Here is a 72,089-nt window from a genome sequence, read left to right as displayed (position 1 = left end):
GCTCAGGGAATATAATATGCACCTGTTTATATGGGATATGTGTTCATTCTCCTATTCTCTACATATATTTCATGTTCATTCCCCACCTATCAGTGTTAGGGAATATAATATACACCTGTTTATATGGGATATGTGTTCATTCTCCTATTCTCTACATATATTTCATGTTCATTCCCCACCTATCAGGCTCAGGGAATATAATATACACCTGTTTATATGGGATATGTGTTCATTCTCCTATTATCTACATATATTTCATCTTCATTCCCACCTATCAGGCACAGGGAATATAATATACACCTGTTTATATGGGATATGTGTTCATTCCCCTATTATCTACATATATTTAATCTTCATTCCCCACCTATCAGGCTCAGGGAATATAATATAAACCTGTTTATATAGGATATGTGTTCATTTCCTTATTCTCTACATATATTTCATGTTCATTCCCCACCTATCACGCTCATGGAATATAATATACACCTGTTTATATGGGATATGTGTTCATTCCCTTATTCTCTACATATATTTCATGGTCATTCCCCACCTATCAGGCACAGGGAAAATAATATACACCTGTTTATATGGGATATGTGTTCATTCCTCTATTATCTACATATATTTCATGTTCATTCCCCACCTATCACGCTCATGGAATATAATATACACCTGTTTATATGGGATATGTGTTCATTCCTCTATTATCTACATATATTTCATGTTCATTCCCCACCTATCAGGCTCAGGGAATATAATATGCACCTGTTTATATGGGATATGTGTTCATTCTCCTATTATCTACATATATTTCATGTTCATTCCCCACCTATCAGGCTCAGGGAATATAATATGCACCTGTTTATATGGGATATGTGTTCATTCCCCTATTATCTACATATATTTCATGTTCATTCCCCACCTATCAGGCTCAGGGAATATAATATACACCTGTTTATATGGGATATGTGTTCATTCCCTTATTCTCTACATATATTTCATGGTCATTCCCCACCTATCACGCTCAGGGAATATAATATGCACCTGTTTATATGGGATATGTGTTCATTCTCCTATTATCTACATATATTCCATGTTCATTCCCCACCTATCAGGCTCAGGGAATATAATATACACCTGTTTATATGGGATATGTTGATTTCCTAATATTCTACATATATTTCGTGTTCATTTCATATCCAAGATGCATAAGAAATCTATAACACCTCTCCATCTCTTTGGACCTAAAAGTTATTATGTTCATTCTTTTTATTTATTCCTTTTCTTCATTCTTTTTAGTATGTCCCATGGGCTCCTTCCTGGTATATATTATTGTAGATATAGACTGTACAACCTCCTTTCAGGTATATATAAGCGATGATATCAGAATGTATGGGCTCCTATCAGGTATATATATCATTGACGGTATCAGAATGTGTGGGCTCCTGTCAGGTATATATTAGTGTTGGTATCAGAATGTATGGGCCCCTGTCAGGTATATATTAGTGATGATATCAGAATGTATGGGCCCCTGTCAGGTATATATTACTGATGATATCAGAATGTATGGGCCCCTGTCAGGTATATATTACTGATGATATCAGAATGTATGGGCCCCTGTCAGGTATATATTACTGATGATATCAGAATGTATGGGCCCCTGTCAGCTATACACTCACCGGCCACTTTATTAGGTACACCATGCTAGTAACGGGTTGGACCCCTTTTGCCTTCAGAACTGCCTCAATTCTTCGTGGCATAGATTCAACAAGGTGCTGGAAGCATTCCTCAGAGATTTTGGTCCATATTGACATGATGGCATCACACAGTTGCCGCAGATTTGTCGGCTGCACATCCCAAAGATGCTCCATACAAGGCAGGATGGATCCATGCTTTCATGTTGTTTACGACAAATTCTGACCCTACCATCCGAATGTCGCAGCAGAAATCGAGACTCATCAGACCAAGCAACGTTTTTCCAATCTTCTACTGTCCAATTTCGATGAGCTTGTACAAATTGTAGCCTCAGTTTCCTGTTCTTAGCTGAAAGGAGTGGTACCCGGTGTGGTCTTCTGCTGCTGTAGCCCATCTGCCTCAAAGTTCGACGCACTGTGCGTTCAGAGATGCTCTTAGGCCTACCTTGGTTGTAACGGGTGGCGATTTGAGTCACTGTTGCCTTTCTATCAGCTCGAACCAGTCTGCCCATTCTCCTCTGACCTCTGGCATCAACAAGGCATTTCCGCCCACAGAACTGCCGCTCACTGGATTTTTTTTCTTTTTCGGACCATTCTCTGTAAACCCTAGAGATGGTTGTGCATGAAAATCCCAGTAGATCAGCAGTTTCTGAAATACTCAGACCAGCCCTTCTGGCACCAACAACCATGCCACGTTCAAAGGCACTCAAATCACCTTTCTTCCCCATACTGATGCTCGGTTTGAACTGCAGGAGATTGTCTTGACCATGTCTACATGCCTAAATGCACTGAGTTGCCGCCATGTGATTGGCTGATTAGAAATTAAGTGTTAACAAGAAGTTGGACAGGTGTACCTAATAAAGTGGCCAGTGAGTGTATATTAGTGATGATATCAGAATGTATGGGCCCCTGTCAGGTATATATTATTGTAGATATAGACTGTATGGGCCCCTGTCAGGTATATATGCTGCAATTGTTCTCGTATGCTGATTTGGCATGAAAAAATAATCACAGATGTGATCTGCCCCATAGATTAACACTGGTCCGAGTGCCATGCGATGCTTTCTCACATAGCGCTCATCCGTATTCTACGCTAGTGTGACCCCGGCCTTAAACTTATGAAGCGACACAGACCACCTGCAGTTCAGCCACTATCAATATTTAAATTACAAGTTTTTCACCATCCAAAAAAATGCTAATTTTAACCTAGTTCCATAGGTTTCTTAAAGGGAACCTGTCACCAGGTTTTCCCCATATATAGTACCACCAGCACCTATATGCCCTTATACACACCCTTCTAGAGTGCTGTACCGTATGTACTCGCATAAAAGCCAAACTTTTTTTGGGCAGAAAGAGACCCTCTCGGCTTATACTCGAGTCATTGTCGGCGGGGAAGCGGCGGCTGTCACATACTCACCTGCTCCTGGCACGGTCCCTGCATGTCCGATGGTCTCCGGGCAGCTCTTCCTGTGTTCAGCGGTCACGTGGTTCTGCTCATTAATGAATATGAATTTAATACACCGCACACTCTAAGTGTATCATTTGTGAAAAACTTGAAATTTATTGAAGTGCTATAGACATATCATTCAACAATGCAGAATTCGACCAGAAGTCAAACTGACAACGTTTCGACTCCTCCCGAGTCTTTATCAAATGGTCGCTTAGCAAGGTGAATAGTAGTATAGCATAAATAGTATCATCGTAGCATAAAGAGTATCTTATAAAATGGTATTAATAATAGGCAGGTAGCCTTACGTTATGGTACCGCAAGTATAGTCTTTCAGAGTTGGTGGGAGTACTAAAAGTATTTTTGTAGCTCAAAGAATGCGATGTTCCTGTTGTGCCGTAAAGCGAATCCTGGCAGGCTCTGTGGGTAGTAAGAGGATTAGCCTCGTGTGGTATATGGACAGCAGATGGGTCTAACGTGACGTAGGTACTGCCTAGGACTACTGGTAGTGTGGGGCTATTTGTGAAGTTCCTCTGGCAATATTAGTAGATAGGTAGCAGCAGCTACCATGAAGCTGAAGACAGGGTACTTCTTTATAAGCAAGGCTCCACACAGGCTGTATGCGGCGGTAGCAAAGAGTGGGTTGCATAAATGGCAAAAGGGGCCATGGGTTGGAGACCTCTTAGGGTGCTGGGGTGTAGGCGGCGCTCCTGCGCCTTGCTGTAACGGCAGGAGCGCCGCCTACACCCCAGCACCCTAAGAGGTCTCCAACCCATGGCCCCTTTTGCCATTTATGCAACCCACTCTTTGCTACCGCCGCATACAGCCTGTGTGGAGCCTTGCTTATAAAGAAGTACCCTGTCTTCAGCTTCATGGTAGCTGCTGCTACCTATCTACTAATATTGCCAGAGGAACTTCACAAATAGCCCCACACTACCAGTAGTCCTAGGCAGTACCTACGTCACGTTAGACCCATCTGCTGTCCATATACCACACGAGGCTAATCCTCTTACTACCCACAGAGCCTGCCAGGATTCGCTTTACGGCACAACAGGAACATCGCATTCTTTGAGCTACAAAAATACTTTTAGTACTCCCACCAACTCTGAAAGACTATACTTGCGGTACCATAACGTAAGGCTACCTGCCTATTATTAATACCATTTTATAAGATACTCTTTATGCTACGAGGATACTATTTATGCTATACTACTATTCACCTTGCTAAGCGACCATTTGATAAAGACTCGGGAGGAGTCGAAACGTTGTCAGTTTGACTTCTGGTCACATTCTGCATTGTTGAATGATATGTCTATAGCACTTCAATAAACTTCAAGTTTTTCACAAATGATACACTTAGAGTGTGCGGTGTATTAAATTTAATCTTAGTGTGTTAGGACATCCCAGTCCTCTACACCTGCACCTCGCCTTATTTCAACCTTAGTGCACACCAATTTCTTCTCCATTAATGAATATGGACGCATAATGGTTAAGGCTATGTGCGCACGTTGCAGATTTGCTTGAGGAAATGTCTGCATGGTTAGTGCGTCTCTTAGCAGAAAACGCAGTGGAAATTCTGTACTTTTTTATGCGGATTTGATGCGTTTCTGTAAATCGTGAGCGCTAAATAAAGATATATTAAAAAATAAATAAAGGAATTTGATGCATTTCCTTATTCAATCTCTTCACGAGATACCCTCATTAATATTAACTAAAGACACATACACACCCATGTAGGAGCATTAACATAATTAACCTACATATGCTGTAAATAAAACAACGAAGAAACCTGCGTGAAATGCAATGTTTATTTTTCAAAAAATAAAACCTGCATGGGCTCCCGCATAATTTTCATAACCAGCAGTGGGAAAGCTGACAGCTGATGTTACTATTCTGGAAAGGAGCCAATAACCATAAAGGTTCCCAGGCTATTAATATCAGCTCACAGCTGTTTGCTTAGCCTTTACTGGCTATTTTACAGGGGGACACAAAATATTGACATAAAATCCAACCAGCAAATGCTAGGCAGACAGCTGTAGGCTGATATTTATAGCCTGTGAAGAAGCCATGGATATTGGCAGCCCCACAGGCTAAAAACCATCAGCTGTCAGCCGTCCCAGAAATGGTGCATCTTATAGATGTGCCAATTCCGGCACTTAGCCTCGCTCTTCCCACTTGCCCTGTAGCAGAGGGGTTCATAATTGTGCGGTTGATGTCACCTTTTTATTGTCAAGTAACATCAAGCGCACAGGTTAGTAATGGAGAGGCATCTATCAGACATCTCTCCATTACTAAGCTGGCCTAATGTCACCTTACAATACAAAGGTGACATTAACCCCTTATTACCCCATATGCCACCGCTACAGGGCAGTGAGAAGACAGAGGCTGAGTGCCAGAATTGGCGCATCTTACAGATGCACCTTTTCTGGGGTGGCAATAACCATGGTCCCTCTCTAGGCTATAATATCTGTCCTCAGTCACTGGCTTTCCCTCTGTGGCACAGAAAATTGTGCGGGAGCCCACGCCAGTTTTTTCAGTGAAAACATTATTAAATACATACAGGCCCCAAATTTTACACACACACACACACACTACTAACCGTATTAGTCACTGACCTATATAAGTCTAACTGTTCTGCAATGGTTTACTGTATGTAAACCATGTCTCCTATCCTGTCAGCCTCTGCAATGATTTAACAGAAGCCGACAAATTAACTATCAGCTATTCCGCTGTCCGTGTAATATATTATATATATATATATATACACACACAAATACATATACACACACACACATACATACACACAGACAGTACAGACCAAATGTTTAGACACCTCATTTAAAGATTTTTCTGTATTTTTATGACTATGAAAACTGTACATTCACACTGAAGGCATCAAAACTATGTGGAATTATATACTTAATAAAAGTGTAAGGCAACTGAAAATATGTCTTATATTCTAGGTTTTTCAAAGTGGCCACCTTTTGCTTTGATGACTGCTTTGCACACTCTTGGCAGTCTCTTGATGAGCTTCAAGAGGTAGTCACTGGGAATGGTCTTCCAACAATCTTAAAGGAGTTCCCAGAGATGCTTAGCACTTGTTGGCCCTTTTTGCCTTCACTCTGCGGTCCAGCTCACCCCAAACCATCTCGATTGGGTTCAGGTCTGGTGACTGTGGAGGCCAGGTCATCTGGCATAGCACCCCATCACTCTCCTTCTTGGTCAAATAGCCCTTACACAGCCTGGAGGTGTGTTTGGGGTCATTGTCCTGTTGAAAAACAAACGATGGTCCAACTAAAAGCAAACCGGATGGTATAGCATGTCGCTGCAAGATGCTGTGGTAGCCATGCTGGTTCAGTATGCCTTCAATTTTGAATAAATCCCCAACAGTGTCACCAGCAAAGCCCCCCACACCATCACACCTCCTCCTCCATGCTTCACGGTGGAAACCAGGCATTTAGAGTCCATCTGTTCACCTTTTATGTGTGCGACGTGTGGCAATCCGTCCCGATGTGTTGCTAATGAAAGTCTATGGAGAAAAAATGCATCATGCAGGCAACTTTGCAGGATGCGTTTTTTCTCCAAAACGACGCATTGAGACGTACAGCAAGCGACGTTAGTGTGAAAGTAGCCTTAACGGAGGAAGAAGGCTGCCGTCCGCAGCCCTGCCGAACGCTGGTGTGAAACCAGCCTACGGCTGTTATTATAGCACCTTCCATGTGTTAAGGTACCTTCACACTAAACGATATCGCTAGCGATCCGTGACGTTGCAGCGTCCTGGCTAGCGATATTTGACACGCAGCAGCGATCAGGATCCTGCTGTGATATCGCTGGTCGTTGAACAAAGTTCAGAACTTTATTTGGTCGTCAGACTGGCGTGTATCGTCGTGTTTGACACCAAAAGCAACGATACCAGCGATGTTTTACACAGGGCCGCGCTTAGTAACCTGATGTTTATCCTGGTTACCAGTGTAAAATGCAAAAAAACAAACAGTACATACTCACCTTCGCATCCCCCGGCGTCCGCTTCCCACACTGACTGAGCGCCGTAAAGTGAAAGTGAAAGTACAGCACAGCTCTGCTGTTAGGGCCGGCGCTCAGTCAGTACTGGAAGCGGACGCCGGGGGACGCGAATGTAAGTATGTACTGTTTGTTTTTTTTACATTTTACGCTGGTAGCCAGGGTAAACATCGGGTTACTAAGCGCGGCCCTGCGCTTAGCAACCCGATGTTTACCCTGGTTACCCGGGGACCTCGGCATCGTTGGTCGCTGGAGAGCGGTCTGTGTGACAGCTCTCCAGCGATCAAACAGCGACGCTGCAGCGATCGGCATCGTTGTCGCTATCGCTGCAGCGTCGCTTAATGTGAAGGTACCTTAACACAGATACATCATGGGCTTGTCCTGCCCTGCGCATGAAATGAAAGGCAAAAATACAATGTGGAGACTTCATCAGAGCAATGTTTTATTTACATTCAGAACTGGTTTAAGAGGAACAAATTACCATTTCCCACAGAAATCTCAGACTTTTACTTATAGAAATACTGGATAAATATCATTTTACCATTAGATATAGAAACATTTCCAATTTTATAAAACTGCATTTTTTGCATTGAATAACTTTATGCCTTTGCTTGTTTCATTTTATGCATTTCTAAAGTATTGTAAAACTGTAGTATGCTGTTGGTGCATGCGGGCTGGACTGTCGGTTTGGTATGTGGCTCTGTTCCCCCCAGGCCTGCCTCCGATGTCTGAGGTTTCGGTGTCCCAGACCAGAGATCATAATACCGGCCTTGAATTGTGAAGGACATGGCAGCCGACCCTGAGAAACATCCAAGGTGGGAACGCCCCATCATGTCGAAGAGAGTCTGCTAGATCCAGGCCTAGCAGACCAGTGCTGGTGGGTTCATGGATGCCAGGAGGGGGTTGGCCTAAAGGCCCCGTCTCACATAGCGATTTACCAAAGATCACGACCAGCGATACGACCTGGCCGTGATCGTTGGTAAGTCGTTGTGTGGTTGCTGGGGAGCTGTCACACAGACCGCTCTCTCCAGCGACCAACGATCAGGGGAACGACTTCGGCATTGTTGAAACTGTCTTCAATGATGCCGAAGTCCCCCTGCAGCACCCGGGTAACCAGGGTAAACATCGGGTTACTTAAGCGCAGGGCCGCGCTTAGTAACCCGATGTTTACCCTGGTTACAAAAAAAAACAAACACTACATACTCACCATCTGATGTCCGTCAGCTCCCTTGCCGTCTGCTTCCTGCTCTGACAGTGCCGCCGTACAGTGAGAGCAGAGCGCAGCGGTGACGTCACTGCTCTGCTCTCACTGTACGGCCGGCGCTCACAGTCAGAGCAGGAAGCAGACGGCAAGAGACCTGACGGACATCAGATGGTGAGTATGTACTGTTTGTTTTTTTACATTTACGCTGGTAACCAGGGTAAACATCGGGTTACTAAGCGCGGCCCTACCATCGCTGGTACGTGTCACACATAGCAAGATCGCTACTGAGGTCGCTGTTGCGTCACAAAACTTGTGACTCAGCAGCGATCTCGCTATGTGAGACGGGGGCTTAAAGGAAGGTCTCGTCTTTTCCTGGCGGGTCGGAGAATTGTCCCGTCGGTTTTTTGGACAGAACATTTCCAAGACAACCAAAATTGAACAGCAGATCTCTTGGGAGGCAGACTTTAGTACTCTGTTGCAGAAGCGAAGTACTCTTAAACTGATAGGTGCAGAATAGGACGCACTAGAAAGTTGGCGTGCATGATTGTTCAGGGCACTGGCGGTGTGGACCGGCCACCAGAGAAGTCCTAGACCGAAGCCTGGATATTTTAAGAGCAGGGTCACAGGAGCCTCTGGAAAACATGGAGGCTGCATGAATAGGAAGGTTTCCCCAGGAGACGTCCATATTGCTCAGGGGCAAACTAGGACATACTTGTCCTGTCCATTTTTTTTTTTTTTTAAAGTAGCCCCCTCACTGCCTGGTAGGATATATGTGTCCTGAAGATCACACATCATTCTTCACAGACCGATGATGAAGATGGGCATGGAATAACCTGGACGCAGACCTTTCGGCGGCTGGCACATAACGGATTAGTCTTCCCTCCCTACTCTATCTGGCTCTGGGGGGGCCGGAGGGTAGGGGGATTCGTGGCATGGACCGTCCTCTGAGGAACCACAAACACTCTTGATGTGTTAGGGCCTTGCCTCGTAGACCACAGATGATACGGTAGTGACAATTCTAGGTGGGAGATTAGAGTGACAATTCCACTGTCGCCCTCAAAAGCCGTATCTGAAAAAAAAAAAAGAAAAGAAAAAGGAAAATCGTTAATAAAAAAAAACCCCAAAACCTAAGTCAGAACTGGGCTGGGTGGTCCAGACCCATGTCTGCCTCCTACTGACATTAAGCTAAAAAGGATTAGCTTCGTGCCAGTTGGTGGTGTGGCCTACTCTACAGGGAAATACCTCAAAAAATTTTTTGCATAGCATAAGCAGCATACACTCATATTTTTTTTGTGTACCCCAATGAAGCATTAGCCCCCCCCACATCAACCAGATGGCCACACAGCATAAACTCGCTCCCCCAGTCAGAAACCTCCACCTCACATTAACCAGCGGGCCACACAGCATAACCTCGCTCCCCCAGTCAGAAACATTTACCTCACATTAACCAGCGGACCCCACAGAATAAATCCAAAGCCCACCAGACATTCCCTCCCCTCAAGCGTAAATCCAAATATGACGCCCCCTGCCCCAACCATAAATCCCATCAGACACCCCCTCCAATCGAACGCCACCCTAGCTTAAACTCTCATCGGACGTCCAACCCCCACAAACCCCCATCGGACGTACAACCCCCACCGGACGCGGAACCCCCCACCCAGCAGAAACCCCCAGATGCAGACCCCCCACCCCGCACAAACCCCCATCACACGTGGACCCCCCCCACCCAGCACAAACCCCCATCGGACGTGGCCCCCCCCACCCAGCACACACCCCCTTCGGACGTCCAACCCCCACAAACCCCCATCGGACGTCCAACACCCATCGGACGTGGACCCCCCCCACCCAGCACACACCCCCTTCGATGTCCACCCCCCACCCAGCTTAAACCCTCTTCAGCCCCCCCCCAAACCCAACCCATAAGTAGGTCGCCCCCCAATAAAAGGGATCCCCCAGTAAGCAGCAGGTCACCCCCCAATAAAAGGGTTCCATCTGTAAGCAGCAGGTCATCCCCAAATCCCACCACGGGATCCCCCCAATAGCCAGCAGCAGGTCGCCTCCCCACATTCAACGACAAGCAGGTCGCCTCCCCACATTCAACGACAAGCAGGTCGCCTCCCCACATTCAACGACAAGCAGGTCGCCTCCCCACAAGCAGGTCGCCCTCAAATCTGACCACAGGGGTCCCCCAAATAGCCTGCAGCAGGTCACCCCTCACATGCAGGTCGCCTCCCCACATCCCATCACAAGCAGGTCACCCCCACATCCCACCACAGGGGTCCCCCAATAGCTTGCAGCAGGTCTCCCCCCACATCCACCACAAGGGTCCCCCCCAATAGACAGCAGGTCACGCCCTCCCAAAACCCGACCACAAGCATGTCGCCCTCAAACCCCACCACCAGGGTCTCCCCAATAGCCAGCAGCAGGTCGCCCCCACTAAAAGGGGTCCACCCCGTAAGCAGCACATCACCTCCAAACCCCACCACAGGGGTCCCCCTCAATAGCCAGCAGGTCACCCCCAAACTCCACCACAGGGGCCCATCAATAGCCATCAGCAGGTCACCCCTCCACAAGCAGGTCGCCCCCACTAAAAGGGGTCCCGCAACAAGCAGGTCGCCTCCCCAAACCCAACCATAAGCAGGCCACCCTCACTAAAAGGGGTCCCCCGCACACAGGTCGCCCCCAAATCACACCACAGGGGTCCCACCATAGGGGTCACCCCAATAGCCAGCAGCAGGTCTCCCACCCCAAACAAGTCACCCCATAAGCAGGTCACCCCTAAATCCCACCACAGGGGTCCCCCCAATTGCCAGCAGCAGGTCCCCCCCCACAAGCAGGTCACCCCCCACTAAAATGGGTCACCCCCAATAGCATGCAGCAGGTCGCCCCCCCACAAGCAGGTCAGGGGTCCCCCAATAGCCTGCAGCCCCCCTCACACAAGCAGGTCGCCTACCACAGAAGTCCACCACAACAGCCAGCAGCAGTCCCCCCCCCACAAAATCCCACAATAGCCAGCAGCAGGTCCCCCCAAAAGCCCACCACAGGGGTCCCCCACAATAGCCAGCAGCAGCGGAGCCTCCCAAAATCCCACCGCAGGGGTCCCCCACAATAGCCAGCAGCAGCAGAGCCTCCCAAAATCCCACCGCAGGGGTTCCCCACAATAGCCAGCAGCAGCAGAGCCCACCAAAATCCCACCGCAGGGGTCCCCCACAATAGCCAGCAGCAGCGGAGCCCCCCAAAACCGCAGCGGTCCCCCACAATAGCCAGCAGCAGCGGAGCCCCCCAAAATCCCACCGCAGGGATCCCCCACAATAGCCAGCAGCAGCAGAGCCCCCCAAAATCCTACCACAGCGGTCCCCCACAATAGCCAGCAGCAGCGGAGCCCACCAAAACCACACCACAGGGGTCCCCCACAATAGCGAGCAGCAGCGGAGCCCACCAAAACCCCACCGCAGGGATCCCCCACAATAGCCAACAGCAGCAGAGCCCCCCAAAATCCTACCACAGGGGTCCCCCACAATAGCCAGCAGCAGCGGAGCCCCCCAAAATCCCACCGCAGGGATCCCCCACAATAGCCGGCAGCAGCGGAGCCCCCCAAAACCCCACCACAGGGATCCCCCACAATAGCCAGCAGCAGCGGAGCCCCCCAAAACTACACCGCAGCGGTCCCCCACAATAGCCAGCAGCAGCGGAGCCCCCCAAAACCCCACCACAGGGGTCCCCCACAATAGCGAGCAGCAGCGGAGCCCACCAAAACCCCACCGCAGGGATCCCCCACAATAGCCAACAGCAGCAGAGCCCCCCAAAATCCCACACACAGGGGTCCCCCACAATAGCCAGCAGCAGCGGAGCCCCCCCAAATCCCACCGCTGGGATCCCCCACAATAGCCAGCAGCAGCGGAGCCCCCCAAAATCCTACCACAGGGGTCCCCCACAATAGTCAGCAGCAGCGGAGCCCCCCACAATAGCCAGCAGCAGCGGAGCCCCCCAAAACTACACCACAGGGGTCCCCCACAATAGCCAGCAGTAGCGGAGCCCCCCAAAACTACACCGCAGCGGTCCCCCACAATAGCGAGCAGCAGCGGAGCCCCTCAAAATCCCACTGCAGGGATCCCCCACAATAGCCAGCAACACCCCCCAAAATCCCACCACGGGTCACTCCCCACACAGACAAGTAGGTCGACCACCACAGGGCCTCCCCCCAATAGCGAATAGCGATCGGCAAGTAGCATTTTTCACCCTGAAACCACTGACCTCCATGGCGTCCACAAGCTGTCATGCTGCTTTCCTTTGCCGCCTTGGAGAACACGCCCCCTCCCGATAGGACACGCCCCCGGAAATGACGTCACACCTGGAAGGAGCCCATACACTCTAGCATCTACCATGTGGTGTGCGGCTCTGCAGGTGGAGGTAGGTGCTGGAGGTTCCCCATTACTGGGCGGGGGCAGTAACCCCTTCAGTGCTGAGACTGTTTTGGTGTTTTCTGTTGTCACTTTATAAAAAATCAATAATGTTTTGTTCCTTTTCGTCTGATAGATACATAAGACCAAACTATGAAAGATAACACCATGGAAACCCATATTACTCTCACAGTACAGAGCTGCTTTCCTGCTCCCCACACAGTATAATGTCCCCCCTTATAAGAATCATAACGTTTTAATCCTCTTCCTCTGATAGATGCATACCACCCAACTGCGGTAAGGAAGCATGTATTCCTCACACAGTACACTGCTGTTCTCTTCGGCTACTTTCACACATCAGGTTTACAGTGTCAGGCTAAATCCGGCGAATGTTGGAAAAACTGGATCCGCCGCAGATTGTGAAAAACTGATGCGACGGATCAGTTTTTTTGACGGATCCGGGTAGCATATCTAGATTATTGGATAAAAAAAATTTAGAGCATGCTCAGTTTAAAAAACCAGATCAGGCCACCGGATCCTCCTTTTTCCGGATCCGGCACCTTCCGGCTCCCATAGGCCTCCATTCTAGCAAACAGCCGGAAGCGCCGAATCCAGCGCTTTAGGATTTTTCGCCGGAGACAAAAAATGTTTTTTCAAAAAACAGGAAGTGGCAGATTTGCCGGATCCGGCAAAAACCGGACGAAATGCAATGTCATCCGGTGCAATCCGACACTATACAAGTCTATGGGAAAAAAACCTGATCCGGCGGCAACTTTCGCCTGATCCGTTTATTTGAAAATTAGCCGGATTTAGCCTGACACTGAAAACCTGATGTGTGAAAGCAGCCTTACCCACGACACAGTATAATATTCCCACAGTACCGCCATCCCCCCCACAGTATAATATTCCCACAGTATCGCCATCCCCCCCACAGTATAATTTTCCCCCAGTACTGCCATCCCACCACACACAGTATAATGTCCCGACAGTACCGCCATCCCCCCACACACAGTATAATGTCCCGACAGTACCGCCATCCCCCCACACACAGTATAATGTCCCGACAGTACCGCCATCCCCCCACACACAGTATAATGTTCCTCCAGTACCGCCATCCCCCCACACAGTATAATTTTCTACCCAATGCCGCCATCCCTCCCACACACCGTATAATGTTCCCATGGTACTGCCATCCCCCCACACACAGTATAACGTTCCCCCAGTTCCACCATGCCCTCACATACAGTATAATGTTCCCCCAGTACCGCCGTCCCCCCACACACAGTATAATGTTTCGTCAGTACCGCCATCACCCCACACACAGTATATTGTTCCCACAGTACCACCATCCCCCCACACACAGTATAATGTTCCTCCAGTACCACCATCCCCCCACACAGTATAATTTTCTACCCAATGCCGCCATTTCCCCCACACACCGTATAATGTTCCCATGGTACCGCCATCCCCCCACACACAGTATAACATTCCCCCAGTTACACCACCCCTTCACATACAGTATAATGTTTCCCCAGTACCGCCATCCCCTCACATACAGTATAATGGTCCCCCTGGTACCACCATCCCCCCACACAGTATAATTTTCTACCCAATGCCGCCATTCCCCCACACGCCGTATAATGTTCCCACAGCACCACCATCCCCCCCACACAGTATAATGTTCCTCCAGTACCGCCATCCCCCCACACAGTATAATTCTCTACCCAATGCCGCCATCCCCCCACACACCGTATAATGTTCCCACAGTACTGCCATCCCCTCACTTACAGTTTAATGTTTCCCCAGTACCGCCATCCCCTCACATACAGTATAATGGTACCGCCATCCCCCCACACAGTATAATATTCTACCCAATGCCGCCATCCCCCCACACACCGTAAAATGTTCCCACAGTACCGCCATCCCCCCACACACAGTATAATGTTCCCACAGTACCGCCATGCCCCCACACACACTATAATGTTCCCCCAGTACTGCCACAACCCCACACACAGCATAATGTCCACACAATACCGCCATCCCCCCCACACAGTATACACTATGTTCCAAATTATTATGCAAATTACATTTTTATCAGATTTTCCTAAATGGTCGGTGCAAATGACAGTCAGTCTAATAAAAGTCATCACCCGTTAGATTATACATCAAATTTTATTGAAGAAACCTCCCAATGATAACAGTATAATCTCCAAAATGAATAAAAACTCAAAATGCACTGTTCCAAATTATTATGCACAGTAGAATTTCTAAATATTTGATATGTTTTAAAGAACTGAAAATGCTCATTTGTGGAATTTGCAGCATTAGGAGGTCACATTCACTGAACAAAAAAGCTATTTAACGCCAAAACATCCCAACAGGCCAAGTTACATGTTAACATAGGACGCCTTCTTTGATGTCACCTTCACAATTCTTGCATCCATTGAACTTGTGAGTTTTTGGAGAGTTTCTGCTTGTATTTCTTTGCATGAAGTTGGAATAGCCTTCCAGAGCTGCTGTTTTGATGTGAACTGCCTCCCACCCTCATAGATCTTTTGCTTGATGATCCTCTAAAGGTTCTCTATAGGGTTGAGGTCAGGGGAAGATGGTGGCCACACCATGAGTTTATCTCCTTTTATGCCCATAGCAGCCAATGACTCAGAGGTATTCTTTGCAGCATGAGATGGGGCATTGTCAGCATGAAGATGATTTTGCTCCTGAAGGCACGTTTCTGCTTTTTAGACCATAGAAGAAAGTTGTCAGTCAGAAACTCTATATACTTTGCAGAGGTCATTTTCACACCTTCAAGAACCTTAAAGGGCCTTACCAGCTGTTTCCCATGATTCTGGCCCAAAACATGACTCCTCCACCTCCTCGCTGACGTTGCAGCCTTGTTGGGACATGGTGGCCATCCACCAACCATCCACTACTCCATCCATCTGGACCATCCAGGGTTGCTCAACACTTATCAGTAAACAAGACTGTTTGGAAATTAGTCTTCATGTATGTGTGGGCCCAATACAACCATTTCTGCTTGTGAACACTGTTTAAGGGTGGCCGAATAGTAGGTTTATGCACCACAGCAAGCGTTTGAAGGAGCCTACACCTTGAGGTTCGAGGGACTCCAGAGGCACCAGCAGCTTCAAATATCTGTTTGCTGCTTTGTAATGGCTTTTTAGCAGCTGCTCTCTTAATCCGATGAACTTGCCTGGCAGAAATCTTCCTCATTATGCCTTTATCAGCACAAACACATTTGTGCTCAGATACAGCCACAAATCTCTTAACAGATCACGCTTATGTTTTTGGAAAATTTCGAATGTTTTCATCCCTTCACCAAGGCATTGCACTATTTGATGCTTTTCAGCAGCAGAGAGATCCTTTTTCTTTCCCATGTTACTTGAAAACTGTGACCTGCTTAATAATGTGGAACATCATTTTTAAGTAGTTTTCCTTTAATTAGAATCACCTGGAAAACTAATTATCACATGTGTTTAAGATTGATTTCAGTGATCCATTGAGCCCTGAGACACAATACCATCCACGAGTTTATTTGAAAAACAAAACAATTAAATCTTTATGACACTTAAATCCAATTTGCATAATAATTTGAAACACAGTGTAATGTTCCTCCAGCACCTCCATCCTCCCCACACACAGTATAATGTTTCCACAGTACCGCCCTCCCCCCCCTCACACAGTATAATGTTCCCCCAGTATCCCCCCCCCACACACATAATGATAGTACAAGTTGCTCCCCACAATATGGCACCACCCACCTCCTAATAAATAACTCCTCCTTCCCCCACTCCTGGTACAGATACAGATGACCCCAGGACACAGCACCGACCTCCTGGATCAGTTTCCCAGGGCTGGAGATGTGGCCCCCGGGGCCGGTGCTGTAGATGTATGAGGGGCTGTTATCTGCGGGGGGAGCTGTACATGTAATGGAGACATTCTGGGGACAGATTATCCCAGCAGTAGAACTTTTTCTCTTCAGTGAATGTAGCTGGATTTTACCTTGTTGTTTTCTCTTTATAATTTAATGACCTCGTTCTAGGATCCCATTGTTAGGCCCCGGCTGTCATGACGATATATTGGGATGTGTCTATGGGGAACACAGGACTCCCCCTCTCTGTGCCCCAGATATAATGGAGGAGGCTCTCTGCCTCTGTCTTTCTGCCTCAGATACAATAATGGATGTTGTCTCTCCGTTACCTCAGATATATAGATGTCTTCTCTCTGTCCTCATCAAGAATGGAGAATGTTATTTCTCTCTTGTTAAAACTGTGATATTTATTTTTCTCCTAAACATTTTTCAGCTTTTCTCCACACCCCTCATTAGTGCGATCATACAGCATAGAAGCCTCTCATTGCTCCGGTGATGCCCTGTACTACTGTAGTGCGGGGTATTATCCCTGCCTGTCAGTGTGATACTAATGCCCCATACACATGAGATCACTGTTGGCCGGACAATCATTCTGCTGATGTCTATTTCTCCCGACTCCCACACACAACTGTTCTACTCGGCCGAGCTTTCCTGCTGTGTATATATGACAGTGTCATTGGCAGAGGATTATTTCCCGGGAGAGCAAACCAATCAGCTACTGAATGGGAGATACTTCTCTCCCTGACATCATATGGCTGGAGGCCAGTTCTCCTGATATCAGCAGCTTCTGCCACCTTAAAGGCCCCGTCACATTTAGCGACGCTGCAGCGATCTAGACAACGATGCCGATCGCTGCAGCGTCGCTGTGTGGTCGCTGGAGAGCTGTCACACAGACAGCTCTCCAGCGACCAACGATGCTGAAGTCCCCGGGTAACCAGGGTAAACATCGGGTTACTAAGCGCAGGGCCGCGCTTGGTAACCCGATGTTTACCCTGGTTACCAGTGTAAATGTAAAAAAAAACCAAACACTACATACTTACATTCCGGTGTCTGTCGGGTCCCCCGGCGTTCTACTTCCCTGCACTGTAAGCGCCGGCCGTTAAAGCAGAGCGGTGACGTCACCGCTGTGCCCTGCTTTACGGCCAGCCGGCGCTGACACAGTGCAGGGAAGCAGAACGCCGGGGGACGCGTGCAGACACCGGAATGTAAGTATGTAGTGTTTTTTTTTTTTACATTTACACTGGTAACCAGGGTAAATACCGGGTTACTAAGCGCGGCCCTGCGCTTAGTAACCCGATGTTTACCCTGGTTACCAGTGAAGACATCGCTGAATCGGAGTCACACACGCCGACTCAGCGATGTCAGCGGGAGATCCAGCGACGAAATAAGGTGCTGGCCTTCTAGCTCCGACCAACGCTGTCACAGCAGGATCCTGATCACTGCTGCGTGTCAAACACAACGATATCGCTATCCAGGACGCTGCAACGTCACGGATCGCTATCGTTATCGTTGTTAAGTTGTTCAGTGTGAAGGTACCTTTAGTCTAATGTGTATGGGAGTCTAAAGAAGGAACTTATTGGCCGCTGCCTTTAGATCGGCCTGATAGACTTTTGTACATTGCAGACCCAATATTAGGCATTTAGGTAGCATGGAAACCCAGCAGCCCCCCACAATTGTGCGGATGAGGAGGGGAACTGAGCAGTACAAAGGAGTCCTGTAACTGTGTCAACCTTATTAGATGCCATAGGTAGTTTTGACAAATGAAGTGGCAGGATTAGCATTATAGCCGTGCCCATAACATATCTGCAACATACATGTATGATGTGGAAAAAATAGATATTTTTTAAACATCTGGCATAAAAGGTGCACTTTGTGTCTCATGATCTTTGCATGGTGTTTACATGCATTGTTGTGCATGTGGCCATATATACAATACCTGTTGTGTTGCAGTTCGCAAAAGCTCTGACAAAAACTGTTTGAAGACGCCCCAGTGAAGCTCCTACACTGTCTAGTCCAGTTACAGAAACCACAGTCACCACGTATAAATGTGCCACAGGTTCTACAGTCCAGCTAAGTACTGTCCTGTGTCTTTTTTTTTATAAGAACTGTGGAATTGTCGGTCCCTGATAGATCTCCCTTTTTTGTAGGTGATACTTGGATTAGTTGGAATGAGATCCCTTACATCTGGATCCGCTCGATGCATGCCTTTATGTTTTTTAATTATACAGTTGATTGATTGTCAAACGTGCCTGTAATCCTTACTATTCTTCCGTTATCCCCTTTCCCTGGGGTGTAGGAGTGATTTTCTATCCTGATCAAGAGCATTATAAAAAGCTGAAACCAAAGTTGTTTTGGGCTGCGCTCCCGGGATGAATCTACTCTTTAAGTCCATTCTCTGCATCCTAAAGTCATCAATTTATGAACAATTTTTTCTAATATGGAGATATTGTCACTTAGGCAATTCTCACACGTCCAGATATTTCCGCTACCGGAAGAAACGGTTCCAGAGCTATCCGTGTCCGTGTGTGCACGTAGGCCATCCGTGTGTCATCGGCGTGCTATCTGTGTGTCCGTTTGCTGTCCTTGTATTGAAACAATTTGTTTCAATTTTAACCCTATGACTTTAAAAAAAAGTACACGGAGAGTACACAGACAGCACACGGATGGCATCCGTGTGCGGTACTTGTTTACATTTACCCATTGACTTTAATGGGTCCGTGTGATCCATGCGCTCCCACGAACACTGGCATGTCTCGTGTTTTGCACACGAACACACTGTCCGTGAAAACACACTGACATCTGCAGAGACACATTTATTTTAATGTGTCTACGTGTTTCAGTGTCTCCGGTACGTAAGGAAACTGTCACCACATGTACCTGAGCCACTGACGTGTGAAACCGGCCTTTGATAAAGCTTTTTAGCGAGGTACAAGGTGATGACTTTCCCTTTTGAGTAAATTGTTTATAGTATCTGCGAGTTATCAGATTTTCTTTTCTATCCTTTCTAATGATCAGGTCAAGAAATGGTAATTGTGCTGCTCATTTCTGGTGTGAGTTTTAGGCCAATGTTGTTGATATTCAGGAACTCAACAAATCAATTGAATGAAATCTTTAGCAAATCTGGACCATAGAACAAACACATTGTTTACATATATGGCCCAGAACATTATCTTGGAGTTACATCAAACCTCCTCCTGGAAGATTACCATTTCCTCCCACCAGCCCAGAAGGAGATTTACATATGACAGAGAACAGGAACCCCCATCGCGGTCCCTCTGATCTGGTAGAATATCTTCCCATTAAATAGGAATTAGTTATGAGTAAGGATAAATCGAAGTAATTTGGAAAGAAATTGGTTATGTCACTACATTGTATGGTTCTGGATTTAAGGACATAATTAGCCGCCATGATCCCTTCTTCATGGGGAATACTGCTATATTGTGCCTATACATCTATGGAAGCCAAATAGTGTTGTCCTCTATGAACATACTATCCAATTTCACCAAGAGAACGGCTGTATCCCTGACACATGAAGGAATTGAAATTACAAAGGGGTGGAGTATCTTGTCTATTTAGATCCCTACGTACTGACTAATTGCATTTACTCCTGACACTATTGGTCGTCCTCTAAGTGGAGCAAAACTGAAAGAAATTACGGTAACTAGAGTACAAGTTGGTATACATGCAACGTGCAGGAACGTGTTCACACTGGCCATTAAACAGACAAAACCTAAGATAGAAACTAAATGAACATATTCCCTACTATAAGTAAAAAGCAAAAGTGCATATAAATAACATAGGGTACTTAGTAGGCACTGTTTTTAATTATAAAAAAAAAAGCTTAAAAGCCATCTCCTCAGCGCCAAGGTGTACCCGGTCGAAACAGTCCTAACCTTTAGTAATAAAACCTTTCCAAAGTTTTTTCCCAAAACGGACCTCATTGTGAATAAGTGCCAAGCAGGGTCTGGGACCCAACTAAAGACACCCAGCAATGGAAAGCTATATAAATGTAATGCCCATCTCAAAGAAAGGGAGGCCTCACCCTTGGGTGCACTGAGTGCCAGAACCTAAAGCATAGATGGATTTTACCTTTTTTTTTTGTCAAAAACAGTATTTTCTAAGTACCCTAAGTTATTTATATGCACTTTTGCTTTTTACTTATAGTAGGGTGTATGTTCATTTTTTTCTATCTTAAGTTTTCTTGTCCTCTTAAGTGGGTCTAACCCTTTGTGAACTTTATAAAGAGCATGAAAAGTGGGAATGATGGGACAATTAGGTGCCATAAATTCAAATTTATTCTTTAACCCCTTGTTAGATGCCAGGATTCTCCCATGGCACAGGATAGTTCCCAAGCCTTGTTTGGTACAGTGGTCTCCCATTCAGGCTCGGCCGCTGGGATGACTGTTCAGCACAGACTCCTGTCCCAGCGCCTTATCCAGGCTCGTGCTGTATGTGTAGTAATTTCTGGCTCTCCAGTTAAGCCTATGGTGACAGCGTTGTGCGCTGGAGCTTAAGTCCAGATTTCACCCCACTGAGCATGTCCATGATGGGGCACCTTCTCTTTGGTGATCGGAGCGTCAATTGCTCTGCTGGTGTGGCAGCTTTAGATTGGTCCACAGGCAAGGTCCTGTCTGGACTTGAGCTTAAGGTATAAAAGGCTCTCCATGGTGTACGCCTGTGTGCTAGTATCAACTTATGTTCATGTGTGTATGAACTTTGCAACTGTGTGGTCTGTGTCTGCATGTGCTTTGGGTCAGCTGTAAGCTGTTTGAAATCCGGCTTCTCCGGAGAGGAGTTTATTTGTATGAATTCAGGGCTGGCGTATAGCCACTAGAATTCCGGCACCTCCGGAGAGGAGTTGTTTTGTGTGCAGTTGCTGACTGTGTGACCACTGTATGCTACCTGCTCCGTTAGTGAGCTTCAATCCTCTGTGAGGGATCGTATCTAGCGTCATTATTTCCCGTACTCCTGTGAAGTTTAACAGGGTATAGCACTCAGTGCTCTGCTTTATGTTGCCGCTCTGTGGAGTAACAGAGCTTGCTACTTAGTTTTCTGTTCACACAGTGTGACAGATAACACTGTGCGTTTAAGTTGCTATTTCGCTACCTTTAGTTCGCCATTGTTCACATTAGTTTTATATCTCTACACCGTGGACCCCGGGTGGCGAACACACTTTATTATTATATTTTATTTATTGCGTTTCGCCAACCCTAACACCCCTTAACTCCCGGAGCTTTTTTCGGTTTTGCGTTTTCGTTTTTCGCTCCCCTCATTCCCACAGCCATAACTTTTTTTATTTTTTCTTCAATATGGCCATGTGATGGCTTATTTTTGCGGGATGATTTGCACTTTTGAACGACACCATTGGTTTTACCATGTCGTGTGCTAGAAAATGGGAAAAAAATTCCCAAGTTCTGTGAAATTGCAAAAAATATGCAATCCCACGCTTGTTTTTTGATTGGCTTTTTTGCTAGGTTCACTAAATGCTAAAACTAACCTGCCTTTATGATTCTCCAGGTCATTATGAGTTCATAGACACCAAATATGTCTGTGTTATTTTTTATCTAAGTGGGGAAAAAAAATCCAAACTTTGCTAGCAAAAAAAAAAAAAATTGTGCAATTATCCAAGACCCGTAGAGTATTAATTTTTCGTGATCTGGGGTCAGGTGAGGGCTCATATTTTGTGTGCCGAGCTGACGTTTTTAATTATACCATTTTGGTGCAGATACGTTCTTTTGATCACCCGTTATTGTATTTTAATGAACAAAAAAATGTAATTCTGGCCTTTTATATTTTTTCTCACTATGCCGTTTAGGTTAATTCTTTTTTTTCTTTTTTTTGATAGATCGGGCGATTTTGAATGCGGCGATACAAAATATGTGTAGGTTTTTTTTTTGTTTTTTTTTTAATTGTTTTATTTTAAATGGGGCGAAAGGGGGGTGATTTAAACTTTTATATTTTTTTATTTTTTCATATTTTTTAAAACTTTTTTTTTTTTTTTCACTTTTGCCATGTTTCAATAGAAACTGGCATAGCCTGATTGGCTCTGCTACATAGGAGCGATGCTCAGATCGCCCCTATGTAGCTGAATTACAGTATTGCTATGAGCGCCGACCACAGGGTGGCGCTCACAGCAATCTGGCATCAACAACCATAGAGGACTTCAGGAGACCTCTGGTTGTAATGCCGACGCACCGCTGACCCCGATCACGTAACGGGGGTCAGCGGTGCGTGCGTTTCCGGCAGGATGGCCGGAAACGCCTGTTAAATGCCGCTGTCAAGAGTTTGACAGTGGCATTTAACTAGTTAATAGGCACGGGTGGATTCCGCCCACACCTATTGCGGACACGTCAGCTGTTCAAAACAGCTGACATGTCCCGGCTTTGATGCAGGCTCACCGCCGGAGCCCACATCAAAGCAGGGAATCTGCCATCGGACGTACTATTCTGTCCAATGGCAGAAAGGGGTTAAGATTAGTTTTTACCTAGAGCTTTGACCAATACGTTAGTAAGAATGTCACTATATTTAAACTTTTGGGAAAAAACTAAAAGGGAATTTAGAAAACGCGTCAGTGAACACCTTGGAGACATCAGACATAAAAGGGATGCTCCATGCTGGAAAAATTAGAGAGTATCATCAGGATGACAACAAAGCTATCGCCTTTTGTATTTTAGAGGTTGTCAGGCAAAATGTCACAAAAGGAGATTGGAATAAACTAATCCTCTAAAAAGAATGCCAATGGGTCTTCCATTTGGACTCTCTCGCCCCCACGGGGCTGAATGGACAGATGACCTTGGTTGTGTTATTTAGGATCTGTATATGGGGATATCTCCTGTAAGCCTGTTACACTACTTCTGGCTCCATACAGTAGAGCCACGTTTTGCATTGTTGGACACCTCTTACCATGGTGTATACCACAGGTTATATCTATTGTTCTGTGAGCCCCAGTATTTGTTCCACACACTCATACTTCCATTATTGCATTGTGTGCTGTTCAGCTAATCATCTACAAAGGCTTTTCAGCCATTACAGGAACATTTGCCTTATGTTATATGGTTTACTTAATTCATTATAATGTATAGATATTTTGGTTACAGTGTTTATTGTACATCAACAAGCCATCTACTGACCATTTTTATTATATAGTTTCATATTCTGAAGCTGTAATTCCCACAATATCTCTCTTTGTAACTTCTCCTATATTCTTCCTAACATTCTTTTCTATGGTCAGTGCCATCTTGGTAGCCTGTGTATCAGGACTGAAGAGAGGATTCTCTTGTTAACTGTATTCTACACCCCACATTTTCATTCCTTCATCTTCCCTGACATCTTAATTCATCTCGTCAAGCTACTGTGAATCAACCTGTTAAAATTCATCTCTGCATAGTCCTTCCCGTATTTACTACATGCAGTTGGTCAAGCATAAGAGGGGAGGTTAGCGAGTAATATTATCTTCCATTGCTTGTCCAGAGATCCATGCTCACATCCCCCAGACACATCTCACATATGTGCATCGGTGGCAGAATACATTGACTGATATATGTAACAGCATCATACTAATCTGCCTATTTTGGGGTTTGGCAGAGAGATTGTAACTATATATATATATATATATATATATATATATATATATATTGATTCTGATTATCTCTATTTTAGCTCTTAGCAAGATATTAAATACCTGCAGTAACTTATATGAATCTCTTGCATTATATGTTTTCCCTCATTTATTGGCTCCCACTGTGGCATTTTTTTGTAAACTGCTGCAATATCTTATCGTTTCCTACACTGCGCAGGCGCTTTCTCCAGGCAACTGACTATTTAACAGTGCGGGGCGTTCTCTCGGCATATATGTACTCGCACTGCGCTTGCACAGCACAGGGCACTGTTTTAGACATCCTGACATTTTCTGAGTCCCAGGAGGACATACGCTCGAATTAGGATCTTGACCTTTTGTGCCTGGAATTCCTGTGCATGCGCTTTGGAAAATCCTGCTGTCGGCGTACATGCGCTCTACACCTATTTTGGGCACTTTTTTTTTCCACTGCATTAGCCCACTAGCATTCTGGGAGTGTGTGATAACATCAACATGCTCACTTTACAGAGTGACTGTCTACTGTCTACAGATATTAGTCGACATAACACACCATAGTGTGTTTTTCTATATCTTGTATACACCGTGTTCCAAATTATTATGCAAATGATATTTTTCTCGGATTTTCCTAAATGGTCAGTGCAAATAACAGTCAGTCTAATAAAATTTATCACCCGTTAGAGTATACATCAAATTTTATTGAAGAAACCTCCCAATGACAACAGAATAATCTCCAAAATGAATAAAAACTCAAAATGCACTGTTCCAAATTATTAGGCACAATATAATTTCTAAACATTTGATATGTTTTAAAGAACTGAAAATGCCCATTTGTGGAATTTGCAGCATTAGGAGGTCACATTCACTGAACAAAAAAGCTATTTAACTGCAAAACATCCTAACAGGCCAAGTTACATGTTAACATAGGAACCCTTCTTTGATATCACCTTCATAATTCTTGCACCCATTGAGTTTGGGAGTTTTTGGACAGTTTCTGCTTGTATTTCTTTGAATGAAGTCAGAATAGCCTCCCAGAGATGCTGTTTTGATGTGAACTGCCTCCCACCCTTATAGATCTTTTGCTTGATGATACTCTAAAGGTTCTCTATAGGGTTGAGGTCAGGGGAAGATGGTGGCCACACCATGAGTTTCTCCTTTTATGCCCATAGCAACCAATGACTCAGAGGTATTCTTTGCAGCATGAGATGGTGCATTGTCATGCATGAAGATGATTTTGCTCCTGAAGGCATGTTTCTGCTTTTTATGCCATGGAGGAAAGTTGTCAGTCAGAAACTCTATACACTTTGCAGAGGTCATTATCACACCTTCAGGAACCTTAAAGGACCCTACCAGCTGTTTCCCCATGATTCCGGCCCAAAACATGACTTCTCCACCTCCTTGCTGACATTGCAGCCTTGTTGGAACATGCGGCCATCCCCCAACCATCCACTACTCCAGTGTTTCCCAAACTCCAGTCCTCACGGACCCCACAGGTCATGTTTTCAGGATTTCCATAGTGTTGCACAGGTGAGAGAATTCCTGAGGGCTTGATGAATCTTCCACCACCTGTGCAATACTAAGGAAATCCTGAGAACATGACCTGTGGGGTTCGTGAGGACTGGAGTTTGGGAAACACTGCACTACTCCATCCAACTGGACCATCCAGGGTTGCTCGACACTCATCAGTAAACAAGACTGTTTGGAAATTAACCCCTTAACGACCGCCGATACGCCTTTTAACGGCGGCCGCTAAGGGTACTTAAACCACAGCGCCGTTAATTAACGGCGCTGTGGAAAAAGTGAATAGCGCCCCCCAGAGTCGGATTTTCTCTGGGGTCTCGGTTACCGGAGGTAGCCGAGACCCCAGAGAACATGATTCGGGGGGTTTTTACCGACCCCCGAGTTGCGATCGCCGGTAATTAACCGTTTACCGGCGGTCGCAAAAAAACCCCAAAACACGATTTCCCATTTAATTTCTCTGTCCTCCAATGTGATCGCACATCAGAGGACAGAGAAATGGGGTCCCCGATCGCCCCCGATACTCATCTGTCTCCCCCGGTGCTCCTCGTGGCTCCCGATGGGCGCCGCCATCGTCTTCCGGCAAAAAAATGGCGGGCGCATGCGCAGTGCGCCTGCCGGCCGGCACCCGGGAGATCTTTGGGGTCTCGGCTGCTGGGGGTAGCCGAGACCCCAAAGAACATGATCGGGGTCGGTTTTTACCGACCCCTGTTTTGCGATCGCCGGTAATTAACTGTTTACCGGCGACCGCAAAAAAAAAAGCGATATGTAATTCTCTGTCTTCTGATGTGATTGCACATCAGAGGACAGAGAAATAGGGGGATTCGGGGACCCTATCATACTTACCGGTGTCCCTGGGTCCTCCTGCGTCCCCTCCTGCCCGCCGGCTTCTTCCTATGGAAAGAAAATGGCGGGCGCATGCGCAGTGCGCCCGCTCTCTGCTGCCATCTGCCGGCCGGCAGGAGAGAGGAGTTGGGGCTAAAATTAGGGTTAGGGCTAGGGTTAGGGCTAGGGTTAGGGTTGGGGCTAAATTTAGGGTTAGGGTTGGGGCTAAATTTAGGGTTAGGGTTGGGGCTAAATTTAGGGTTAGGGCTGGGGCTAAATTTAGGGCTAGGGTTAAGGTTGGGGCTAAAGTTAGGACTAGGGTTGCGGCTAAAGTTAGGGTTAGAGTTGGGATTAGGGTTTGGATTAGGGTTGGCATTAGGGTTACGTTTGGGATTAGGGTTACGTTTCGGATTAGGGTTAAGGTTAGGGTTGGGATTAGGGGTGTATTGGGATTAGGGTTAGGTTTGAGGTTAGGGTTGAGATTAGGATTAGGGGTGTGTTGGATTTAGGGTTCTGATTAGGGTTATGGTTGTTTTGGGGTTAGGGTTGCGATTATCCTTAAGGTTGTGATTAGGATTATGGATCGGGTTGGCATTAGGGTTAGGCCTCTTTCACACTTCAGTCTTTTAGCGTCAGTCTGAAACCGCCATTTTCGTCAAATAGCGGATCCGCCATTTTTTTGGCGGATCCGCAATTTTCCCATAGACATGCATTAGCGACGGATTGTGGCGGATGGTCGTCCGTTCCATCCGCCATGCGACGGATCCGTCGAGATTTGGCGGACGTCATCTAGACATTGACGGCCATTGTAACGTTTTTTGTCTGCGCCGAAATGGCGGTTCGCGACTAATCCGTCGCGTTCGTCATTCCATAGAATGGCCGCCTATGGGCGACGGATCCGTCGTTACCGTCATTTCGGCAGATCCGTCGCCCCAATCCGCTTTTTCAATTGCGCATGCTCCAAAAAGTAGATACTTTTCCCAGACAACCCTCAAGTAATGGATCCGTCAATAAAACGGATCCGTTAGAACCGTTTTCTCAACAATTGTGACGGATCCGTCGATCCGTCACTATGTCGGAGCTGACTGACGCCAAACAACTGAAGTGTGAAAGAAGCCTTAGGGGTGTGTTGGGGTTAGGGTTGGAGTTAGATTTGGGGGGTTTCCACTGTTTAGGTACATCAGGGGGTCTCTAAACACCACAGCCAATTTTGCGCTCAAAAAGTCAAATGGTGCTCCCTCCCTTCCGAGCTCTGCCGTCCACCCAAACAGTGGTTTACCCCCACATATAGGGCATCAGCGTACTCGGGATAAATTGGACAACAACTTTTGGGGTCCAATTTCTCCTATTACCCTTGTGAAAATAAAAACTTGGGGGCTAAAAAATCTTTTTTGTGGAAAAAAAAAATATTTTTTATTTTCACAACTCTGCATTATAAACGTCTGTGAAGCACTTGGGCATTCAAAGTTCTCACTACACATCTAGATAAGTTCCTTGGGGGCTCTAGTTTCCAAAATGGGGTCACTTGTGGGGGGTTTCTACTGTTTAGGTACATCGGGGGCTCTGCAAACGCAACATAACGTCCGCAGACCATTCTATCAAAGTCTGCATTCCAAAACGGCGCTCCTTCCCTTCCGAGCTCTGCCGTGCACCCAAACAGTGGTCCCCCCCCCACATGGGGTATCAGTGTACTCAGGACAAATTGGACAACAACTATTGGGGTCCAATTTCTCTTGTACCCTTGTGAAAATAAAAACTTGGGGGCTAAAAAATCTTTTTTGTGGAAAAAAAAATTTTTTTTATTTTCACGACTCTGCATTATAAACTTCTGTGAAGCAGTTGGGTATTCAAAGTTCTCACCACACATCTAGATAAGTTCCTTGAGGGGTCTAGTTTCCAAAATGGGGTCACTTGTGGGGGGTTTCTACTGTTTAGGTACATCAGGGGCTCTGCAAACGCAACATAACGCCCGCAGACCATTCTATCAAAGTCTGCATTCCAAAACGGCGCTCCTTCCCTTCCGAGCTCTGCCATGTGACCAAACAGTGGTTTACCCCCACATATAGGGCATCAGCGTACTCGGGATAAATTGGACAACAACTTTTGGGGTCCAATTTCTCCTATTACCCTTGCGAAAATAAAAACTTGGGGGCTAAAAAATCTTTTTTGAGGAAGAAAAAAAAAGGATTTTTTATTTTCAAGGCTCTACTTTATAAATTTCTGTGAAGCACTTGGAGGTTTAAAGTGCTCACCACACATCTAGATAAGTTCCACTTTCCACTTGACTAGGTACTGAAGTTTCCGTCTCGAAATACGAGAATCCAAAATCTTCTCCACCACATACTCCAACTCCCCCTCAACCAACACCGGGGCAGGAGGATCAACGGAGGGAACCATAGGAGCCACATATCTCCGCAATAACGACCTATGGAACACATTATGGATGGCGAAAGAAGCTGGAAGGTCCAAACGAAATGACACAGGATTAAGAATTTCAGAAATCTTATAAGGACCAATGAAACGAGGCTTAAACTTAGGAGACGAAACCTTCATAGGAACAAAACGAGACGACAACCAAACCAAATCCCCAACACGAAGTCGGGGACCAACACAGCGACGGCGGTTAGCGAAACGTTGAGCCTTCTCCTGGGACAAAGTCAAATTGTCCACTACATGAGTCCAAATTTGCTGCAACCTGTCCACCACAGAATCCACACCAGGACAGTCCGAAGGCTCAACCTGCCCTGAAGAAAAACGAGGGTGGAAACCAGAATTACAGAAAAAAGGCGAAACCAAAGTGGCCGAGCTGGCCCGATTATTAAGGGCGAACTCAGCCAAAGGCAAGAAGGACACCCAATCATCCTGATCAGCAGAAACAAAGCATCTCAGATATATTTCCAAAGTCTGATTGGTTCGTTCAGTTTGGCCATTTGTCTGAGGATGGAAAGCTGAAGAAAAAGACAAATCAATGCCCATCTTAGCACAAAAAGACCGCCAAAATCTTGAAACAAACTGGGAACCTCTGTCCGACACGATGTTCTCCGGAATGCCATGTAAACGAACCACATGCTGGAAAAACAATGGAACCAAATCAGAGGAGGAAGGCAATTTAGGCAAAGGTACCAAATGGACCATCTTAGAGAAGCGATCACAAACCACCCAGATAACTGACATCCTCTGAGAGACAGGGAGATCTGAAATAAAATCCATGGAAATATGCGTCCAGGGCCTTTTCGGGACCGGCAAGGGCAAAAGCAACCCACTGGCACGAGAACAACAGGGCTTAGCCCGAGCACAAGTCCCACAGGACTGCACAAAAGAACGCACATCTCGTGACAAGGAAGGCCACCAAAAGGATCTAGCCACCAAATCTCTGGTACCAAAGATCCCAGGATGACCAGCCAACACCGAACAATGAACCTCAGAGATAAATCTACTAGTCCATCTATCAGGGACAAACAGCTTCTCCGCTGGACAACGGTCAGGTCTATCAGCCTAAAACTCCTGCAGCACCCGCCGCAAATCAGGGGAGATGGCAGACAAAATTACCCCTTCTTTGAGAATACCAGCCGGCTCAGGAACTCCCGGAGAATCAGGCACAAAACTCCTAGAAAGGGCATCAGCCTTCACATTCTTAGAACCCGGAAGGTACGAAACCACAAAATTGAAGCGGGAGAAAAACAGCGACCATCGAGCCTGTCTAGGATTCAACCGCTTGGCAGACTCGAGATAAGTCAGATTCTTGTGATCCGTCAAGACCACCACGCGATGTTTGGCTCCTTCAAGCCAATGTCGCCACTCCTCAAACACCTACTTCATAGCCAACAGCTCTCTATTGCCCACATCATAATTGCACTCAGCAGGCGAAAACTTTCTAGAAAAGAAAGCACATGGTTTCATCACAGAGCCATCAGAACCTCTTTGAGACAAAACAGCCCCTGCTCCAATCTCAGAAGCATCCACCTCGACCTGAAACGGGAGCGAAACATCTGGCGGACACAACACAGGGGCAGAAGAAAAACGACGCTTCAGCTCCTGAAAAGCCTCAACGGCCGCAGAGGACCAGTTGACCACATCAGCACCTTTCTTGGTTAAATCAGTCAATGGTTTAACAACACTAGAAAAATTAGCGATGAAGCGACGGTAAAAATTAGCAAAGCCCAGAAATTTCTGAAGGCTCTTCACAGAAGTAGGCTGAGTCCAATCATAAATGGCCTGAACTTTAACAGGGTCCATCTCGATAGTAGAAGGGGAAAAAATGAAGCCCAAAAATGAAACCTTCTGGACTCCAAAGAGACATTTAGACCCCTTCACAAACAAGGAATTAGCACGAAGGACCTGGAACACCATTCTGACCTGCTTCACATGAGACTCCCAATCGTCTGAAAAGACCAAAATATCATCCAAATATACAATCATGAATCTATCCAGGTACTTTCGGAAGATGTCATGCATAAAGGACTGAAACACAGATGGAGCATTAGAAAGCCCGAATGGCATCACCAAGTACCCAAAATGGCCCTCGGGCGTATTAAATGCTGTTTTCCATTCGTCGCCCCGTTTAATACGCACAAGATTATACGCCCCTCGAAGATCTATCTTGGTGAACCAGCTAGCCCCCTTAATCCGAGCAAACAAATCAGACAGTAGCGGCAAAGGGTACTGAAATTTGACGGTGATTTTATTGAGAAGGCGGTAATCTATACAAGGTCTCAGAGAACCATCCTTCTTGGCCACAAAAAAGAACCCTGCTCCCAACGGTGACGACGACGGGCGAATATGCCCTTTCTCCAAGGACTCCTTTATATAACTCCGCATTGCGGCGTGTTCTGGCACAGATAAATTGAACAGTCGGCCCTTCGGAAACTTACTACCAGGAATCAAATTAATAGCACAATCACAATCCCTATGAGGAGGTAGGGCACTGGATTTGGGCTCATCAAATACATCCCGGTAATCTGACAAGAACTCAGGGACTTCAGAAGGATGGGAAGACGAAATAGACAACAATGGGACATCCCCATGTACCCCTTGACAACCCCAACTGGATACAGACATTGATTTCCAATCCAATACTGGATTATGGACCTGTAGCCATGGCAAACCCAAAACGACCACATCATGCAGATTATGCAACACCAAAAAGCGAATATCCTCCTGATGTGCAGGAGCCATGCACATGGTCAATTGAGTCCAGTACTGAGGCTTATTCTTGGCCAAAGGTGTAGCATCAATTCCTCTCAATGGAATAGGATACTGTAAGGGCTCCAAGAAAAAACCACAGCGCCTGGCAAACTCCAAGTCCATCAAATTCAGGGCAGCGCCTGAATCCACAAATGCCATAACAGAATAGGACGACAAAGAGCAAATCAGATTAACGGACAAAATAAATTTTGGCTGTACCGTACCAATGGTGGCAGACCTAGCGAACCGTTTAGTGCGCGTAGGACAATCAGAGATAGCATGAGTGGAGTCACCAGCCCATTCTGATGTCTGTATTCTTGCCGTTCAGCTCTGGTCAAGGTCCTATCACATTGCATAGGCTCAGGCTTCTGCTCAGAAAATACCGCCAAATGGTGCACATTTTTACGCTCACGTAAGCGTCGATCGATCTGAATGGCCAAGGACATAGACTCATTCAGACCAGCAGGCATGGGGAATCCCACCACAACATCCTTAAGGGCTTCAGACAGACCCTTTCTGAAAATTGCCGCCAGGGCACACTCATTCCACTGAGTAAGCACAGACCACTTTCTAAACTTCTGACAATATACCTCCGCTTCATCCTGACCCTGACACAAAGCCAGCAAAATTTTCTCTGCCTGATCCACTGAATCTGGTTCATCATAAAGCAATCCAAGCGCCAGAAAAAACGCATCTACATTACGCAATGCAGGATCTCCTGGCGCAAGGGAAAATGCCCAGTCTTGAGGGTCGCCACGTAGCAAAGAAATAACGATTTTTACTTGCTGAATGGGGTCACCAGAGGAGCGGGGTTTCGAAGCAAAAAAGTCTACAATTATTTTTGAAATTCAGGAACTTAGATCTATCCCCAGAAAACAAATCAGGAATTGGAATTCTGGGTTCTAACATCGGGTTCTGAACTACATAATCTTGAATGCTTTGTACCCTTGCAGTGAGTTGATCCACACAAGAGGACAGACCTTGAATGTCCATATCTACACCTGTGTCCTGAACCACCCAGAGATTTAGGGGAAAAGAGAAACAAAACACACTGCAGAGGGAAAAAAAATGGTCTCAGAACTTCTCTTATCCCTCTATTGAGATGCATTAACACTTTATGGGCCAGCTGTACTGTTATGATTGAACTGGTGGTTAGGAGCACTAGAAATGACCAGATGAGCAAACTAGCAATACAGGACGAGCTCTGGGAAGTGGGAGCTCTGCTGACCGCAACCCCTAATCCTATCACAACAACTAGAAATAGCCGTGGAGCGTTCCTAACTCTGCCTAGACGCCTCTTCACAGCCTAAGAGCTAACTACCCCTAAAGATAGAAAATACAGCCTACCTTGCCTCAGAGAAATTCCCCAAAGAAATAGGCAGCCCCCACATATATTGACTGTGAGTTAAGATGGAAGTCACAAACACAGGAATGAAACAGGTTTCAGCATAGGAGGCCAGACTTAACTAAACAGACTGAGGATAGAAAAGGTATCTTTGCGGTCAGCATAAAAAACTAACAAAAAACCACGCAGAGTGTGCAAAAGATACCACCGCACCGACTCAAGGCGCGGTGGTGCCACTCTGCATCCCAGAGCTTCCAGCTAACAAGATAAACTCAATAGTAAGCTGGACAAAAACACAGTGGTAACAAATAAGCTAGCAGGGACTTAGCTTTTGCTGAAGTAGACAGGTCATCAGAAAGATCCAAGAGAGCTGAACCAGTACTAGGACATTGACAGCTGGCATCAAGTAACGATCTGAGTGGAGTTAAATAGAGCAGCCAGCCAAGGCCTAAACGAGATCAGCTGGAGAAGGAACCTCAGAACCAGCAGCTCCACTCACAGCCACCAGAGGGAGTCCATGAACAGAACTCGCCGAAGTACCATTCATAACCACAGGAGGGAGCTCGAGAACAGAATTCACAACAGTCTAGTTTCCAAAATGGGGTCACTTGTGGGGGGTTTCTACTGTTTAGGCACATCAGGGGCTCTCCAAACGCAACATGGTGTCCGATTTCAATTACAGCCAATTCTACATCGAAAAAGTAAAACGGCACTCCTCTTCCAAGCTCTGCAGTGCGCCCAAACAGTGGTTTACCCCCACATATGGGGTATCGATGTACTCAGGAGAAATTGCACAACAACTTTTGTGGTCTAATTTCTCCTGTTACCCTTGTGAAAATAAGAATTTGTGGGCGAAAAGATCATTTTTGGGTAAACAAATGCGATTTTTTATTTTCACGGCTGTACTTTATAAACTTCTGTGAAGCACTTGGGTGCTCAAAGTGCTCACCACACATCTAGATAAGTTCCTTAAGGGGTCTAGTTTCCAAAATGGTGTCACTTGTGGTTTTTTTTTACTGTTTAGGCACATCAGGGGCTCTCTAAACGTGACATGGCATCCGATCTCAATTCCAGCCAATTCTGCATTGAAAAAGTCAAACGGCGCTCCTTCTCTTCCAAGCTCTGCGGTGCGCCCAAACAGTGGTTTACCCCCACATATGGGGTATCGGCGTATTCAGGAGAAATTGCACAACAACATTTATGGTTAAATTTCTGTTTTTAGACTTGTGAAAATAAAAAAAAATGGTTCTGAAGTAAAATGTTTGCAAAAAAAAGTTAAATGTTCATTTTTGCCTTCCACATTGTTTCAGTTCCTGTGAAGCACGTAAAGGGTTAATAAACTTCTTGAATGTGGTTTTGAGCACTTTGAGGGGTGGAGTTTTTAGAATGGTGTCACACTTGGGTATTTTCTATCATATAGACCCCTCAAAATGACTTCAAAGGTGATGTGGTCCCTAAAAAAAAATGGTGTTGTAAAAATGAGAAATTGCTGGTCAACTTTTAACCCTTATAACTCCCTAACAAAAAAAAATTTTGTTTCCAAAATTATGCTGATGTAAAGTAGACATGTGGGAAATGTTATTTATTAACTATTTTTTGTGACATATCTCTCTGATTTAAGGGCATAAAAATACAAAGTTTGAAAATTGCAAAATTTAAATTTTTTTTGCCATATTTCCATTTTTTTCATAAATAATCGCAAGTAATATCGAACAAATGTTACCACTAACATGAAGTACAATATGTCACGAAAAAACAATCAGCAGGATCCGTTGAAGCGTTCCAGAATAACCTCATAAAGTGACAGTGGTCAGAATTGTAAAAATTGGCCTGGTCATTAAGTACCAAATTTGCTCTGTCACTAAAGGGTTAATCTTCATGTATGTCTGGGCCCACTGCAACCGTTTCTGCTTGTGAGCACTGTTTAGGGGTGGCCGAATAGTAGGTTTATGCACCACAGCAAGCCTTTGAAGGATCCTACACCTTGGGATTCGATGGACTCCAGAGGCAACAGCAGCTTCAAATAACTGTTTGCTGCTTTGTAATGGTATTTTGGCAGCTGCTCAATGATTTGTCTGGCAGAACCCTTCCTCATTAAAGCTTTATCTGCATGAACTCTGTCTGTGCTCTGTTTCAGTCACAAATCTCTTCACAGTGGGGGGGCGTGGCTTGCAAGGGATTGGGAGCAGACCTGTGGCACAGGAGCTCCTGAAAAATCCCTTAATATTAGCGGCAATAAGCTTACTTTATGGGAAGAAATTGCTTAAAATTCCATCTAAAGCACTCAAGACCAGGCACAGAATGGAAAAAAACTATTTTCAGAAGGCACAAGTGGCTCCAGGACATGTGAAACCCAGCGATGGCCACGCTGCAGGACTGCACAGTCGGGAGGACAAAAGGTCATATTCAACAGTGCTATCAAGTCCAAGACCAACTTTATTTAAGAGAGGACTCCTGAACAGATCCATCTCCACAGCGACTCCCGCATTGAAAACTAAAAGACCCTCCAGTATCCCCATTAGTAATGGAGCAGATTGCTGGGGTAGGCTCAAAGCCGCGGCCCCGTCTAAGATGGCGAGGCCGGGAGGAAGAAGAGAGGAGGAGACCATGTCTGCAGTCCCACTTACAGCTCCGCCCGTGACATGCAGCGGTGCCGCCCCTGGAGGACGGAGCCGCATCCAACCAGCAGTGAAGACATCGGGCAGGTTAGGAAGCAGGAGAGGTGAGAAGACCACGCCCATAGAGCCATCCACGCCCACGATGCGCAGCGGTGCCGCTCACAGAGGACAGAGCCGCAACCATCCAGCGGTGAAGACAGGTGAGCTGATGCCTCACTTACCCAGTGCTGCAGGTCTCCCGGGACCCTCAGCTTGTAGCTCACAGACCGGCACAATATCGGGAGCAGGAACTGAAGCGGCGGTGATTCACACAGGGAAGAAACCGGGGAGAGGAGACAGGGAGGAGGCTCCGCCCATGGCTCCACCCACAGCTAGCGGCGGTACCGCTCCTGGAGTAAAGAGAATGGCTGCAGCTGGAAACGTAAATTCAGGTGAGCGCTTGAAGCGAGCGTCACCTATCCTGAAGCCCCCTAATCATTCTGCCCTGGCCCCTCATACCGGCACATCTCCTAAAATCACAGCGGCAGTTGCAGTTGTGCCGGAGGGGAGGGGGAGCAAGGGAAGGGACGAAACTCCGCCCACTTCGCACGCAGCTTACAACATGACTGCTGCATTTAGGGATGAAGGGGAAGAATCAGTAAAGAGAGTGTTAAAATATGATGCCCCAGAATTTGTGCCCCACCCCATTACTCAGAAGATGGAGGGGCTAAAAGTTGCCAGCCCGAAATCAATCTCAGCCAAACCAGACGGTGCACTGTATACAGGCTTTAAAATAGACAATGTACAATTGCAGAGCCCTGATGTTTGTTTCGATAGGGGGGGGGGGAAGTTCCCATATTGGAATTACCTAACGTTGAAGAAACAAAAGTTCTCACTATAGCGACTATAGACAAATTGATGAGCGAGTTCTGCGACAAATTGAATGAGAAACTAAAGGAAGAACTCATAATATTCGATAAAGTGTGGTTCAATCCACCAAATTATGGATCCACCTATTCAGACACTGCATCGGAATCATATATAAAGGAGGCGCTGTCATCTATTGCAGAAAGCTTGGGTACCCCCTCACCTTTATCTTCTTCAAGACTTTCTCTCTGTGAACATTATTCTTCATCTACACAGGCCTCATATGAACCCTCTGTAGCTTCTTCAGATAGTAGTATGGAGGACTCTTCCCCTGAGGGAAGTGACCTTCCCCACTCAAATATCTCTTCAACTCTCACCATGCCCTCAATCTTACTAGATAGTATGCAGAAAGACATAGATTCACTTAAAACTAATTTGGCGACTCTTGAGGATCATAGACGAAGAAATAACGTGAAGATTAGGGGCGTCCCGGAATCAGTGAAACCCCCTCATTTGAAAAATTACGTTCACAAAATGATCTGTAAATTCTTTCCCGACCTCTATGACTCCAACATTATAGAAAGAGTCTATAGAATTAAAAGACCTGTGAACCTCTCTTCGGATGTGCCAAGAGACATTATCGTCTCCTTTTATCCAGCCTGGGTCAGGGATAAATTGTTTGACCTCTCCACCGATCAAAGCTTTCTGATCTCCTCATACGGCCACCCAGCATTCTTTAGAGACTTGTCTAAAGTCACCTTGAAAAAGCGACGGGATTTCTCAACCATCACAAGGGAGCTCCGGAGGTCCCATTTTACGTATTCATGGTCGCCTTCCTCCACTATTTTGGTGAAGTTCCTGTCTGGTACTGAATATATTGCAACACCGGAGGAGGGAATGACCTTTCTGAAGCGACATGGTCTGAATCCTCCTGGAACCTCCACAGGTCCTATCTGACTTGTAGTCCTATCCCATATTTAAAATCATTTTTTATAACTGTGCTTATTACTCACATTTATTTTTCTTCCTATCATTTAGCCTTGATACCGAGCCAGACTTTTTACCCACACTGTTACGGGATCATCAGGAGGTGATCCCGCATACCATAAGCTACAATTTTTCGCATATTAAACTTTGAGTCCATGACGGGCATTCATATTTTACTGGACAGCTTTAGAATCACCCATATCAATGTGTATATTGTTACATTATCTATGTCAACGTATGTTTTATTCAACCTTTTTGTTCTTCTAGGTTTTGTTCTTTAAGCTACAATTTATGACTAAAATCCATAGCCTACTGTAACTCTAAAGTTAATTTATTTCTAGTACGCTACGTATACCTTGTAACTTTTTATTGCACGTGAATTGCCTGTATTCCCCCATCTTTATGGGGGTTCCTTCCCTATACTCGTATCCCTCCCTTTGCCCCTCCTCCCCCTCCTGGTCTTCCCTTCCCAGTTAAAATTTAAAATCCAATAAATTGTTTGAAAACAAATCTCTTCACAGTATGATGATCAATAGTAAGTTTTCGTGAAATATCTCATGTTTTCATACCTTGTCCAAGGCATTGCACTATTTAATGCTTTTCAGCAGCAGAGAGATCCTTTTCCCATATTGCTTGAAACCTGTGGCCTGCTTAATAATGTGGGACATGATTTTTAAGTAGTTTTCCTTTAATTAGAATCACCTGGAAAACTAATTATCACATGTGTTTAAGATTGATTTAAGTGATCCATTGAGCCCTGAGACACAATACCATCCATGAGTTTATTTGAAAAACAAAACAATTCTTTATGACACTTAAATCCAATTTGCACAATAATTTGGAACACGGTGTAGTTTGGGGTTGTTTTTAAATGGATTAATAGATATTGATGTTTTAGGACATTTCTTCCTTAGATGTTAATACAAAAATAGCAATAACAATGTTGGGAAGTGGAGACATACATTGACCTATAAGTGCCCTCTCTTCCTGGAATGGCGCTAGCCTTTTCTTCCTCTAGGGGTGCGCTATGAATGACGCCTTTTAAACTGCTGTATTCATCTTTTGGACCTAGACTTTCTACATAGCTGTAGACTCATGACCATTTTTTTTTGTTTGATGTGTGGTCTAAAGTATATGTTTTATTAGTAGATGTCAGGAATAAAAATAAAATGTATTAAAATAGTAAAGCTAGTAACATTAATGATTCTACACTACTCCTGTGCCACCACTGCTTGAGTCCTCCATCAGGTTCTGTATTTCCTGGTCAGTCTCAACAAACGTGTGATGCACATGGCCAATTAGTTGCTGAAACAATGGCCATCAAAGCCACTGATTAGAAGCATGGAGGAGATGACTTGGTCAGCAATTCAACTTATGTTCCCATGTGGAGACACGGGGGTCATCGGGTGTCCTGGTCCACTAGCTGAAACCACATGGACCAGAAAACTTAGGGTGAAGGTAAAACAGTGTGGTAATATTTTATTGAACCACAAACAGGCAAATAACACATAGAACAGTCTGAGCAAAATACCCAAGATGGTGCACAATTACAGAGTCTCACCATTCCGCAGAATCGACAGGATAAGAGCAGCTATTACTTCAGAGCTCACAGGGTCGACTACCCATCTTTCACATGCACACAAAGAGGAGGTAACGACAAGCTTAGGAAGATGACGGTCCCTTGAGTTACAAGTCCAGTTGACTGGAGGGTGACAACCTGGCTTGATCTTTCAGGCGAACTACTCCACCTGGCTTCTCCAAACATCTCCATGGAGCCAGGTGACTGGCGGGTCCCAATCCTGGCTTTCTCCAAATGTATCCATGGATTTGCCATGGTCAATGGAGCAGATCTGTATTCTTCCAGCTGGGGTGGAGGTCCCCTATGCTGGCATCCTGTAGAATAACAAATCTTTGTCCCTCGTGATGGATGCATGATGTCTTGGTTACTGTCCTGTAGAGAGTCTCTGGTCTCTCTGGCTTTTTGGATGTTTGAATGTATTCATGTCTTTGTTATGCAACAGATACAGACTTTTTTGGGCGCAGGAGGAGTTTACACTTTTCTGACATTAGATGGTGATGTTGTTACTGTTATATGCTTACTTAAATGTAATGCATATACTTGTTGTACTTTGGTTTCACTTGCTCTCTGGTAAAAGGTCCTTTAGATTTCCTGTTATGCTGTGTTAAGAAGCTGATGCATGTACCTCATGTTCTGTGTAGGTAAAAGTTGAATTACCCCATATAATCTACTCTCACAAGTTTCTTCTACGACCAAACTATGCAACAGGTTATGGGCCCAGCATAGAAGACAAAAAGGACTTGGTGAATGCAAAAGAATACTTCAGAGCAATTCTCTGCAAACGACAAGTTAAAGATGAGCAGCAGTTCAGAGATGAGACTCACAGTAGCTAATATGAACAGTGAGAACTATCAATTATTAGTTATTGTCTAAAAATGATTTATGGGAGGTAATCACTACAGACAGACCCAATGATAATAATCAGACATGGGATAAGAAAAACAGACAAGCAAGAGCTACTATCAGCTTATTAGTGGAGGATGATCAGTTAATCCACATAAGGAAAGAGAATACAGCAGAGGGAATGTGTGAAGCATTGAGAAAGCTACATGAAAGATCCAGCTTAAATTACAAACTATTCCTGCTAAGAAAACTTTACAAGATGAGATTACGTGAAAGGAAAGAAATGCAGGAGCATATAATCTCCATGATGGAGGTGGTAACACAGCTGAGATCAGTTGAAGACATTAAGGAAAGCCATAAAACGGCAATATTATTGTGTCGTTTACCTGATTCATACACTGCTCTGATAAATGCACTAGAGACAAGACCTGAAGCAGACATTACACTACAGTTTGTAAAGACCAGACTTCTAGATGAATATCATAGAAGGAAAGAGCAAACGATTCCACTGAAAGGAATCGTGAAAATGTTCTTAAAGTGACAGACAAGAAGCCCCATAATACAGAAATAAGAGAATGTTTCAGATGTAAGAAAAAGGGACATGTAAAGAAAGACTGTACTATATGGAAAGCAGAACAACAGAAATTACACCAAAAGGAGAATAAACAAAGTAAAAAGCACAGCTTCTAACCCACATGCAGATCATTGGAATGGTACATTTAAAGTAACTGATAAAGTCATCATCAGGCTGGTTTATTAACTCAGGAGCAACAACTCACATGACTAGTGATAAAAGCTTCTTTACTGAACTTGATGAAAATAAGGAAGCAATTTATCTTGCAGATGGGAGTAAAATAACCGCAGAAGGTATTGGACAAGGAATGCTAATCTGTCCTGATAGATTTGGGCTTAATTCAAAATTACTAGTAAAGGATGTGTTGTATGTTCCAAGACTAGAAGGATGATTGTTATCCGTAAAGCGTCTTACAACCAAAGGACTTACTGTAAAATTCAAAGATGATAATTGTACAATCCTAGCGGGAGATAAGGTAATAATTAATGTCAAGGCAGGTGAACAATTATATCATCTAGACACATTAAAGGAACAGATGAAGTTATGTACACATGATCACAAGAATTGTATTCACTTGTGGCATGGACGTATTGGACAAAGGCATCCTGAGTAGTGATGAACAAGTGTACTCGTTGGTCGGGTTTTCCCGAGCACGCTTGGGTGACCTCCGAGTATTTGTTAGTGTTAGGAGATTTAGTTTTTGTCACCTCAGCTGAATGGTTTACAGCTAATAGCCAGGCTGAGTACATGTGGAGGTTGCCTGGTTGCTAGGGAATCCCCACATGTATTTAAGCTGGCTAATAGCTGTAAATCATTCAGCTGAGGTGACGAAAACTAAATCTCTGAACACTAATACTCGGAGGTCACCCGAGCGTGCTTGGGAAAATCCGAGCTAAGAGTATATTCACTCATCACTAATCCTGAGAGTATAATGGCGTTACAAAAGAAGAATTTGACAAAAGATCTATTGATATCTGATTGCTCAATTACCGTAAAATGTGAATGTTTTATAAAATCTACAGCTACAAGAGTATCTATACCTAAAGAGAGTGAGACAAAAAGCACAAGACCACTTGACTGGGTACACACTGATGTATGTGGACCCATGAAAATGACCACATCAGGAGGTAATAGATATATGGTGACCTTCATAGATGACTACTCAAGATACACAGTCACGTACTTGATAAAGAACAAAAGTGATGTTTTTGAAAAATTAGAAGACTGTGACAAAGTCAAATAACAAGTTTCAGAGGAAGCCAATCATCATCAGAAGTGATAATGGAGGTGAATATACATTAGACCAAATAGAAAACTACTAAGACTGCATGGAATAGGACATCTAAAGACTGTTCTATACACACCTGAACAAAATGGGGTAGCAGAAAGGAAAACCAGAACTCTGTCTGAAATGAAAAGATGTATGCTAATAGACTCCAAACTACCAGAGAAATACTGGGGTGAAGCAGCAATGACAGCTACTTATCTGTAAAAGAGACTTTTTTCAATAAAACAAAAAAAAACATGAACTGTGGCAAGGTAACAAACCAAGTGTGAATCATTTAAGCGGTTTTGGTTGCAAAGTTTTTCTGTTTATTCCAGAAGAATAGCACTCCAAACTTCAAAACAGAGCCATTGAAGGAATATTTGTTGGATATAGTGACAATTGCAAAGGATACAGAATTCTAGATCCCAAGACAGAATCACAGTGAGTAACAGTGTAACATTCTTTGAAGATCTAAATGATGACATAATGACATAACTGGAAATGAAAAATGAGAGAAACGACAGTGATATAACTGCAAGAACATCTGATGAGAAAAACGTGGAAATCGATGAAAATAAAAAAACAAAAAGTCAAGAGATACAGCTCCATACAGACACAGAACCAAGACATTCAATAAGGGAAAACAAGGGAAGACCACCTCAATGTCTTTCATACAAGGCAAGTACAAATAAAATTTATGAACCTACATCTTGGGAGGACATATCTCAACTTTTAGAAGAAGAGGCCAACGACTGCATAAAGGCTGCAGAAACAGAAATAAAATCCAATCATGATTTAAAGACATCGACACAACTGCCAAAAGAAAAAAAGGCTATAGGATGTAAATGGGTTTTTAAAGTAAAATACCAAGCAGACGGCACAGCTGATCGATACTGAGCAAGACTCGTAGCTAAAGGCTATTCTCAGAAATATGGAGAATACTGTTGAGACATTTGCTCCCATTGTCAAACACACTACAATCAGAACTTTGCAGTTGCAGCAACGAAACAAATGCAGTTGAAACATCTGGATGTAAAGGCAGCATTTCTGAATGGAGACTTAACAGAAGACATTTACATGGAACTACCGCCAGGATTCAAGGATAAAAGGAAACCAAACATGGTTTGTAAGCTGTGGAAAAGTATATATGGTTTAAAACAAGCCGATAAAGCATGGAATGATAAAATCACTGAAGTACTCATAAATAAACATTTTCATAGAAGCAAAGCGGATCCTTGTCTATATACAAAGAGACTGACAGGCAGATGGTCTGTGTGCTGATATATGTGGACGATATTTTAGTTTGTTTTGAAAAAGAAAGGGATGAAGCGGAGATAGTGAAAACTTTGGATCAACACTTTGAGATCAAAGATCTGGGAAATGTGAAACAGTACCTAGGAATACAAGAAGACAGGAGTTTCCTTCTTAATCAAAATCACATGATTCAAGACATAATCAAAACATTTGGATTGAAAGATGCAAAACCAGTAAAGTCTCCAATGGAAACCAACTATTTGAAGAAAATAAAGTGAACAGAATCTGTTACCGAATAAAGAAGTCAATGGGAAAATTATTATATCTTGCGACTGTTACAAGGCCAGACATTGCAGCAGCAGTAGGAATTTTGAGCAGGAAGGTGTCAAAGCCAAACAAAATGGATTGGAATGCAGTGAAGAGAGTAATCCGTTATTTGAAAGTGACTAGCAGTGTTAAACTGAAACTACCTGCAAGTGAGAAATGCATTTTAACCAGATACGTTAATGCAGACTGGAGATCCACTTGACAGGAAATCTACCAGTGGCTATCTTCTCTTGCTCTCAGGCAAACCAATTTGTTGGACTAGTAAGAATCTATAGTAACACTGTCATCAACAGAAGCAGAATATGTCACCTCAGCTCATGCCAGTCAAGAAGTTCTATGGTTAAGACAACAACAATTGGGACCAACAAAGATGTATGCGGATAATCAAGGATGTCTAGTTATTGCTCAGGTGGAAAGAGTTAATGCAACCCTAAGTCCTTAGTGTTGAGAAAGGGTGTTGGTAGATATGCAACAGATACAGACTTATTTGTGTGCAGGAGGAGTTTACACTTTTCTGACAGTAGATGGTGATGTTGTTACTGTTATATGCTTAGCTGAATGTAATGCATATACTTGTACTTTGGTTTCACTTTCTCTCTGGTAAAAAAGGTCCTTTAGACTTCCTGTTATGCTGTATTAAGAAGCTGATGCATGTACCTCATGTTTTGTATAGATAAAAGTTGAATTACCTCATATAATCTACTCACAAGTTTCTTCTGCAACCAAACTATGCAACAGTCTTAGCTAAATCTCTATGGAGGTATCTATCCTTTTTACAGTTAACAAATGACCTTCAAACCAGAATTCATAATTAAAGAGGAAGAATGGTGATGAGACCAACTCGTATTCTTTGATTATGTAATCTATTTGCATAGTTTCCCCCTTTTGTTTTTCAAGTCAACAAACTGGCTGACCTAGACAATGTGTAATCAACATATCAGCAAACATCATTGTTCAATGACCATGTATCACTGTCTTGCAAAGATAGTAGACAGTAAGTTGTAGGAGCTGATATAAGATGCAAAACATTAGCTGTTCATACATTTATAAATATCATTTTTACCTGCAAGAAGAGTCAACATTTCAAACTCTTGACTAACAAGAAAGAAGTGCATAAATTCAAAAGTCAACATATAGCTAACAGTTTGTTCTTCCTGGTTGCTGAAAATAGACGTGTGGTTAATTAAGATAAAATACTGTCGTCACATTCCTCACTGTACGAGATCAGAGACTGCAACATCTATATGTTACAGGTGCTTCTCAAAAAATTAGAATATCATAAAAAAGTTAATTTACTTCAATACAAAAAGTGAAACTCATATAGAGTAATTACAAACAAAGTGATCTATTTCATGTTTATTTATGTTAATGTTGATGATTATGGTTTACAGCCAATGAAAACCCAAAAGTCATTATCTCAGTAAATTAGAATAATTAACAAAAAACACCTGCAAATGCTTCCTAAGCATTTAAAAATGATTGCTGACTTGACAGATGTCCAGAAGGCAGTCATTGACACACTCCACAAGGAGGGTAAGCCACAAATGGTCATTTCTAAAGACGCTGGCTGTTCAGCGTGCTGCATCCAAGCATATTAATGGAAAGTTGAGTGGAAGGAAAAAGTGTGGTAGAAAAAGGTGCACAAGCAACTGGGATAACCGCAGCCTTGAAAGCATTGCTAAGAAAAGGCAATTCAAAAATTTGGGGGAGATTCACAAGGAGTGGACTTCTGCTGGAGTGATTGCTTCTAAAGCCATCACACACAGACATATCCATGACATGGGCTGCAAGTGTCGCATTCCTTGTGTCAAGCCACTCATGACCAATAAACAATGCCAGAAGCTTCTTACCTGGGCCAAGGAGAAAAATAACTGGATTGTTCCTCAGTAGTCCAAGGTGTTGTTTCCAGATTAAAGTAAATTTTGCATTTCATTTGGAAATTAAGGTTCCAAGAGTCTGGAGGAAGAGTGGAGAAGCACACAATCCAAGCTGCTTGAAATCTAGTGTGAAGTTTCCACAATCAGTGATGGTTTGGGGAGCCATATCATCTGCTGGTGTAGGTCCACTTTGTTTTATCAAGACCAAAGTCATAGTAGCCATCTACCAGGAAACGTTAGAGCACTTCATGCTTCCTTCTGCCAACAAGCTTTTTGGATATGTGGATACCTGGTTTAAAAACAGCAGTATCACTGTGCTTGAATGGCCAGCAAACTCGCATGACCTTAACCCCCATAGAGAATCTATGGGGTATTGTCAAGGGAAAGATGAGAGACACCAGACCCAACAATGCAAATGAGCTGAAGGCTGCAATCAAAGCAACTTGGGCTTCCATAACACCTCAGCAGTGCCACAGGCTGATTGCCTCCATTCCACGCCGCATTGATGCCAAAGGAAACCCGACCAAGTATTGAGTGCATTTACTGAAGTTACATTTCAGTAGGCCAACATTTTGGATTTTAAAATCATTTTTCAAGCTGGTGTTATAAAGTATTCTAATTTTCTAATAAACACTTGAAATAGATCACTCTGTAATGACTCTCCATAATATGAGTTTCACTTTTTATATTGAAGAACTGAAATAAATTAACTTTTTGATGATATTCTAATTTTGTGAGAAGCAACTGTATATCTCCTATGTTTCCCCTTATTATATTCAGTAATTGTATTATTACATGGAATTGTTTATGATGTTTCATCGGTCTTTTCTTCCTCATATCAAGGTCCCTGCAATATCGGATCTTCTTTGTGGAGCTCTTCTAGTTAGAGAATTTTTCTAATTTACCTATCAAGGATGGATATGGATAAGGACAAAATGGCGGAGAGGCTATTACAACTCACCCTAGAAATCCTCTTCTGGCTTACTGGAGAGGTGAGAGATTCTGATGATGTCACATTGGGAATAACAGACTGACATAACTGGAGCGGTGAGGACTTTGGGAATGTCTATAATGAGATTTGTTAATGTGTCTCTCCATAACCAGGATTGCACAGTAGTGAAGAAGACTTCTAGTGAGCGCCGTCAGTCCCCTGTTTCTGATGGGTGGGAAGGACCCCTGAGCCCAGTCACAGGGCCTCCACCTCACCCCCTGGTATATGAGGACATCAATGACCAGAAGATCCTAGAACTCGCCTACAAGATGATTCAGCTGCTGACTCGAGAGGTGACACTGCTGGGACATTATACAGTAACGCTATGAAGGGATCGAAGGGGATGATGGTATCATTGTATGTGTCAGGTTCCTATAAGGTATCAGGATGTTGCCGTCTATTTCTTCATGGAGGAGTAGGAATATTTAGAAGGACACAAAGATCTGTACATACAAAATAAAGTGGGTGGTTCTCCAGCAAGGACAAATCCAATTAAAAGGGAAAAAATCTTCTTTATTAATGTAGTAAAAAATGAAAAAATGCATTGGTCACCATGAAAGTCCACAATACATCAGCAAAGGTTTCTGGTGACATCATTCAAAGTAACCCACAGCTGGGCCTACTGTTAATGATGGCAGACTCTTTCAGAGTTCAGAGGCATCAAGGTAGGACTCCTAAAATATTGCATAACAGCCACTCATATTATCATTCCTAGGAAGTGGTGTTCTAAGACAGCCCCAATTTTCGGGGATTGAATAGTTGAAATGGATTTCCTATGTAGGATGAAGAGGCTATTCACCGTTACGACACAGCGTGAGGATACGTTTTACAAAACATGTCAGAAATGGATTATGTTTCGCGAATTGCTGGAATTCCTAACACTCTTGGAGACAAATTAGCGGAGTAGGGTAGAACAGAGCGGCAGTTAACACAAACGGGAGAAATTCAACTCTCCTCATACTTCACCCCTTAGTTTTCTTCTCTTCCCCACCCCCCATTTTCTTCCATCCTCTTAATCAGACTCCCCCAATTTCCTACTTTCTCTTTTTTCCGTACTTTCTATTACCTACTCTACACTCTTCTTTTCATTCTATTTTGTTTATTTGTTTATCGGATGTTTATGATAAGGAATATGATACTCAAGGCAGCATTATGGCAACGCTCTGGACAATCAATTAATGGTTATTGAGTGATTTCGACTCATGTAAGGTGGTTATGCTTTACCTGGTTGTCTTGCTATTTTACTTAACTGTATTGCTATTTTTTGCTTTTCCCTGTCCTTGTATGGATACTTTTTAGTTTTTGTATGTTATATATGAAAATATTCAATAAAAACTGTTTAAGACAAACAGGTGCGTTTCAGATAGAAAACTTAATCATGGTATGAAGGGATCGGAGAGATGACAGTATCATTGTATGTGTCAGGTTCCTATAAGGTGTCAGGATATCGCCGTCTATCTCTCCATGGAGGAATTGGAGTATCTAGAAGGACACAAAGATCTGTACAAGGACGTCATGATGGAGGATCCGCAGCCCCTCACATCACCAGGTAATATAGACAGGACTAAATACACATGGCCTATAATTATCTGTATGTAAAGAATGAATTCAGTCCCTATATGTGTTTCCTCCAGATCTATCCAGTAAGAGAACAACACCAGAGAGATATCCCCGTCCTCTTCTTACACAGGACTGTAAACATGAAGATCCCAATGTTCCTCTGGATCATCAGGTACATAGAAGGTGTCACGATATCTCCCCTATGATGTGTAGACGCCTGTGAAGATCTTGTGCTCAGTCTTGTTTTATCCACCATTATTATATGTTCTATATTTGTATGAGAACAGTGGAGATGGCAGGATTAGAGCTGATCATAGATGTGACGTCTCCATCGGTCTGTGACCTATACAATATTTGTTTCAGGGTGAAGATCTGACCCATTTTAATACTACTGAGACATCTGTGAGGAGTGGTGAGTGGTGTAAAGAGGAGATTACTAAATATAAAAGCCAACGTGAGTAGTAACCTCTAAATGCAGAGCTGTCATAAATTCTTCTCAGCTATCAGCTTTCTCTGAAAGTGCTATTGTACACAGTTTTGTGCACTTCTGAAAAGAAGTACACCACTGAACAGAGGCCCAACAGACTCTAGTTTAACTCTTCACTATAGTGAATGGATCCCTCAGGAGTTCCATTTGAATCACGTCAGTCAGAGATTTAGATGGAAACCCCCATGTAAGTGCTCAGCGTAGAGCGCCGGATAAATGTGATCCAAAATGTTCTGTAAAATGTTCCCAACAAATCTTCAACTCAATACGCAAAAAACAAGTCCCCACTCAGGTCCATTATCTGTCATTGAACCTATAGTGGGCTTCCATGTTACTGGTAGCACAAAGTTTCTGAAATGGCACTATAGCCCCTTGCCCCCAATATAAATCCAGGGAATTCTGCGCTCCCAAATCCAAATATTCCCCTCCCTTCCTGCCTTAATCACATTTATCGTCCACATGTTTGACATATCTGTACTGATAAAAGCCCCATTAATTTACGGGGTGCATGTCTCCTGACGCATGAGCTGTGCATAATGTATGGGTACTATAATGTATGGGTACTAAAACCTAAAGAAATGAACTGGAATATGTCGGTATGCATGCAGTTTGTACAGTGGGGAAAAAGATAATTTGATACACTGCCAATTTTCCAATTTTTCCCACCTACAAAGAATGGAGAGGTCTGTAATTTTTATCAGTTACACTTCAACTGTGAGAGACAGAATATATAAAAAAAAAAAAAATCACATTGTATGATTTTTTAAATAATTAAATTGCATTTTATTGTATGAAATAGGTATTTGATCACATACCAACCTGCAAGAATTCTGACTCTCACAGACCTTTTAGTTTTTCTTTAAGAAGCCCTACTGCTCTGCACTTATTACCTGTATTAATTGCACCAGTTTGAACTTGTTACCTGCATTAAAGACACCTGTCCACGCGCTCAAATAATCACACTCCAACCTTTCCACCATGGCCAAGACCAAAGAGCTGTCTAAAGACACAAGGGACAAAGGCTTGGATTTGCTACAGGGCAATAGGCAAGCAGCTTGGTGAGAAGGCAACAACTCTTGGCACGATTATTAGAAAATAGAATAAACACAAAATGACTTTCAATCTTCCTTGGTCTGGGGCTCTATGCAAGATCTCGCCTCATCGGGTAAGGATGATTTTTAGAAAGGTCAGCAGTCAGCCCAGAACTACACTGGAGGACCTAGTCAATGACCGGAAGAGAGCTGTTGCCACAGTCACAAACACTACCGTTAGTAACATGCTACGCCATCATGGATTAAAATCCTGCAGGGCACATAAGGTCTTAACATGTGCTTTTGCCAGCACATGTTAAGGCCCATTTGAAGTTCGCTGATGACCATTTGGATGGTCTAGAGGAGGCATGGGGGGAAGGTCGTGTAGTCAGATGAGACCAAAATAGAACTTTTTGGTATGAACTCCACTTGCTGTGTTTGTAGGAAGAAGAATGAGTACCACCCCAAGAACACTGTCCCAACTGTGAAGCATGGTGGAGGAAACCTTATACTTTAGGAATGCTGTTTTGCAAAGGGGACAGGACGACTTCACCGTATTGAAGGGAGGATAGATGGGGTCATGCATAGTGGGATTTTGGCCAACAACCGGCTTCCCTCAGTAAGAGCATTGAAGATGGGTCATGGCTGGTTCTTCCAGCATGACAATGACCTGAAACACACAGCCAGGGCAACTAAGGAGTGGCTCTGTAAGAAGGATTTCCAGGTCTTGGAGTGGTCTGGGCAGTCTCCCAACCTGAACCCAATAGAAAATCTTTGGAGGGAACTGAAACTCAATATTGCGCAGTGACAGCCCCAAAACCTGAAAGATCTGAAGAAAATCCGTACGGCGGAATGGGCCAAACGCGACATGGCATTCGCTATCTATTCCAGCCATTTTTGAGCTTCAAAAGTAGAATGGTGCTCATATCTGTGTACTTGGGAGAAACTTTTTAACAAATTGTACCACCCGTTTTCTCCTGTTACAGTTTTGAAAATGCAAAACTTGGGGCTAAAGCAATATTTTTGAGGTAAAAAGTAGCATTTTCATTTTTTTCTCTCCTCATTGCTCTAATTCCCGTAAAGTGTTAATAAACTTCTTTAATGTGATTTTGAGCACTTTAAGCGGTGTAATTTTTAAAATGGTGTCACTTTGGGGTATTTTCTGTCAGATAAGCCCCTCAAATTCACTTGAAATGGGATGTGGACCCTGAAAAAATTGGTTTTGTAAAGTTTTTGGAAAATATTTGAATTTGCTGATAAACTTTTAACCCTTCTAACTTCCTAAATAAAAGTTTGAAATTTTTTTTGTCATATTTTCTGTATTTTCATAAAAAAATTACATCAACCAAAATTTGCCACTTACATCAATTACGTGTCATGAAAAACAGTCTCCGAATTACTGGGATGTGTTAAAGTGTTCTAGAGTTACAGCCTCATAAAGTCTCCTTATCTCGGCATGCTTAGCATGTCAATCTCCGCAAGGAGAAATTATACTTGTTGGATATCGGTCGTATGCCCCTCACACAGCCAAACCAGATCTCCACTTTGCACTGATGAGGGGCAGTACCCCGAAACACAGTGTCTGCAAATTGAGATTCTGGTTTGGCTATTATCCTAAGTCATGTGACAAGGCTCGTTAAAGGGTCAACATTGACTTGTAGGATTGCTACCTTCCAATAGGTGGCACTAGAGATCTAGTTCTCTTCCTCTCTGAAGAGACAATTTGCATAATTAGCCTCATAAAGTGACACTGATCAGCATTGAAAAAATTGGCCTGGTGAGGAAGGTTAGAGGGGATATTCGGTACTTTACAAAACTTTAAACACTAACAGGCAGGTAGTTGCTATTTACCTGCCTGTTGTGCACGGCACCGCTCCTGTCGGGGATTTAGAAGCCTCTGTTGACGTCACCTCCACAGAGCGGAGTCTTCTTTTCTGGTCCGCTCTGTAGTTGGGGCAGGACTTCCAATGTCATTCTGATTGCTGAATCCCCTATACCTAACTTGGGGAGCCGTCTGTCCGTCAGAATGACCCCAGAAGTCCCAGCCCATCACGTTTGCAGATGCAGCTGAATCCCCTGTAGGAGCGTCCGTGACTGCTCTGTTTCGGGAGGAAAATGGTGCCATGTACAACAGGCAGGTAAGTTGCAATTACCTGCCTGTTAGTGCTCAGGTACTTCCCCTTTGATGTGGGCTCTGGGGCTGAGCCCACATTTTTTCCAGCACATGTCAGCTGATATGTGACCCCCACAGCCGTGGATGGAATTTCTATCTACCATCGGATGTTAACATGTTAAATGCTGCTGTCAATCTGTGAATTCAGCATTAGTGATGAGCGAGTGTGCCCGTTACTCGAGATTTTCGAGCATGCTCGTGTGTTCTCCGAGTATTTTGGGCGTGCTCGGAGCTTATGTTTGAGTCACCGCAGCTGCATGATTTGCGGCTGCTAGACAGCCTGAATACATGAGGAGGTTGCCTGTTTGTTAGGGAATCCCCACATGTATTCAGGCTGTCTAGCATCCGCAAACCATGCAGCTGCGGAGACTCAAACATAATCTCCGAACATGCCCAAAATACTTGGAGAACACCCGAGCGTGCTTGGAAATCTTGAGTAAGGAGCACACTCCCTCATCACTAATCGGCATTTAACATTCTCGGCTCCGGAAGCGCATCACAAATCCCACCCATTGACAACCATGTCTCATGACTGCGGGTCACCAAAAGGTTGGCATGACAACCCAGTGTCTGCAGGAGACCCCTGTGGTTGTCATAGCTAGATAGCTATGAGCGCCGCCCAGCGGTCGGCGCTCATAGCAAGTGAGCACTTTAGCTACACACAGCAGGGCTGAAGGCCTATGTGTAGGACAGGTGATCAGACAAGGCAGCCTCTAGTCTCCCATGGAGACTATTAAAACTAGTAAAAAGTAAAAAAAAAAAAAAAAGTTTTTAAAAGTGTAAGAAAAATTAAAAAAAAAATAAGTTTAAATCACCCCCCATAAGCCCCATTCAAAATTCAAATTTTTGGTATCCCCGCGTTCACAATTGCCCGATCTACCAATAGATAAAATGAATCAATCCAATCTGTAAACAGCGTAACAAGACGAAAACCAACATCCCAGAATTATGTTTTTTGGTCGCCGTAACATTGCCTTAAAATACAATAACAGGCGATCAAAACATCATATCTACACCAAAATTCTATCAATAAAAATGTAAACTCTGCATACAATAAATAAGCCCTCCTCCAGCCCCAAATCCCGAAAAATAGAGACGCTATAGGTCTCAGAAAATGACGCTTTTTTTTTTTTTCTTTCTTTTAACAAACTAAATTTCTTTCCACCACTAAAAATTAACCTATACATGTTTGGAATCTACAAACTCGTAATTACCTGGAGAATCATAATAGCAGGTTAGCTTTAGCATTTGGTGAATATGGTAGAAAAAAAAGAATTGTGGAATTGCATTTTTTTTTCCAATTTCACTGCACTTGGAATTTTTTTTCCTGATTTTCAGTACATTTTATTGTAAAATTAATGGTGTCTTTCAAAAGAACAACTCATCCTGAAAATAAACAAGCCATCACATGGCAATATTAACAACAAAATAAAAATGTTATGGCTCTGGGAAGAAGGTGAGCAAAAAAGCAGAAACGGAAAATAGCCCGGGGATTAAAGGGATTAAAAAAGATCTCCAATGTCAATGAAACTCACCTGATAGAAAATATTGGCCCCTAAGATAGCTTAGATTGCCAAGAGCCACCGAGCCACATACTCTAATTACCCCATAGAGGTTTCACCACTAGTTACTAATGTTTTACTGATGAAGACACTTGAGTTTGATCATTTCAGTAGATGTGTTATTGTCTATAGTCACAGTTTTAACTACAGTAGTTAGTGGCCAAAATACTCTGATTTATCAACTTCCAGCAGCCAGTTTTGTGTCCTAAGCAGGCCGCATTTTTCAAATTTGACATGTCACTCAATGTGGTGATATCTTTGGATGCTTCTTCTGATTAAAGGGATTCTGAAATATTTTTTCTGTGACACATTGTACTTTGTTTCTGGTTATTTTAAGTTATATATATTTAGCATTTATTTTAAAATATCTAAAAACTGCCAAATAATTTAGAAAGGTTTGTAATTTTCAAACTTTAAATTTGTATGCTCCTTAATCAAATAGTGATACCAGACAAAATAGTTAATAAATAACATTTACCTTATTTCTACTTTAGGTTGGCAGCATTTTTCCAACATCCCTTTTAATTTTGTCAACAATCTCTTTTTTTTTTTTTTTTTTTCGGATGCTTGAAGGATTACAAGTTTAGCAACAAGTTCTTACATGTTCATTTAAATCTACAAAACCTATATTGGGGGTAAAAATCTCTCTTGAAATTACTTTGAGAGGCCGAGAGTTTAGGTAGAACCAGGAGGGCAGAGAAAATACAAAATTGGGAGACACAAGCAGAGGTGTAACTAGGGTTTCTGGCACCCGGGGCAAGAGTTCAGTTTGGCGCCCCCCCCCCCCAGGACATATGCGATTTGCACACTTAGTCATGTACCGACGAGCCGCTCTCCCTAATGCTCTCAATGTTTAGTGAAAAACTGAGAGAAGCAGAAGAGAAGCTCGCTGTCACAGGACCATAAGTATGAAAGTCACATGTGAGTGAAGTGTCCATGTGATGACTACTGGATCCTGCAGAGCTGAATCCTGACATCGCAGCTTCTGAATTCTCACAACTAATGCACTGCACACTTTTAGGATTCTCCCTTGCCGGTGGATAGTCATGTCAGCACAAGCATGTGATTTGTATACTTCTGACCACATTCCGACTAGACGTGCCCGGCCTCGCTCAGTTCATTTTCATTGAGTGAGGCCACACATGTGTAGTCAGCACATGATCGCACGTATGTAAATCGCCAGCATGAGAGAATCCTGACCGCATGCAGTGCGCATGCAGTGCGTCACAAAGAATGACTGCAGACTCATTACAAACCTGGACATCCCTTTTAATGCTCCTAATATAAATAAAAACATGAGAGTTAGTTAGTATCACAAATAACATTTACATCCAGGTACCTTATAGATGATGTCGTCTCTAGAGCCGTTCTTCTTTTCTTCATCTTGCCCAGATCCCATGATGAGTTTTCTCATCCACAGCTCATCTCTGCAGACTTCCATCTTCTCCACTCTTTTACAGAAAATCTCCACATGATGCCCTTAAAGATACAAGTGTCATTATAATGCTTCTGAATAAAAAAATTGCCCCTCGCTATTATTTTCTGCACAAAATATGGTACATGCTCTTCACACTGACCTCTCCTTTCCATACCGGCCCCCTCTTCACACTGGCCTCTCATACTGTGTCCCCCCCCCCTATAGGGCCCAGTATTTATTCTGTACTCTCTCATCACACTTCCCCACCTTGGTATACTGTCCCCTCCTGGCTGTGCCCTTACACTGTCCCTCCATGCTACGCCCCCACTACTCAGTTTCTATTCTGTGCCCACTCACTTTTCTCCCCATACGGTCTCCTCACACTATTCCCCTCCCTCATACTGTCTCCTCTCACATCCCTCCTGTTCACCATACTGTCTCCTCATATATTTACCCCCTCACTTTCTATACTGCCTGCTCACCTGACTCCCCATACTGTCTGCACACATCCCATCACCCTCATACATGTTTCCTCATACTTGCTCTCATTCCCCCGAACTGTTTCCTCATACATGCCAACCCATTCCCCTGTACTTTTTCCTCATATATGCCCCCCATCTCCCCCTATATGCTCTTCATTTTGTGTCCTCAAATCTCCCTCACACATTAAATCCCCGCATCCCCACTCCAATTCTCCCCACACAATAAATCCCCCATTCCCCACACAGCCCCTCATCACCCCATCTCCTCATCCCCCCCACAGCCCCTCATCACCCCCAGACAGCCCCTCATCACCCCCTTCTCCCCAAAGCCCCTCATCATAACCCCTTCTCCCACACAGCCCCTCATCATCCCCCCATTCCCCACACGGCCTCTTTTCATCCACTACACAGCCCCTCATCATTATCCCTCGATTCCCCACACAGCCTCTCATCATCTACTACACAGCCCCTCATCATTATCTCTCCATTCCCCACACAGCCTCTCATCATCCACTACACAGCCCCTCACCATCCCCCCCATTCCCCACACAGCCTCTTATCATCCACTGCACAGCCCCTCATCATTATCCCTCCATTCCCCACACAGCCTCTCATCATTTTGGAATTTGGAAGGAATTGAAGCATTTGCTCAACAGGAAAAAAAAGTCATTTAAATTAGGCGACAAAGAGGAAATTAAAATGATACAGCATGAATTGAAGTATAAAATAAAGGAGGCCCAGAAAGCCTTCAGAATTAAACTTGAAAAGAAACTGTCCCACAATAATACCAGGGACGTTTGGTCAGGAATGAAATTACTGACTGGGCTTAAGGTAAGGTCTGATCACGGGGGAGGAAATCTGGACAAGGCTAATGAGATGAACGAGTATTTCAATAGATTTAGCAGTACATGTGTACTGCCAACTGGAAGTGGAGGGGAATTGGGTGCAAATTCTGCAACATCGATATTGGAGGAGGAGCAGACTAATTTTAGAGTATCCGAAAATGATGTGAGGAGGCAGTTTAAGTCACTTAACATTGGTAAAGCTGCTGGACCTGATGGACTCAGCTCACGTGTCCTTAAAGTTTGTGCAGACCAGCTGTGTACTGTCTTTACACTCCTATTTAATGGAAGTCTACAAACACAGAGGGTACCTGTGTTATGGAAAACTTCCTGTCTGGTGCCGGTACCCAAGACTTCTTCTCCTGCAACCCTAAATGACGATCGTCCTGTAGCCTTAACATCTCATGCTATGAAGGCCTTGGAAAGATTAGTGCTTGCTCACTTAAGACCAAGGGTCAATGCTTTTATCGATCCCCTTCAGTTTGCTTACCGACATAGATTGGGGGTGGATGATGCTATTCTTTCTCTGTTACATAGTGTACATTCATTTCTGGAGACTGACGGAACCATGGTGCGAGCGATGTTCTTTGATTTCTCGAGTGCATTTAATTCCCTGCAGCCACCTTTACTACACAAAAAGATGACTGATATGAAGGTGGAGGTGGGGATGAGAAATTGGATAACTGACTACCTATCAGATCGGCCACAGTTTGTACAGATGGGTGCAGTTGTGTCAAGCAGATTATTGAGCAGTGTAGGTGCCCCCCAGGGAACGGTGCTTGCACCCTTTCTATTCACACTGTATACATCGGACTTTCAGTATAAATCTGATCTTTGCCACCTTCAAAAATTTTCGGATGACTCCGTGGTTGTGGGATGTATTAGGGGAGATCGGGGGGATGAGGAATATAGAAGGGTGGTGTCGAATTTCGTGGATTGGTGCAATGGTAACTATCTACAACTAAATGTTAAGAAAACCAAGGAGTTGGTGGCCAACTATAGCAGGATTAAGTTGGAATGCTTACCGATCACTATTGCTGGTCAGGAGGTAGAGCAGGTGGAGAGTTATAAATATTTGGGGGTCCATTTGGATAGCAAACTGGACTGGAGATGCCACTCAGAGACTGTCTACAAGAAGGGGATGAGCAGATTGTATTTCCTAAGGAAACTGAGGTCTTTTAATGTGTGTAGCAAAATGTTAGAAATGTTCTACCAATCTGTAGTGGCAAGTGCCATCTTTTTTGCAATCATATGCTGGGGTAATAGTGTGCGGGCCTCTGATGCTAATAAGCTGAACAAGCTTATCAAAAAGGCAAGTTCTGCTGTTGGCTGCAATCTGGACTCTCTTGAGGAGGTAGTGGAGAGAAGAACTCGGAGAAAGTGTAGGGCAATTATGAACAATAATGCACATCCACTATATGAGCTATTCATGAGACAGAAGAGCACCTTCAGTAACCGGCTAATACTTCTGAGGTGTAAGAAGGAAAAATTTAGGAAATCGTTTGTGCCAACTGCTATGGGGATGTACAACAATAACATTAGGGTTAAATCATCAAGGTGAATGTCTACTTTATTTCTTCTACTTTTCAGTTCACCCGCTGTGTTTGTCCTATTCTAATGTATAATGTCCTTCTGTCAACAAACTGTCATGTCAATTATGTAATTCATTTTATGATTCTTATGATGTAAGTTGTGCTGCTGTGATACCATAATTTCCCACGGGATCAATAAAGTGTATCGTATCGTATCGTATTTACTACACAGCCCCTCATCATTATCCCTCCAGTCTCCACACAGCCTCTCATTATCCACTACACAGCCCCTCATCATCCCCTATTCCCCACACAGCCTCCTATCATCCACTACGCAGCCCCTCATCATTATCCCTCCATTCCCTACACAGCCCCTCATCATCCCCCCTTTCCCCACACAGCCTCTCATCATCCCCCCATTCCCCACACAGCCTCTCATCATCCCCCATTCCCCACACAGCCTCTCATCCACTACACAGCCCTCATCATCATCCCCCATTCCCCACACAGCCTCTCATCATCCCCCATTCCCCACACAGCCTCTCATCCACTACACAGCCCCTCATCATCCCCCCACAGCCTCTTATTATCCACTACACAGCCCCTTATCATCCCTCCATTCCCCACACAGCCTCTCATCCACTACACAGCCCCTCATCATCATCCCCCCATTCCCCACACAGCCTCTCATCATCCACTACACAGCCCCTTATCATCATACCCCCACAGCCTCTTATCATCCACTACACAGCCCCTCATCATCCCCCCATTCCCCACACACCTCGGTAATCTCACACGGCTCCATGCTGCAGACCCTCAGTCTTCTCCTCACACGGCTCCATGGTGCAGGTGAAACCCCTCATTTCCCACTTATTTTCTCTAGCAGCCTCCTGCTATCGTGTCTTCACTGGAATGAAGGAGGCCCCGCCCCTTCCAGTGACATCATTACCTCCCGAAATCACTTCCATTCTAGTCACTGAAGTCAGATCTTCAATTGTACTTGTGTCTGTAAGATACGAGTACAATTGAATACTGGGAGCCGGCGCGCTGCAGCTTCTCTGTGCCGGCTGTCAGCTTGACAGTCGGCACAGAGATCAGCTGACTCCCAGTCCGGGGGGTGGCAGAATGCAGCTGCCAGGGGAGACACTGCGGACCACCGCATTAGGCGGCCCAAATGCGCCCCCCTGCCAGCTGCGCCCGGGGCACATGCCCCGGCTGCCCCCCCTAGATACGCCACTGGACACGAGTAGTCAGTAAATGGGCCAGGCTCCAAATAGCATCAAATACACAAATTGGGAGCTGAGCACACAGGACTAAACTAGAGGAGAACAAGGCTGTATGTGGCAGCTTCTGACAATATTCTTTAAGCTTTAGTAGGGTGTGGTGCTTTCCAATTACCTGAAGCAGGGAGCTGATTACTCCAGCTGGACATCACACACCCATACTGCCAGACTAGATGGTGCTACTGCTCTCGGCCACCCTATTCTTAGTGGCTGGGCAGAGTCTGTGCTGCCCCGAGCTTCAAGTTACAATGTCTCCTCCATGACCAGCGACGCCTACAGAATGAATGATGGCGAAGACTGGTGATAGAAGCAGACATTGCAGAACAGATCCCAGAGGAGATGACACACCATTTCAAGAAGCCCCAATGTTGCAGAATGGCAGAAAACTAAAGCAGATAAAACCCCACAAAATGACTCAATTTTTTTGTTAAATTATAGCCATCAGTGAATTCATCTATAGGAGTAATGACTATTTTGAAACCTGAGTGGGGGCTTGATTTTTGCAGGATGTGAAATTTTTATTAGTGTCATTTTTTTAAACAAATTTTTTGGTGGCTTTTTATTCAAATATTTTGTTGAAAACCATGTTCTACTGGTTCTTGCTATGAGGTTTTCTATTAGTCTGTGAACTGTCATCTTAGTTAATAATTCGGTTTTGTGTAAAAATGTTCAAAAATATAAATTTCAAGGACATTTTTTAAAAAAATTGGTTTGTTTTTTTTTGGCAGATGACTGTACCAGAAGATCTGAGGGACAACTAACAGCTTCAATTTTTGAATTGGGTGACCTTGAGATCACACATGATACAATTGAAATGAATGACATTATTCCAGATATACCATCATCCCTTCACAGCAAAGACCTATCATCTGATCCTCATCCTTCGAAACCGGTCCTATCTTCTGATTCATTACAGGCTATTAAGAAAAATAAAAGTCAGAAAAGAGGCATTAAAAAACAAACTGCTCTTAAAGCAAAGAAGCCAATTGCACATTTGGAATATAGAAACAGTTGTCCCCTCAAAACATCTTTTGATAAACATCAAAAAATTCACACAGAGAAGAGATTTTCTTGTTCCAAATGTGGGAAATATTTTAACCAGAAAGCAGATCTTACTAGACATGAAAGAATTCATACTGGGGAGAAGCCTTTTTCATGTTCTGAATGTGGGAAATGTTTTGTACAAAAACCAGATCTTCTTAATCACCAGAGAACTCACACAGGGGAGAAACCATATTTATGTTCAGAATGTGGAAAATGTTTTGCAAGGAAATCAGCTGTTGTTATTCACCAGAGAACTCACACAGGGGAGAAGCCTTTTACATGTTCGGAATGTGGAAAATGTTTTGCATTGAAACCACACCTTGTTGATCACCAGAGAACTCACACAGGAGAGAAGCCATATTTATGTTCAGAATGTGGGAAAAGTTTTATAACGAAAGGGATTCTTGTTATTCATCAGAGAACTCACACAGGGGAGAGGCCCTTTTCATGTTCAGAATGTGGAAAAGGTTTTGTACAGAAATCACATCTTGTTAGTCACCAGAGAACTCACACAGGAGAGAAGCCATATTTATGTTCAGAATGTGGAAAATGTTTTGCATGGAAATCACACTTTGTTACACATCAGAGAAGTAACACAGGCGAGAAGTCATATTTATGTTCAGAATGTGAGAAATGTTGGTCAGATAAATCAAGTTTTGATAAACAATGTTCATATTAATAATCTTGGAAATGTTTTCAACAATAATGCTATTTTCTTAAAACTCTAAAATCCCACAAGGGGAAAAGCCATTATCATACTTAGAATGTGAAAAATAAATGACCACAAGACATATTTTTTTAAACATCAATAATAACGCATACGGGGAGAAACTATAGGGTCATTCCATGTCAAGTGAACCAATGATTTTTACCACTATATTTTTAATTCTTTTGAGATTTTGTTATTTGGTAATAGTGTGTCAGAGAATGCAAAATGCGAAGAAAAAAAAATTCTAGATTTTTTTTATTTTTTATTGATTTTCAAAGTTCGGAAAAAGTGCGAATTTCGGTGTTGCCTGCCTTTACATTTCTCCCCATAACTCAGGCTAGAAAAGAGATAGAGAAACAAAATAAACACCATTCTACTCAGAACAGTACAGGCTTTCAGCAGATATGTCACAAGATTATCTTTGATAATAATTTACCTATGCGAACGCAGGCGCAAAACTTTAAAACACATCTCTACCAAAATACAAGATGGGATCATGATGGGATCATATTTTAAAAAATAAAACTATTACAGTGTCAGTTCAAAAATCTTGATTTCAGATCTGTTCAGCCTGTGGTCTAACAGTGTGGGGTCTAGATTTACCAAATAATCCATGATTGTTAGATATTCCTGTATTATTTTATTATGTTACCACATAGAAGCAGGAGAGGACAGAGGAGAAGCTTTGTTAGGGCTGAGAATGACCAGGGGTAGACAGTGACTGTAGAGCAGATGACCGGCCGGCAGCTCGGGCCTCCACAGACCGTATTCACACCAAATCTTATCACCCAGGCAACTCCTCAAATGGAGGGAGAAAAATACTCTTAACATCCAGTTCATGTATTGTTCAAACCAGGACTACGAAGAGGAGGAGGAGAGTTTGTTATAACATCAGTTACAGGAAGCAGAACCCATCACAGGGACTCAGCAATACCGGACCGTCATCCCATGTAGTGGAAATAAAGACAGTGACGTCTATGAAGTGGTAGAAGGCGGCACAAGATCGGCAATGGATGACACAACTGGTTACGTGACCTGTGAATATGATTAGCGCTGACGGCTACTGGACTCTCCAAAGATTGTGAAAATGAAGACGTAGAAGTGACTTTTCTGCACCTTCTTGTCCAGCGCCGTCCTATGTGTATCCAAGAAAATCAGACATTGTAAAAGTGAACAAAAATCAGATATTAACTCAGGTGGAGCCAAGCACCATGACAGCCGCACATACTCTGACACAGAAGGAAACGGCCATTGCTAGTGAGTGCTTATGGACAAGATGACATTTCACCCACTAGAAGGGACACATTGATGATAGAAGGCTAGTGTAAAAACCTACTACTAATTGTTTGATTAGTTCATATTTTATAGTACGAGGATTTAACTACTGGACTATTCTTCTTAAACACTTCAGAAATGACATGTTTAGTGATATAGTAGAAAAAAAATTGTTCCATGTATAAATAGGTGGTAAAAATATTGGTTCTTTTAATCTTGTTTTTAACATAATTAGGACGAGACTGTATTTAGAAAACCACACTTGAGGATGTGATCACCTTTTATCTTTTGGCTTGTTCAATGAATTCAGTTTGAAAATGCTGAGCAAGTTGTTATGATGATTAAGATGCATTTATTCTGGCACTTCAGTAGTTGTTTTTTGTGTTTCTTTATTGTTACATATAAATATTGAATGCAGTAAGTTGTAATTTGAAAAGAAAAAAGGAAGAAACTCGCACAAACATAAAATCAGATGATTCAAGGCTTAAATAAAAATACAAATGTAGAGAATAAAAACAGTAGAAAACATTGGCGCTGCACTACTCCGGCAATAGGACAACAAGGGAGGGGGAAAGAAAGGGAAGTAGTAGCTGCTGGTGAGGTGGCAAAGTCTGTGCTATACCCTGTCTAAATAAATATAAAATTTAAAAATACCACACCTGCGCTCTAGTTGATGACAAAGGTACAATAAGAAAGCTGTACAAAAGAGACCTAGCAATATCACACCTGCATGCGCGGTAATGTGTATGTAGTCGGCAGATTATGTCCGTTATATAGATATTGCTGCTTAAGGCATGAACTGCCTATAAAACAGTGCCTGTAGGTGCATATACACTTACTAGTATTGATGATGTAGATGGCTGTAGAGATCGGAGAATGTCCAAAAAATGCTTCTTGCTAAGCGTACTGTACTGCACCGTGCGGCTGGGGAGGGGAATTGTCCACGCCTGCTATCCCCAGATGGATGGCTCACCGCTGGGTGTCCGGATGAGCAAATACCGCCAACTCCTAGCGTGCCCCGGCCGGAAGCAACGCCGGAGCAGTAGCGGTGTGTGCGGGGGGCGTGGCTAAAAAAGTGACGTCACAGGATGGGCGGGCGCGTGTCAGGGGAACCAATCCAACGCGTTTCGAAGGAGGTACTCCTTCGTCAGGGCTGACGAAGAAGGAGTACCTCCTTCGAAACGCGTTGGATTGGTTCCCCTGACACGCGCCCGCCCATCCTGTGACGTCACTTTTTTAGCCACGCCCCCCGCACACACCGCTACTGCTCCGGCGTTGCTTCCGGCCGGGGCACGCTAGGAGTTGGCGGTATTTGCTCATCCGGACACCCAGCGGTGAGCCATCCATCTGGGGATAGCAGGCGTGGACAATTCCCTTCCCCAGCCGCAAGGTGCAGTACAGTACGCTTAGCAAGAAGCATTTTTTGGACATTCTCCGATCTCTACAGCCATCTACATCATCAATACTAGTAAGTGTATGTGCACCTACAGGCACTGTTTTATAGGCAGTTCATGCCTTAAGCAGCAATATCTGTATAACGGACATAATCTGCCGACTACATACACATTACCGCGCATGCAGGTGTGATATTGCTAGGTCTCTTTTGTACAGCTTTCTTATTGTACCTTTGTCATCAACTAGAGCGCAGGTGTGGTATTTTTAAATTTTATAAAAAAATACAAATGTGATAGGTCCCAAGTTGAATCCCTGTACAAATATAAACAAGGACACAAGTAACACACATGCATGTTTTCACAATTTTAAAACATACGTTTTAAATTGCGCATCAAAATTTTTAATTTGATTTCTCCAAAACAAAATATAAAGAAACATAGTCTTGTGACATATCAAATGAAAGCCAGTACCGTTCTGAGAAAAATGATGCCTCTCCCACCTCTATATCTTAATTCTAGCCCGAGATATGATAAAAAATGTAAAGCCATACCAGGCCAAAATCCATGCTTTTTCAAAACTTTAATAAAAATCTGTAAAAAATTAACTGATGAAGAAAAAAATTTTAAACTTTTAATTTGTAATTAACTAAAGTTGTACTTCATAAAAACAAAAAATAAAAAAAATCTAAAGACGTAAGGTAAAAAAAATATTCATATTTGGATCACTTGATATGGAATGACCCTATACAGCTCTGGCAAAAATTAAGAGACCACTGCAAAATATTCAGTTAGTCTGATTTTTCTCTATATTGGTATATTTTTGAGTAAAATGTAAATTGTTCTTTTAGTCTATAAACTTCTGACAACATGTCTACGAATTTCCAAGCAATAAATTTTGTATTTTCTTTCTGAAAAGGAGAAATGGTCAAAATTAAAAAAACAAACAAACCGTGCTTTCAGACCTCAAATAATGCAAAGAAAACAAGTTCATAATCATTTTAAAACAACAATGCTAATGTTTTAATTCAGGAAAAGTTCAGAAATAAATATTTTGTGGAATATCCATGATTTTAAATCACAGATTTAATGCGTCTTGGCATGCTTTCCACCAGTCTTTCACACTGCTTCTGACGCCAAAATTTAAGCAATTCTTTGTTTAATGGTTTGTGACTATCCATTATCTTCATGTTTACATTCCAGAGGTTTTCAATGGGGTTCAGGTCTGGAGATTGGGCTGGCCATGACAGGGTTTTGATGTGGTGGTCTCTTAATTTTTGCCAGAGCTGTATATTTTATTGACAAATTGCACAAAAAACATTCAACAGTCATGTAATTAAATGAGAAAAGGAAAGCACTTTAGAACTTACTCTATTTTTTAACTTTTAGATGCACTTTTAACATGAGTGTTTCTTCCTAATAAGTGAGTGTATTTTCTAGTCTGACGACAGCTTACTGTGACTGAGGAGAACGCTGAGACAGTGTCCTTTCTGATCACTGAGAGAACTCTCTCCTGCTCCACAATGATCTATGTTATTGGTGGAGAGCAGGGGAGGAAGATAATACAGAAAAATAAAGAATTAGAATTATGTAATAAGCAAATAAAAAGCAACATTCTATGTGCGTTTAATATTTCACATTTTATACATTCATAGATATACACTATATGGACAAATATTGCAACCCTTACCCCCACTCCACAAGAAAATATTCAAAATGTCTTCCACCCTCTTCTTCCTCACACCCAATCTCAGCAATCTGCCATTCATTACAGTCACCTTCAGTGCGCAATCTCCAAGTCTCAATAAAGTCTGTAACTTCTCTACACCACAATAATAAATGTGCCCATATTACACATTAATAGTCTATGATCCATTCCTTCTCTGTAGGAACATCTGATGTGATCCATTTATTAAATCCCTTTCCGTGCTAAGTATAGTAGTTTATTAGCCATCATTAGGAACTCATTCCCTTCAAAAGAAGACATGGAACCTGATGACTCGCCAGTTTCATCCAAACCTGCTGATTCATAAGTTTCCAAGCTCCCAAAGCCATGAAATATACAAGGAAATTCAAAGTTGCCAATCCTCTCTGTTTTGTAGACTTTTGGAGATGAAGCGTCTTCATCCTCGGCTCTTTACCTCCACACAAGGTCTTTGAACAAATTTTCTATTATTTTAAATGCTTTTAGTTTTGTATCTAAATTGAAATATTTGAGAGCACATATAAAATGGTGGGAAAATGGAACACTTTTTTGTTCCTTCAGATCTTATCAATTAATTTCTGTGCAAGAAACAATAAACTCCTACTGCAGTTTTACCGTGTGTGTCCAGTGTCAGTTATTCTACGTGCTGATTATGATTATACAATTGTAAAAACTTTTACTCCTAAAAAGTATTTATAATCCCTCAGCATGTGTATAAGATCAGCAGCTTCCGCTAAGCACTTCGGATCTTTGGCCCCTGTATGTATGCCGACCTTATGGAGAAACAGAGGGGTCATGTATCCCCTATGGATGATTTATAGTTATGACTGTCTACAATGCTCCACTATGGATATAGATCTGACCACCTCAAGGATGCTTTTTGGTGATGAGCAAACGTGCTCGGATAAGGTGTTATCCATGCTTGCTCGAGACCTAAAAGAGTATCTTCGTCGTTCTGCTATGTTTGAGTTGCTATAGCTGCTTATCTGGCGACTGTTTGGCAGCCGCAATGCATGCAGGGATTGCATGCTTTATAGCTAATCCCTGTATGTGTTGTGGCTGTTGAACAGTCACGAGATATACAGCCATGGCAACTTGAACATAGTATTAGAGCACGCCAAAGAAACTCTTTTAGCTGCCGAGCATGCATGGATAACACCTAATCTGAGCATGTTTGCTAATCACTAATGCTTTTCCGTTGGTCGTCAGTAATTACACATACTAACAAGAGAATAATTTTCCCTATATTTAGATAGCGGCATTTTATAAAGTTCAGAAATTTTACCAGACGTTCTCCCTGAAATCTCTATTATGCTCAGCGTCATGTCTAACTGCAGCTCAAGGTTTTTCATCCTGTTTTGTGTAGAAAGTTGTCTAATCTGAATATACTGATAAAATAATCTATGAGGGAGGTTAAATTTCTCCTTTAACTGCTGAGTAGAGTTGAGCGATACCTTCCGATACTTGAAAGTATCGGTATCGGATTGTATCGGCCGATATCCGAAAAGTATCGGATATCGCTGATACCGATACCCGATACCAATACAAGTCAATGGGACACAAGTATCGGAAGGTATCCTGGATGCTTCCCAGGGTCTGAAGGAGAGGAAACTCTCCTTCAGGCCCTGGGATCCATATTCATGTGTAAAATAAAGAATAAAAATAAAAAATAGGGATATACTCACCCTCTGACGCACCCTGGTTGTAACCGCTGCAACCGGCAGCCTCCGTTCTTAAGAATGAGAGCTGAAAAGGACCTTCGATGACGTCGCGGCTTGTGATTGGTCGCGTGACTGCTCATGTGACCGCTCACGCGACCAATCACAAGCCGCGACGTCATCGAAGGTCCTTTTCAGCTCTCATTCTTAGGAACGGAGGCAGACGCTTGGACCGGTGAGAGCCGGGGCCGCCGGAGGGGTGAGTATATCCATATTTTTTATTTTTATTCTTTGTTTTTTACATGAATATGGATCCCAGGGCCTGAAGGAGAGTCTCCTCCAGACCCTGGGAACCATACACTGGGAACTTCCGATTCCGATATCACAAAAATATTGGAACTCGGTATCGGAATTCCGATACCGCAAATATCGTCCGATACCCGATACTTGCGGTATCGGAATGCTCAACACTACTGCTGAGATGAACACAAAGCTTTATTGGACAATAGATGGCTAAGTATCGTAATAACTGATGAAATCCAATTCTCAAACCCATCTAGATGTAGGACTTCAGGTAGGGTCTGGTTGTTCCACACAGTTGTATACAAAATGAGTCCTTTAACGCCTCTTGTTCTATTTTTTACAATGTTTTGGTTCAGCCCAATGGTAAGCTGTTTGGACCTGTGTGATGATGTGATATGGTGTGTGGGGGTATCATGCTGTCTATGTTCATGTTTTTACTGACTGTAGGAGTGTTGTCTTGCTGCTCTGTATCCTTCTGTGTATTCAATGCCTTGTCTAGAGTCTTAACTACCTTACAAAAGTTCTGATAATTGAATTAGCTAAATTACCATCTGCAGCCTGAATGTGTCCATGTCTTTTGTTGAACTACTGCTGACGTTTTCTGACAGTCCATTCATGACCCCTCTCCAAGTGCTGCAAATCACCCCTGTAGTGCCTTGATATCTGAGGCACCGGTCCCAGGTCTGGAGGGCCTGCAAACTGTCCAACATGTCTGCCTTTCTCTGGATATAAGAAAGGGGTCCATAGGAGGTCAGTGAGACCACTAATACAGATCCTTTGTAGGATGCTGATGATAACGCCAGCACCCCAGAGAGACTTGGAGAGAACCTGATTACCCTGGAAAGTATGGCTGGAGGAGCTCTATATAGAGAAGTATCTGGAGCCACACTGCCATATCGATCTCTAAGCGGAGGATTGTGACTCATCTCTCGAGGCATTTATCCCATTACTGGACTGCATGGCTGCCACCAGGAATTTAAGGGCCCCTTGAGACTAAACCCAGACTACGTCCTAGCTCCTCCTTCACTCCTCGAACCTTCCACAGTCCCTACACCCACTCTTGGAAAAACTTCATTTCTGCACCACATCCTCACCAATCACACATTAACAATTCTCATCAAACACCATATCACCATATCCAATACTCTTTAGGTTTATTTTTTTCTAAGTGAATGTGTCGCACACATTTTTTAAAATGACCAAAAATACCATATACTAGAGACAAAAAATGGTCAAACCATGATCAGACCAATTATTACCACCACATAGTGACTGAGTAATAAGATATGCAAGGAACAAATACCACCACACCGTGATCAGACCACATATTACCACCAAATATTGACAGAATAATACCACATACAAGGAGCAAATACTACCACACCATTACCAAACCACATATTACCAACACATAGTGACTGAATAATACTACATACAGGGGACAAATACCATCACACCATGACCAGACCACATCTTACCACCACATTGTGAACAAATACTACTGATCATTAATAAAAAAAACAATACTAATACCATAAGTGCCATTATACACAGGATATTATACATAATAGTATACAGTGTATAGTGTCAGTGTACAGGTAATTCAGTGATCACCAGTGACATTATACACAGGAGTTCTGTAGATAATGTGTTGTCTGCATACTGACACTACACTAACCAGTTACATGTGCAGTTGAAGTCCTTCATCTTCGCTTTTCTTCATCCAGCACAGGCCTCCATCACTTCCAGCCAGTACTCATCTCTCCAGAAAATAACAGTTATCTAGAGCACCACTTCCAGAGCACATTCCCCATTTTTTATCCAACTTCTACACTGTCAGATAAAGAAAAAAGTGACACAGTGCCTCCCTGCACAGTAACAGGACCCCCCTCAATTCATCATTTGCTCCCCCCACCTCCAATACAACATCATTTGCGCTCTGCCACCCTCAAGTCATCATTTGCTGTTCACCACCCCTCCAGTTTTATAATCATTTGCTTGCTCCCACGCCCAATACACCACCATTTGTTCTCCGTCAACTTGAATACATCTTTTATGCTCCCCCACCCCAATTCATTATTTGCTCTCCCCACCCCCAAAATTATTATTTGCTCTCCCCCACCCTCAATTCATCATTATTTGCTCAAAATGATTATGACATCATCAGTTTATTATGACATCAAAATGATCATGACATCATCACTTGACTATGACATCAACAAAATTATGACATCATCAGTTGATTATAACATCATCAAAATGATAATGCCATCAAAATGATTACGACATCAGTTGATTGAGTTCATCAAAATGATTGACTTCATCAAAATGATTATGACATCATCAGTTGATTATGACATCATCAAATGATTATGACATCATCAGTTGATTATGACTTCATCAACATGATTATGACTTCATCAACATGATTATGACATCAAATGATTAGGACATCTTCAGTTGATTATGACATCATCAAATGATTATGACATCATCAGGGGATTATGACATCATCAAAATGATTATGGCATCATCAAATGATTGACATCAAAATGATTATGACATCATCAAATGATTATGAAATCATCAAAATGATTGACCTCATCAGTTGACTATGACATCAAAATGATTATGACATCATCAGTTGATTATGACACCATCAAAATGATTATGACATCAGTTCGTTATGACATCATCGAAATGATGACATCAAATGATTAAGACATCATCAAATGATTGTGATATCATCAAATGATTATGACATCATCAAATGATTGACATCTTCAGTTGATTATGACATCAAAATGATTATCATCAATATATTATGACATCACTAAAATGATTATGGCATCATCAAATGATTATGACATCATTGAAATGAGTATAACAACATCAATATATTATGACATAAAAATGATTATGACATCAAAATAATGACACCATCAAAATGATTATAACATCATCAAAATGATTATGACATCATCAGTCGATTATGACATCATCAAAATGATTATGTCATTTTCAAATGATTATATCATCAAAATAATTATGACATTAACAAACGATTATGACATCAAAATGATTGACATAATCAGTTGATTATGACATCATCAAAATGATTTACATCAAATGATTGTGACATCAAAATGATTATGACATCATCAAATGATTATGACATCATCAATTGATTATGACATCAAAATGATTATGACATCATCAGTTGATTATGGCATCAAATGATTATGACATCATCAAACTGATTATGACATCATAAGTTGATTGTGACATCATCAAAATGATTGTCATCAATAGTTGATCATGACATCATCAAAATGATTTTAGCATCATCAGTTGATTATGACATCATCAAAATAATTATAACATCAAATGATTATGACATTATCAAATGATTATCACATCATCAAATGATTATCACATCATCAAAATGAGTATGACATGATCAGTTGATTATGACATAATCAAAATGATCATAACATCAGTTGATTATGACATCATCAAAATGATTATGACATCATCAGTTGATTATGACATAATCAAAATGAGTATGACAACATCAGTTGATTGTGACATCAAAATGATTGACATCATCAAAATAATTGACATCATCAGTTGATTTTGACATCATCAAAATGATTGACATCATTAAATTAGTATGACATCATCAAAATGATTATGACATCATCAGTTGATTATGACATAATCAAAATGAGTATGACAACATCAGTTGATTGTGACATCAAAATGATTGACATCATCAAAATAATTGACATCATCAGTTGATTTTGACATCATCAAAATGATTGACATCATTAAATTAGTATGACATCATCAAAATGATTATAACATCATCAGTTGATTATGACATCATCAAAATGAATATGACATCATCTAATTATGACATCTTCAAAATGACTATAACATCATCAAAATGATTGACATCACCAGTTGATTATGACATCATCAAAATGATTATGACATCATCGAAATGAGCATGACAACCTCAGTTGATTATGACATCAAAATGATTATGAAATCAAAATGATTATGACATCATCAGTTGATTATGACATCTTCAAAATGACTACAACATTATCAAAATGATTATGACATCATCAATTGATTATGACATCAAAATTATTATGACATCATCGAAATGAGCATGACAACCTCAGTTGATTATGACATCAAAATTATTATGACATCATCCAAATGATTATGACATCATCAGTTGATTTTTACATAATCAAAATGATTATGACATCATCAGTTGATTATGACATCATCAAAATGATTATGACATCATCAAATAATTTACATCAGTTGATTATGACATAATCAAATTATTATGACATAAAAATGATTATGACATCATCAGTTGATTATGACATCAAAATGATTGACATCATCAAAATGATTGACATCATCAGTTGATTATGACATCATCAAAATTATTATGACATCCAAATGATTATGACATCATCAGTTGATTTTTACATCATCAAAATGATTGACATCAAATTAGTATGACATCATCAAAATGATTATTACATCATCAGTTGATTATGACATCATCAAAAAAATTATGACATCATCAAAATGATTGACATAATTAGTTCATTATAACATCATCAAAATGATTATGACATCAAATGATTAAGACATCATCAACTGATTGTGACATCAATTGATTATGACACCATCAAAATGATTCAGACATCATCAAATGATTGTGACATCATCAAAATGAATGACATAATCAGTTGATTATGAGATCATCAAAAAGATTATGACATCAAAATTATTATGACATCAGTTGATTATGACATCAGTTGATTATGACATCATCAAATGATTATGACATCATCAGTTGATTATGACATCATCAAAATGATTGACCTAATCAAATGATTATGACATCTTCAGTTGATTATAACATCAAAATGATTATGACATCATCGGTTGATTATGACATCATCAAATGATTATGACATCATCAGGTGATTATGACATCAAAATGATTATGACATCATCAAATAATTTACATCAGTTGATTATGACATAATCAAATTATTATGACATCAAAATGATTGACATCATCAAAATGATTGACATCATCAGTTGATTATGACATCATCAAAATTATTATGACATCCAAATGATTATGACATCATCAGTTGATTTTTACATCATCAAAATGATTATGACATCATCAAATTAGTATGACATCATCAAAATGATTATTACATCATCAGTTGATTATGACATCATCAAAAAGATTATGACATCATCAAAATGATTGACATAATTAGTTCATTATAACATCATCAAAATGAT

At 42.9% G+C, this 72,089-nt stretch overlaps 1 protein-coding gene across 2 annotated transcripts; it reads left to right on the top strand.

Moving 5' to 3' along the window:
• Positions 1–12,709: 12,709 nt before the first annotated feature.
• Positions 12,710–60,739, top strand: LOC143766245 (uncharacterized). 2 transcript variants are annotated; one of them, XM_077253767.1, is made up of 7 exons: positions 12,710–12,775; positions 46,133–46,281; positions 46,394–46,573; positions 47,706–47,829; positions 47,915–48,012; positions 48,204–48,294; positions 59,378–60,739. In XM_077253767.1, the coding sequence occupies exons 2-7, from the start codon at positions 46,204–46,206 to the stop codon at positions 60,370–60,372; spliced, it is 1,566 nt and encodes a 521-aa protein (XP_077109882.1). In that variant the 5' UTR covers positions 12,710–12,775; positions 46,133–46,203; the 3' UTR covers positions 60,373–60,739. The 2 variants fall into 2 exon arrangements, with proteins under 2 accessions (XP_077109882.1, XP_077109883.1); XM_077253768.1 differs by having other exon boundaries at positions 48,204–48,252; positions 59,378–60,624.
• The last annotated feature ends 11,350 nt before the right edge of the window (positions 60,740–72,089 follow it).

This window comes from Ranitomeya variabilis, chromosome 4, assembly GCF_051348905.1.
Source record: "Ranitomeya variabilis isolate aRanVar5 chromosome 4, aRanVar5.hap1, whole genome shotgun sequence".
Classification (NCBI taxonomy): Eukaryota; Metazoa; Chordata; class Amphibia; order Anura; family Dendrobatidae; genus Ranitomeya; species Ranitomeya variabilis.
This window is presented reverse-complemented; position numbering and strand designations above follow the sequence as displayed.

Bases quoted from the DNA above. Each gene is read 5' to 3' on its own strand.
- LOC143766245 (XM_077253767.1), top strand. From the start codon at position 46,204: ATGGATATGGATAAGGACAAAATGGCGGAGAGGCTATTACAACTCACC. The intron at 46,574-47,705 runs GTGACACTGCTG...TGTATGTGTCAG, and splicing joins TTCAGCTGCTGACTCGAGAG to GTTCCTATAAGGTGTCAGGA. The intron at 47,830-47,914 runs GTAATATAGACA...TGTTTCCTCCAG, and splicing joins GCAGCCCCTCACATCACCAG to ATCTATCCAGTAAGAGAACA.